Source organism: Sciurus carolinensis, chromosome 6, assembly GCF_902686445.1.
Source record: "Sciurus carolinensis chromosome 6, mSciCar1.2, whole genome shotgun sequence".
NCBI lineage: Eukaryota > Metazoa > Chordata > Mammalia > Rodentia > Sciuridae > Sciurus > Sciurus carolinensis.
The window spans coordinates 15,514,558-15,586,646 of NC_062218.1; the positions used below are offsets into that span (position 1 = coordinate 15,514,558).

The 72,089-nt window shown below is 36.6% G+C and overlaps 2 long non-coding RNA genes across 2 annotated transcripts; one reads left to right on the top strand and one right to left on the bottom strand.

Annotated features, from left to right (window-relative positions):
- Positions 1–8,341: 8,341 nt before the first annotated feature.
- Positions 8,342–25,230, bottom strand: LOC124987384 (uncharacterized). The gene is made up of 3 exons (XR_007109180.1): positions 25,168–25,230; positions 15,213–15,295; positions 8,342–8,745 (listed from the first exon to the last, which is right to left on the bottom strand). It is a non-coding gene; the product is annotated as an uncharacterized LOC124987384 (long non-coding RNA).
- LOC124987382 (uncharacterized) lies at positions 24,671–28,589 on the top strand. The gene is made up of 3 exons (XR_007109179.1): positions 24,671–24,822; positions 25,779–26,075; positions 27,715–28,589. It is a non-coding gene; the product is annotated as an uncharacterized LOC124987382 (long non-coding RNA).
- Positions 28,590–72,089: the final 43,500 nt, after the last annotated feature.

Genomic DNA, 72,089 nt, shown 5'->3' on the forward strand with positions numbered 1-72,089 from the left:
TGTTCCCAATTTTCAAAGCAAATTGTCTAGTTTAGGAAAATTTAAATGCCTACTTAATTTATAAAATCCTATGACTTTTTGATAAACTGATTTATTTATGAAATATATCCATGGACATTGCAAATAACTTTTGTGCACAAGTATTAAACTGAAAAATTGAAACATTTAAAAATATATACCGCAATATATCATCATTTTAATGTATCACATATTATCTTGTGTTATATTCAGAAATGTATTAGATTTTATTGGTTTTCAAATTTGACAATATAGTTCAACAAAGCATAGTATATTTAATATTTGAAATAAACTGATGTAAAATCAATATTTTGAGATGTTTTCAAGGTTATGAAATTCCCATACAATTTTACTTTTTCTTTAAGTATGTATGTATGAAGAAATACATAAATAAAAAGGAATGTTCATATGAATGTAATACAGTGTTGGCTAGGCAGAATGAAATGCTGTTTTTCCACTTTTATATTGTGTAATACATACATTGGAAATATATTTTCATTACCAACACAAACCTTAAAAATTGTATTTATTACAGAGCACTTATATGCTTTGAGATGCATTTTTTATTTTACTTGATTTCAAGACATTATATCCAAACAATACTTAGGACATACTTTTCATCAATGAGTAAAAAAAATTTCTGTTCTTAGGAAGTCAGAGGACAACAGGCTTCATCCAATAAAATTATGATACAAAGTCAAATTTGATGCATTTTTCGAAAACAGTGAAAATAAAGTCAACTAGATTTTAGAGGAATTCTGTCTCCTTTCCACACTTCCCAAGGATTCATGAAGAGACTTCTTCATCGACAGAGTTAGAGTTTAAGATGGTAAAGCACCAATGGAAGTCTATAAGTAAGTCTTCATAGGGTCTGGGGTCTTTATTTTCCTGTAGTATTTATATTTGAACCTGATAGCATTATTTTCCCCATAGAAACAGAAAGTTACTTCAAAATTCAATCTTCACCAGAGGCATAGCGTCTAAAAGGCTGCTAAGTTTGTTTGGCTCTAAGTCTAAGCCCTCTTGCTCCAGGAGAAAGGGTCCTTGGAGATGTTTCATTCAGCCTATTTCAATAGAAAGCTAAGTTTTTGTTCAACTGAAAACACTGCATGAAGATGCTAGTCCATGTGCTTCTGCTTGTTTTGAGAGCAGAGAAAAAAATGTTTTGTTTTGTACCATCTTTCTCTATAAATATGTTTGCATGAGGAACAACTTTAGGAGACAGAGATAGTGCCTTGTTCACAAGCAATGGGCTATCTTTTGTATTGTCAGTATAAGAAAAATAATATTTTCCTCTGAGGGATAGTGCCTTGTTCACAAGCAATGGGCTATCTTTTGTATTGTCAGTATAAGAAAAATAATATTTTCCTCTGAGGCAGTGGCCAATGGTTCTTACAATCCATTGCAAAAGAATTGGGTTCTCTACAGTCCAGTTTCCTCTTCTATATCACAACCTACTCTGCTTCCTAATGGACACTAGGAGTCTTGCTTTTTCAAAATGCCTGTTACCTTTGGAAACTTACCTTTTGCTATGATTTACAAAACTACCTTCATTACTTTCCATTCAAGAGGTCCAACTGAGCATAATTTTCACTGTTCTTTTTTCCTGAGAATTATTAAAATAAGAGTAAAAAAATAAAAAAAAATATTGTAGCAGAGAGCAGGAAGAGGACCATTGACGAAGAGTGGGTACTTTTCTAGAATTTAAAAAAAAATAGGACAATACTTAACAGACCTGAGAGAAAAAGGCAGCCACAGTCCAGAATATTCAGAGGAGAAGGCTACTGAAGATGTAGACTTTTTAGATTTTTTATTTTGGCAGAACCATGAAATGACACCAGCATCAGAGTGGGAGAGACTGGGAATAGATTTGGGATTTAGCAAGTAAACAGAATGCTTAATTAAATAATATTCTAGGGAACATAAGTGACAACTGTTCCCTTGCCACCTCCCCAAGTGATTGTCATGACTTCTCATCCCTTCTTGAGAAGTATTATAGAAGTACATTGAACCATCTTCCTGGAAAGAACAGTTTTCCTAATCCGACTACCACTGCAGTGTAGATTCTTCAATGAATTGAAATTTCTGCGTCGCACAGTCTACTGGGCTGACCTTTGCTGTTCCTTCCACATGAAACTTGTCCATCCACTCACCTCATCCCTAAAACCTAAAGCTTTTAAGTCTACCCTCTCTTTCCTGGGAGAGTACTAAAGGGAAACAAACCAACTCACTGGAATATGAATCAACCTGAATCTTCATTTGTATTCATACACAATCAGCCAGGATAACCAGAGTTCTGAGAGAAGCTAGCAGTTTAAAAGTTTAGGCTCAAGGTAAGTATAGAGATATGATTGTTCAAATAAAATAGCTATTTCATGGAATAGAGAATCCATCTCCTCCTTGTTGACAAATGCAGGAGAGTTTATGATGATAAAGCAAATGGAAAGGTGAGCAGGAGGATTTCAATTGCAGAAACATGAAGGTAGAGGTAAACAGAATGAACAGACTCTCCTGGGAACATTTAGGAAACAGTATTTCTCAGAACATTGACCAAAAAGTAAGTGGTGGAAAACAGGACTCCAGGGTAATACGTAATCTCAAATATCTCAAATGTCAGGAACAAGGAAGAAGGAGGAACTTTAAGTGGAAGGAAAATTTGAGAATTGAAATAAGATGTGAGTATTCAAAGGGGAGGCATCAGAAGCCAGAGATATGGAACCTTCTCCCTTGGGCTTCTGGGTAAAATTCTGGCACACAGACAAAAGAGAATGTCCTAAAGGCTTCCACAGAGACACAACCAATCAAAAAGATCCCCTACAAAGGATCCAGTGTCCGTTCACTTTTGACTTGTTATTAGCGATGCTGAATAGTAGACATTGCCAAACCTGAGGGAAAGAAAGTCGTAGGTCTTCTGTCACTCAATAGAGAGAAATACTCAGTTTTCAGAAATTCAAAATTTCTGCAAGGGCTCACTTCAGAAACTCAGGAAATAAAATGATTTCCAGATCTTAGAGAGAGAAAGAGGGAGAGGGAAGAGGGAACTAATCTTTGAAAGAGCAAACAGAGGACTAAAAAGAAACTACCCTGAATAAAATGTGCATTGACAATCAATGGCAGGACAAGGGTTGGGCTGCACTGTGTCCAAATTAGAAAGGAAAGTTTAGCTCTGTTTGAAAGATGCCACCAAGAGTCAAGGGCAGCAGTGTCTCTGGGAAATTGGAATATCTTAGAGATGAGAAAGGCAAGTGCCCTCTTTTTCAATAACAACAGTAAAAAAAAAAAAGCAAATAATTCATTTATAAAAAGTATTAAATCAAAGCATAGCATGGTTTGAGTGATCAATGGAGAGAAGGAACAGAACCATTTTGACGTTAGCTTATGTGGAACAAATGTTAGACTTAAAAACCTCAAGTAAAACTTCAGTCACTTACCAGAAATATGCATGCAGGAAACTATAGCCCTCGTTCGGCAATTGTATCCTCCACGAATCAGTTCTATAGCTTCTGCTCTATCCAGAGGACAAGGTAAGCTTCTCACTTTCCCTTCCTGAAGGAATCTGTGATATCTGTCAGGGAAGCATACATGCATGTGAATAAACTTCAAACAGCATCCGAAAAGATATTACATTATGCATTTGCAGTAGAAGAGTCATAGGAAATAAGGTAAAATGTATAGTGTGTTGACATTTCATTGCTGTGACAAAATCACCTGACAACAACAACTTAGAGAAGATTTTTAGTTTCACAGTTTCAGAGGCTGAGTCCATGGTTGGTTGACTCCATTGCTCTGGCCCCAAGGGGAGGTTGCGCATCATGATGGAAGGACATAGTGAAGGAAAGCTGCTCATCTACTGGCAGACAGAAAACAGAGAGAAAGCAAGAAAGAGAGAGATGAACACAGAGACAGGAAGAGGAAGACTGAACACTAGCAAGCTGGGAACCAGGGGAAAAAGTAATCCTCAGGAGCATGTCCCCAGTGACCTACTTCCTTCAGCCACATTCCACCTGTTTACACCTTTCACCTAGAAATTCCATTGGAAGTATTAACCTTTCTAGTGGATTAGCCCATCCACTAAGTTACAGCTTTCATAATCTCATCATTTCGCCTCTGAACATTCCTACATTGCCTAACACATAAGTTTTGGGGCACCTCATGTCCAGATCACAGCATATTGTTTAATCAAAATTCAATTATACAAAGAAAGTCAGGTGTTAGTTCAGGGGAACAATGAAGAGTTAGTTTATGTCTTTGAAGATTTGTAATGAGGTCATGATGATGGTTGAAGCAAGTAGAATAGTAAAGATATTATTTGTTGATTTTAATTTTAGAATTCGTGACAAAATTATTTTAATCATCATGGGGCTTCTCTGTACTTCACTGACACTTGGAATGATCTTTAGAAATACAATTTTATTGGCATATGTTACTGTCTTGCTCCCTGGCCCAATTTACCATACATAGCATTGCTACAAGTGATGTTTTCACAATTCAGTGTTAAATGCCCATTAATGGTTTAAATTTCTGGAAACTTGAAAGGGTTGATTCTAGTCAGTAGACATGTCATTTAAATTTTTTTGACTGAATTTATTTCACAGCTTTGTCTTCTCTCCTGAAAATTTGTCCCACAGTTTCATGGTAATGGTGGACATTTTGCTATACTGTTAAAACTTCATAGATAAGTAATTTAACTCAATTTTCCCCCCTATGACTGACTTGTAATCATTTTGTATCTGTTTTTCTTCATGGGAAAAATGATTGTGTGGCATTCATTTTCAAATCGTTCTAGTAATTTTCATATCCTACCTTCACTTTGGCAAAGTTGGTATGAATTATTAATTTCAGTTGACTCATTTTATTTATTTTTATTAATTTGTATTATTAATACACATTAACGGGATCCCTGTGATATTTCCATAAGGATGCACACATTGTGCAGAGATCAAAGCCAACTTCTCTTTTCAACATCTAGTGATTGTTATTCTACTTTTAGGTCAATTTCTCTAGTTTCCACACCTGAGAAAGAATACAGATTACTTGTCTTTCTGTGTCTGGCTTATTTCACTTGACATAATGTCCTCCATTTCCATCCATTTTGCTGGAAGTAATATAATTTTGTTCTTTTTAATACCAAATAATATTCCATTGTATGTATGTAGCAGATTTTCTTTATCTATTCATCTAATGGCACCAGGTAGATTCTTTGCTATTTTGAATTGTGCTACAATAAACATGATATGCAAGTATCTCATTGTTATATCCATTTCATTTCCTTGGGATATATAACCAAAAGTCATATGGTAGTAGAGTATTTTTTCTTCTTTACTTATTTCAGGAACCTCCGTATTGTTTTCCATAATGGCTATACTAACTTACATTCACCAAGGACTGTAAGAGTTCCTTTTTCTCCACATCCTCTTCAGCATTTGTTATTTTTTTTATAATAGTCTTCCTAACGGTGATGAGATGGTGTCTCATCTTAGTTTTGACTCTCATTTCCCTGATGACTAATGGCATTGAACACTTTTTCATGTATTTGTTAGTCATTTGTATTTCTTCATGAGAAGATTATTTGCACAATTTTAAATTAGGCTATCTGGAGACTTTTTGCTTTGAGTTTTTGAAAATTTCTTATATATTTTGGATATTAACCACGTGTCAGATATGTAATGTACAAGTATTTTCTCCCATTCTGTAGGCTGTCTCTTCATTCTGTTGATAGTTTTCTTTGCTGTGCAGAAGATTTTTAGTTCTATATAACTCCATTTATCAATTTTTGCTTTTGTTTCCTGTGCTTTAGGGTCCTATCCAGAAAAATCATTACTATACCAATGTCTTCAAGTATTTTCCTTATATCTTTTCTTCTAGTACTTTCAGAGTTTCAGATCTTGGATTTAGTTATGTCTTTCATCCATATTGAATTTATTTTTGTACAAGATGAGAGATAGGGTCAAATTTCGCTCTTCTGCAAATGGATATCCAAATTTCCCAGCACCATTTATTGAAGAGGTTATCCTTTTTTCAATGTATGTTTGGGGTGCATTTGTCAAAACAGGTGACTGTATATGTGTGGATTTATTTCTGAATTTTCTATCCTGTTTTATTGTTCTTTGTGTTTGTTTTTATACTTATAAAACTGAGTGATTTTTGGGGGGGGTTGTTTGTTTTTACCATGGCTCTGTAGTATGTCTTGAAATTAGGTATTATAATGTCTATGACTTTGTTCATTATGCTCAAGATTGCTTACACTAACAAAAATCGAATGATGCATCTCAAAGGACCTAAAAAAGGAAGAACAAACCAAACCTAAAATTGGTAGAAGAAAAATAAATAACAAAGCTCAGAGTAGAAATAAATGAAATAGAGACCAAATAAATACAAAAGGGCAATGGAACAAAGAGTTGTTTTTTTTTTTTTTTAAAGAAAATCAAAATCAACAAAGTTTTAACTAGATTAACCCAGCATAAAGACAAAATAAATAATGTAGCAATCGAAAAGGAGACATTAAAACTGATACCACAGAAGCACAAGGACTCATTAGAGGCTACTGTGAAGATCTGTAGGCTAACCAATTGGAAACCTAGAAGAAATTTCTCAACCTACATGACCCTCCAAGATCTAACCATGAGGACATAAACACATTAGACCAAAACAAACAATGAGGTTGAATCAGTAAGAAAAACTCCCAAAATAACACCAGCAAAAAGCCCAAGACCTGATGGCTTCAATGATTAACAAAGTTTTAAAGAGGGACTAATGCCAATTCTTGGATTATTTCAAAGAATCCTTCCGACTTGTCCTGTGAGGCCAGCATTATTCTGCCGCCAAAACCAAACAAGGACACCACAAAAAAAGAAACCTACAGACCAACCCCCTGATGAGCATGCAGGCCAACATTGTGAGCAGCTGCTGAAATCTGGGGCGACCTTGGCTCCATTCTCTCTCCTGCCACCCCTCCCTCACCTGCTGTCCTGCTCACACTATGCTCCCTGACCCTGGCGCCCTTCACCTCACCTTTAATCTCTTAGATGGAAATTCAGTGTACACTCTTGCTTCCTGTCCTTAAACTGGACACTAAAACCCTGAAAGCTCAAGATTTTTAGTGACTCCTTTTACAACCCAAATTCTGTAGACTGGCCCACAAAATCTTTTACCTTCTGACACAAAAGTAGTGTCAAAGGGTGGCTTAAAGACGAATCTTAGGCCTCTTACTTCCCTACTTGACACTTAAACATTACAGAAAAAGTGTCATCCGTGTCAGATAAGGAGTTTGCATTCAAAGGTAACCTGGAGATGGGACTTGGACTATCACCTCTCTTTCTCAAAAAAATCTACTCTCACCTTTATCTGACCCCAAACCAAAGTTTCTACTTTGTCTTCCTATAATCCCTACTATCACTCTGCTTTTTAAAGTTAACTAATTTGTCATTATCAATTGAATCACTTTCAATTTGTTTTACTAATTGAAATTCGGTCACACTTTCATTTTCTTTACAACTCAGCTCCAATCCCATTTTTTCCCACAAAGACCCTGACCTCTGCTACCTGACAAGAGTACTTCCTTCAATAAATTATTTCATACTAAGCTGAATTTGCTATTAATCATTTACATCTTTGCCCTATTCTTACTACTTTAAACAGTTAAAAACTCTTTGCAAAAAGTAAATTACATAGATTAAATGTAATTAAGTCCTTGATACATTCACGAGAATGCATGATTTTAGTGTAGGAGCTGAATCTTTGTTCTAATTCTCCATGTTTTCCATAAAGTAGAAATTCCACATTCTGTCAAATGAAGGAATGATATCATAAATAGTAACCCACTTCTGTCACTGATGATTTAATTCAGTGGTTTTCAAATGGAGTGATTTTTACCCTTCAGGAAATGCTTTGGCAATGTCTGGAAATATCACAACTATTGTGGGGGCTTCTATGGTACCTACTGGGTTGAGGCGAGGGACACTATTAACAGTGGTTTCTAAAAATGCTCCTCTGATACTGAGGCTTCAATAACATTTCTTAAGAAATATCGTTTTGTGTCCAAAGATGACCAAAGAGAGTTTCAAAGCCACCACCCTAGCTTTAACCAGAGAATTCCTATAAACAACTGTATTAGACAATGAACTCTTCTGAGATCTTGAATTTAAGTTGGCCACTATTAAGAAAGAATCCAACAAAAATCAAACCACAAGTGGAAACCAATGGTGATTTTATTAGGTAAAGTGAGTTAGAAAATACTGAACTACTATAATGGACAAATAGCATACAGAAACTCTCGTTTGTTGGTTTTCCTACTGCAAGTGTGTAGTAGGAAGTTTCTCTGGTTACATGGAGTGTAGGAGTTCCCTGGCTAAAGAGGAAAGGGGTTTCACTGGGGAGCTCCCGAGTCACCCAGAAGGGGAGAATGGATGAAGCATGATGGTTCCAGACCAATGCCCCAAACACAGCAAAGAACCTTTGGGAAAGTAAATAGCTGCTCCTCTCCACACTGGGTGCTGCAGGTAGGCCTGCTACCTCTTCAACTCTGGGAACTCAAACAGAGTGGACCCGTGTGCCCGCCTGCAATGATCCTTTCGCTCAGGAACATGATCTTTCTGGGAAGGAGAGGGCAGGCAGACAGACTATGGCAATGCCTTGTACATGGGTCCAAGCTCCTGACTCACAGCTGGATAAGCTGAATCTGCTCCAAGGTGCTTAAGTTGCATTTCCATAGCACAAGTGCAGAAAAGCCTGGGAAAGAAAGGAATGGAGGAACTTTAGGTTACATAGAGGAAAATGAGAGGGAGGAGGGGACAGGGTATGAAAGATGGTGGAATGAGACGCATATCATTACCCTACGTACATGTATGATTACATGAATGGGATGAATCTACATCATACACAGCCATAGAAACGAAAAGTTGTACCCCTTTGTGTACAATGAATCAAAATGCAATCTGAAAAAATAAATAAAAATTTAAAAAAGGAAAGGATCTAGCATTTTCAATACTTAAGGAGAGACTGGTTTTCTGTACTTGACCAGATTAATAAAGGCAGGAGTCTTCACACATAGATAGGGTACATACACAGAACAGCCTTCCAAGGTGACTACTAAAGGTGTTTTAAAATACAAAAAAATACTATTCAATTTTAATATGAATATGAGACATAAGCTAATGATAAACTTGTTTAAAATGAGAACTGCAATTTTGTATCAGTGTAGCAATATGGTTATATAGAGCTAGCTTCTAAATCAAGGTGCTAGAAATGCAATGAAAACACACCTGCTTGCTCCATTTAATTTATGAATTAATATAAATGAATTATTACTCAGGGTCTTCTCTTCATATTTACTTTTTCCTTTCTATGGTAAATCAATCATAGATATTCAAGTAGTATATTTTTTTTCTTAACTCTCATTATCAGGTGTGAAATAGGTAATTGAATTTGACCTCTTTTAACAATGACCTATTCTTAAGGCTGTGAGAATAGGAGACCATAAAATCACCTGTCATTTCCAGAATTATTACATCTGGAAATATTCTCATATCTAGGTTTGGGTATGTAAGAGAAGAAAAAAAAAAAAAAACAAAACCTAGCAGATCGTTTTCTTTGTTTTGAGGGTGAGTAGATCTTGAAGTCAGCAAGTTTAATAAAGTTGTTGAGAATATGAGGCTCAAGGATCACCCTGGGGTGGTGCACTTTGGAAGTGGTGGTAATCTTTATGGAGTAAAGTACCCAGAGTCTTAAGTGACTCTCTGAGAATATTTCTCCCCAGAGATTGTTAATTTTCTGAAATGGAGAAAATATCTTTTAGAATCTGCTATTACCTGTGTCAGCTTGAAGAGCAATTCACATTTAAATAGCTGTTTCATTGCTTCTCATCCTTTGCCAGCTGTAGGATCCTGAAACACTAATGTGCATCCAGGAAAGAGATGGTATTGTAACATCACAATGTTAATATACTGTGAGTGTCATGCCTGACTTTTCTTATTGAGATGTCATCAGTTATTACATGATCTAGCTAAAAATTTAATGGAAGGTGGTAGAGAGTAAAAGCTGTTTATATTAAAATCTTGCACGAGTTTATGACTTCTCTGAGACATATTATTTGTTTTTCTCCAGTCTACCTATATTCTAGCCTTTAGGATACAGTAAATGCTTAAATTAAGTTAAATGCATAGCATATTATTTTCTAGATAACTCAACTCTAACCTCAATATGTTATAAGACTTTGCTTTAAAATTATGATTGCTTTATCATTGACTTGGATAATTCACAAGGTTAATTGCATGTAGAGTTTAAAATATGTTCTAAATGAAGTATTTTGGAAAGCAGAGTTGTAGTTTTTAAGTGTAATTTTATTTGTTCGGTTAAATTATGTATGATTGTTTTGATAGGTAAATAAATGTCCAGATATTAACAATTCCATGCCAACTAATCTCTAAACATTGAGCTTACTTTAGAATTAGTTGACTGTAAATATCACTCATTGTCCTGTCCCTTTCCTGAAATTTGGTGAATTTTTAGAACTTGGAGATAATAGAGTGAATACTTGAATTTGTGCCTTCACCAAGTTGATGCTTTTTTACAACTTGCAAATTAAGAATTAAAAATAAAAATTCTTCTTTGTCTTAAAAACATGCAGTTTAATTCTAGTAGTCCAAGACATTGTGGAACAGTTTTGCTTAAAAAGAAAGAAAGAAAGAAAGAAAGAAAGAAAGAAAGAAAGAAAGAAAGAAAGAAAGAAAGAAAGGAAGGTAGGTGTAAATAGCCTTACTTTCTGACTGATAGAATAGTCTTCCCACTGTAACTTCTTCCTCTGATGCTCCCTATGTTGATTTTGCTTCCAGGTTTTCTCTGATCCTGCACTAAGTGCTAGTTGATCCCAAACAAGAGGGCATGCTTTTGTTTTGTTTTGGCATGTACATATTGATTTATACTTTCAGGGCATTCTACTGAATTTTAGTGACTTTTAGGCCTGCTTTGATTCCATAGCCTGGCTCTTGGAGAAAAAGCTTGTCTTACTTTTCTTTGTATGTGAAAATGTGTAGGAAACCCCTTTGCTCACAAGTCATTCAAATATTTGGTGAATTAAATTAACTTCTGAAAAATAAATTCTGTTAAAAAAAAAACCTGAAAAATAATCAACAGAAATGTTGCATTTGTCTTAAAAATAGTTCATGGATAATTTAATTTTTCATTATTTTTATATATATAAATGTGTTAGTAGTATATTCTTTCCCCACAGTTGCATACTTGCATGTGTAGAGATAGATACACAGACACTAGCATACATGTGTGGTGTGTGTGTGTGTGTGTGTGTGTGTGTGTGTGTGTCCCAATGAAAAGGTTTAATTCATTTGTAAAATGTTTGCTGAAATTAAATATTTTTATTATAAACACATAGAATTCTGATCATATTCCCATTTGTCCAAGATAGAAACATGTTTGATTTTATTGCTTTCCAATTTCTCTCAACACAATTTCAGCCTTCACTCCCCATCCCATTCAAAGATTTCTCTTCTATGACTCAGTAAGAAAGCATTTGTTCTTTATTTATCCTCTCTTTTGCTCATGTTGTTTTTGCCTATTTTCTAAAAGGGGACCCTTAGGGACTCTTTCGTAACTTGTAAGTAGAGGGAGCTGAAGTCATTATTCCTGTCTTTTGCTCTTGTGACTTTACTAAACTTCCCTGTGTGTCTGGCCTATTTTAAATGGATATTGCCAAGTGGTGCAGTGATCACCATGGGCAGTCCTTCTATCCTTTAGTAAGTAAGCCCTTCAATGAGTGTTTGCTTCTTGGTGTATTTGCTAGATTGTGGAGAACATTATATATGTTGGGTGAGGTTAGTCAAAATTCCAGGAAAACTGGAGAAATCCCAGTGTGTGGTGTGTTACATAAAGTCTTTCAAATTTCTTGATATTTTAGCAGTTTTAAGTGGAGTTTCATTTAAGTCCATTCCATGGACACTAATCGAGTCTTTGCTATATGTAAGATACTGTGGGTAGTTTGTGCTTTTTAAGATTCTCTGAAACATCCATTCCCATAGCTTTATCTACCACAAAAACAGGGATAAAAATTACATTTTCATCTTCAACCTGAATCTCTCTCTGGAACCTCAGACCCTTCTACAGCTGCCTATGGACAAGTCCACTTGAGAGTCTAGGAAAAGAGAGCTCACAGCAAGTCCTTAATTCCCTTCATCCCTTTTCCAGATGCAGGAAGTGGTAACGATCCTGACTACTTGTCCTTGTAGAAACTTTCATTGTCAACGTTGCTTAGTTAAAAACCTTATAAAATGCAAGACATTACTAACTACTGAGTGGAAATTACTTGGCAATACTTTTCTACCCAGAAATCACACCTAACCAAAGCAAAATATTATGAACTGATTTGCGTCACCTTGAAATTCACATGGTAAAGAACTAACGGGACTGTATTTCAAGATGGGACCTTTAAAGAGGTGATTAACACCATGATCTTGGACTTCCAACCTCCAGTACTGTGCAAAAATACTGCTGGTTAAGTCACTTGGTCTATGGTGTTTTTTTATGGCAAGTCTAGAAGCGAATACACTACACAAAACAAGACTAGAGACCCTGAACTCCACCAGCGTTCCCTGGGCCAGCATGTACCTCATGGATATATTGCCAGCAATTTCACGCTCCTGTTTGATTCCATTAGCAATATGTGCCCACGCAAAAGGGACAGCAGGGAACTACGTCTGGCAGGTATGGGGTTTTCCTTCTGTGCCTGGGCTTGGTTTACATCCATTCCATACCATTAGTATCATTTAATGTTTAATACCCTGTATGAGTTCTAGAATTTTGGAATGACAAGTATTTGTCAGCAGTATTTGGTATTTCCAGCAGTCCTACAAAATACCTGAAATTTTACTGTTCAAAATTGAAGGAACCAGTGCAGGCCATATAGCCCATCTAGTAGAGTGCCTGCCTCTCATGCTGGAGGCCTGGGTTCGAGTCCCCAGCACTCTGGGTTCCTGGAAGTTACCACCAAATGAAACCAACCTCCCATCGTCTCTTTGGGGCTGGGGAGATAGCTCAGTTGGTAGAGTGCTTGCCTTGTAAGCACAAGGCCCTGAGTTCGATCCCCAGCACCCAAAAAACAAAAAAAAAAAAAACAAAATTGAAGGAACCATTTCAGAACTGCAAATATGCATCTCAATATATAGCCCATAAATTAGTTTCTTAGAGCTCCTATAACAAAATACAACAAATCAAAACAAGAAAGTTGTTCCCTTACATTCCTGGAGGCTAGAAGTCCTAAATAAAGCTGTGGACAGGTCCCTGCACTGTCTGAAGTCTCTAAGGAAAAATATGTTGATTCCTCTCCTCTCTCCTCTTAGTTTCTAGTGTTGTTGGCGATCCCTGGTCTTCCTTGGCTTATAGACACACCGGTATAATTTCTGCCTCCATCGTCACATGGTGATCTTCCTGTGTGTCTCTACCTCTCTGCCTACCCTCAACCCTGTTTTTTTTTTTTTTTTTTTTTCATATAGTCAATGGTCGTATTTGATTATGTGTCTACCCTACACCACTAACTTGTTTATTAGCCCAAAGATCCCAAACAGAACTCAGTTCCTCCTTCACTTTATTTCTTAATTTTGTTTCGTACTTGGGATTTAACCCAGGGGTACTTTACCATTGAGCCGCATCCCCAGCTGTTTTTATTTTTATTTTGAGACAAGGTCTTACTTGGTTGCTTGGGGGCTTGCTAAATTGCTGAGACTGGCCTGGAACTTGCAATCCTCCTATCTTAGCCTCCCAACTCACCGGGATTACTGGTGTGTGCCACCACACCTGGCTCACTTTAATTATTTAAAGGTAAAAAAGGGCATAATGCATTGTTCATTCATTTATTTATTCACTCATACAGCAGGTATTTATTTAGCATCTACTGTGCCAGGCATTGTTTTAAACCCTGGTGGTGAAACTCTTAAGGCAATCCAGGCCCTTATTTCTCACAAGCTGTTATTTTAACTGTAGCATTTACAGTGACACATGAATAGGTAGATAGTTAAGGGGGGGATTTGCTAGTGGTAAGAGGTATGAGGAAACTAGAGGAGGTAATGGGATATGGAATGACTCAGTGGGTGGAGTGGGGTGAGAGCACCCTTACTTAGACAAAGTGACAGGGAACATTCCTTTTGCTGAAAGGAATGCTGAAACTGAAATCTCAATGAAGAAAGTTCTGGTGCAGAGCCGTTCTAGGTGGAAGGAAGGGGAAATGAAAACGTCTGAATGTCCATGGAGTAAAAAATAAAGAGAAAGCTCCCATAACTGGTACTTAGTGTTTCTGGGGAGTGGAACCAGAGAGCATCAGACAGGTGCAAGTGCTCGGGTCCCATGCCCATGACAACGAGATGAGAGTTTACTCTAATTGCAAGTAGGTAGTTTTTAGTTAAGACTGTCATTCGTATTTTAGAAAATACTTTCTGTCTACTGTCTGAAAATTAAAACTATGAAGACAAATAGTGGAAGCAGAAATTAGTTTAGAGGTTATCGAATTAGTGTAGGTAAAAGTTGAAATTGGTTTAGACTAAAATTGGAACAGTGGAGATAGTGACAGTCTTTGCCCAGCTGTATCAGTTATCTACAAGGAACAGCAACATTGCAACTGTGATATGTCAAATAATGGTCACCCAAAGATGCTTACAAGCTGTCCTGTGGATGTTTCATGTTTCATGTTACTTGGGATTTTGCATATAATTTAGACATGTTAAAATAAGGAGATTATCATGGGTTATCTCTGAAGGTACCATGTAATTTTGTGAACCCTAAAAACAGTGAACTTTCTCTAGCTATAATAAAAAAAAAGAAAGAAACGTAGAGTTGAAGCACTAGAGGTATTGGCCTTCCAATGCTGTAAGATGGTGCGTGAAGCACATGAGAATGAATGCAGGCAGCTTCTAGGAGCAAGGCCCTACCCCAAGTGACAATCAGCAAGGAAATGAGGTCTTCATTATTCCAACTGCAAGGAAATGATTTCTGCCAACAAACTGATCTAGTTTGGAAGCAGAGTCATCTCTAGAATTTCCAGAAAGGAACTCCAATATTTGACATCGTGAAACTATGCAGAAGACTATTAGTCAGCTTCCATGCCTGACTTTCCATTGCTGAGATAAAGCAACTTCAAAAGAGGAAAAGTTCATTTTGGCTCATGGTTTTGGACTTTGCATTTCATCACCAATTACCTCCATAGCTTTTGGGTCTGTGGTGCAGCAGTACATCACAGCAAGAGTATGGAGAAGAAATTGGTCTCATGGTGGCCAGGAAGCTGAAAAAAAGAGAAAGAGACCATTGTCTCACAGTCCTCTTGGAAGTCACAACCCCAATGACCTAAAACCTCCCACTAGGCACCACCTTTTAAAGATTTCCACCACCTTCCAGAAGGACTGAGAACTAAGTCTTTAAGAGATGGGTCTTTAGAGGATATTCCAGATCCAAACTATAGCAAGGTCCCATTGAAGCTGAGCTACATAGTACTGGGACTTTTGTCCTATGGAATTGTGAGTTAATAAATGGATATTTTTGGAAATACTTAATTTATGGTCATTTTTATAGCAGCAATAGAAAATGAATTCAATATCCATGATCTATGCCACAAGGAATTGATCTAAGATCTGTCCTTTCTATTCCCATTGCCATAAATATTCAGTAATGGGTTACTCTTTTTGGAATTCAATACCCAACTCCAAACTAATTTTGTGTTCTATCATCCACATTCAGTCAGTTCTAAAATACATATCTGACCAGGGCATTCCTTCTTTATTTGTGTGAATACATTCTTTCTGCCACTGAGATCAATTCAGATAGCCTTTCCTCCAAGACGTCTCTGTGACAGCCATTTTCCAGCTTGGGTGTTCCTCTTTGATGCTTCCAAAGTTCTATATCTGGGCTCATGTCCTGCTCCTTTGTAGAACCATTTTCTTTTTTAAAGAACAGCAGTGAGTTTTTAATTTCTCAAATGATACATGAAAACATTGAAATAATCCAGAGTATGTAAAGATAAAAGAAAGCACCGTACACATTTTCAGTTCCTTTGTAACCTCATGTGAAGGCTTGTCAAGAGTCAGGCCTGTCAAGAGTTCATAGATTTCCTATGTATATATAAATTGCAGTATGACGATTCTATTCGTCACATGTAAACTTACATACAAACTAGTATGTCCTTTATAAGAATGTAGAGCACTAATTCTTTGCAATCTAATCTTTTCTGAATTTTTTCACTAATCACATTTAAGCTATTTTTTAGGGTTCATAAAATAATGCTTTCTTTAAATGGGTTTCACTTCATTGCATATTTGTTCTGGAGAACTTTAAAAATACTTTCTAACTCTGTCTTGGTATTGCAATTATTTCTATAACTAACACATATGTATGCATTTGAGCACTTATGAAAATATATTTGCAAAATAAATATGGCAAATAGCAATCAATAAAAGGGAATGCCATTTTAAATTGCCAAATCACCTTCCAGAAATACTGTGCCAGTTCCCATCTCTCATCAATTTTGTGTAAGACTACATAGTTGTTTATAACCTAAGTATGGTGTGAGATTGCGAGGTGGTTTGTTATTCAGCAAAAGACAGATAAAATGCCACACAGACAATTCATCCATAAGGCGTCTTGGTCAACTAGTAGGAGTTCCAAACAATAAAAGAGTGACAGGGGAAGGGGGACATTAAAATAACAACAGCAAGTTTTCCTAAGCCTCACGTTACACAGGTCTTTCAATGCAGGGAAAGATAGAAAAGTCACAATTTGAGGATCAAACTGCTACAGCAAAGAAGAGTATGTAATTCCAGTTTTTAACTGCTAAAGTTAATGTGATTTATTTATACTTCCCTACTGATTTTAAACTTGCACACACAGCCAAAAGTAGAACAGAATGCAAACCTTCTCACCTTGGCAAAGCAAAAGAAAATTTATTGTCAATAGTACCTGGGGGCTACTTAGCAAGGAGAGAGAAGAAGAGTTATGCAAGTGATTTGCTTCTCTACACCATCAAAAGTAGAGTCAAAACTTATAATCAGTTAATATAAGCAAAATTAGAAGTTATGCCCATTCTTTGAAATTACAAAGGTAACTGACAGAGACCCAGGGCCAAAATTGGGAGGTAGAGAATATTGAGAGTGATACAAGTGAAATAGACCTTTGCTTTTAATAAGAGGAGGTTGATGAGTAATTTATGAAATTATAAATAAAGGCAGAGCTGGAGAAATGCAGTATATAGGGTAATGGCGACAACCACCCAAGCACTAAAACTGGCAACTCTGAGGAAAGGACAGTTCTGGGGAGGATAAGGGGTGGTGAGGACAGTGCCTTTTTATTGTACAGCTTTCTGTGTTGATTGATTTTTTTTTTAAAGATATTCTTAATCTTAAGTAAAAAAAAAATCATAAGAAGGAAATGTCTTTTTAAAAATTTTTTATTTTTATTTTCTGTGCTTTTATATAAGAATAATATTATGGCATTTTCAGATAAATGGAGGGAATTGGAGAATATCATGCTAAGTAAAATAAACCAATCCCCAAAAACCAAAGGCTGAATGTTTTCCCTGATAAGTGGATGATGACATATAATGGGGGTGGGAGCTGGGGGCGGTGAGAGAAGAATGGAGGAAATTTAGATTACATAGAGGGAAATGAGAGGGAGGTGGGTAGGAAAAAATGGTGGAATGAGAAATGTCTTTTTAAGGATAATAAATACAACAATTTAGAGTACAATTGATTTGTTTCTTTTGTTTATACACAAATAACAGGAAGCAAATCTTTACATTCAGACTTAATATTTTTCTCCAATGTTCAAAATTCCAACTCATTTTTCTTCCGAAAACCAGAGACTGTTATGAGCAGAGGCGAGAGCTGCCTGCACTTCTTATGCTGGTAAATCAAATGGCCTGTATTTGTCAGACAGTATGATCAAGACTCTTACTGAAGTCAAAATCAAAAGCAAAATGTAGATTCTAAAATATTAGATTCAGAGTAAATGAAAATGGTGACTTCCACATTTTACACATGGCCCTGTATGAGAGCATATGTAATTCATTTCTTTCTCAGTAAAGTATATGCTTCTTGAAGAGGTGAGTTTTTCAATGAAATATGTATCATTCCTCTTGCCAAACACATTAATTTGGTCATATTCAATGCTCAAAAATGTAAGTTGAAGTGAAGTAAATTATAAAGTATATGTAATTGAAGGCTCTATAAATCCGGAAAGATTAGCAGGGTAAAGTTGACCAAATTAGTTCTGATTTTAAAAGTGTGAAGGAGTCATTTAAATTGTCAAATACACTACCCAGAACCTTCTGGCCAGTATCTCCATTCACGGTGCAATAGAATCCCAGACTGGGTGTTGGAGGTTGGTTTCCAATCTTAGCCCTGAACAAGGACATATCTTTCCTGAATTTCGGTGTTCATAAATTAATGAGGAATTCCTTCTAGGGTAAACCTACTATGACAATACCTTGAACTCTTGTCCCTTCGCTATTGAGCACTGGGCTCAGTGAAATGGACTCACATTATCAATCCAATCTACCACCTAAGTCTTGAAATACTTGAGGTTTTGGAATGCTTAGTTACTCAACTGGAGATATCCTTGGTTCTCCACAGAAGCAACAAAGGAATCTGAAAATTCATAGAAAGAAATCTGTTGTGAAAAATAATTATTAAATCTTCCATAAAAATATTTCCAGTATTGAAATAACATCTATACTCCAATGAAATCTATCTAGTAAATGCATCTCAAGTATTTTTCTCATATTTAATAGGTTTTGACTATTCTTATACATTTCTGCTACAAATATTTTTGGAATAGAGTAAAAAATTTTTATAATGGAAAATGTACTGATAACAATGAAAGATAAAACACAGTAGCCATAATTTTTTTCTCCATGCTTGAAAAAAATGTACATGTGTATGTATACATATGTGTGTATGTGCATACATATAACAATGTCATCAAAATCATGCTTAATTTAATGAATTAAAAATGTTGTAGAATTAAACAATCCATCATCATAGGACATTTTCATATTAATGTCTTTAGGAACTACTTTTTTCTTTATTAAATACAAAAGGAAATAAAATTTCAAGAATATGAATTGTTCCATAGCACAATTTTTGTTTAAAATCTTTAAAAATATATAGTAAGACCACTAAAATATTTTTTAAAAACATCTTAGGAAAGCTATGCTATTTTTCCTCAAAACAATCTGAAAATGGTAATATTTAAATCATAAAACATTGATTTATAATCTGTTATGCTGTTACTAAACAAATGTCTGTTTTAACCATATGTAAAAGTGTAATTGACATGGGAAAATATAATAATTTAGATTTTATGGGTTTTGAGTATGTTCATTCACATTTCTTGACATGTAGATGGAACCAATATTGCTGCATCTAATCATGACTTTCCAACGTTTTTATATTCTAAAGAATTTGAGAAATTTTACATACACTCAAAAAGTTTATAAAGTTCAATTAAATTTCTGATTTCTGAATTGAAATGAGAAGTAAAATACAAGGCAGGTTAAAAAGGGAAAATTTTTTTTTCCTATTCACTTAACTACAAAAGACTTTAAATCAAATTGCAAAATTATCCAAAACACTTAAATTTAGGTTGGCTACCCTCTTTAGGGTTTTAGTGCATTATCTGCTATTTTTCTCCCATCCTGTCCCTCCAGTTGTCTCTAACCTGACCTCTCTCTGCATATGCTGGTAGCCTAGGTTGCAGGGAATGGTCTGCCAATACAGAATGCTGCTTTGTGTTGACCTCCTGCGCCTTTGGCTGGAAAGTGACCTTAGGAGAATACAGGCAGATAGGTGAGGAGAAAGGAGACCCCATTCAGCTGGCCAGAGCGGAACAAACCCCATAATCAATAATAGAGTGACATATGCCATTGCCAACTTGTCCCCCGACAGGCTGCTCTCAGCTCTGGAAGGATTTCATTGACTTCGTGGTGGAGAGGGCTTTACATATCCAGTGCCCTGGACTTTTGTTTCTGGCTGGAGGCAAGATGTGATAAATGGCAAGGGTCAGGAGTGTCATGTTTCACAGTGGAGATCCTTATGCTTTATAAATTGACAACCTCAAAGAAAGAGTGGCTTATTTTTTTTTTATTGTAAACAAATGGGATACATGTTTTTTCTCTGTTTGTACATGGAGTAAAGGCATACCATTTGTGTAATCATAAATTTACATAGGGTAATGTTGTTTGATTCATTCTGTTATTTTTTCCCTTCCTCCCACCCCTCCCACCCCTCTTTGAAAGAGTGGCTTATTTTAATGAACTTTGTGGTCCCTCCCCTCTTATCCTCTCAACTAATATATATATATTGACCTTTAAGGGTACAAGGAGAGAAAAACCTTCTAAAAGATAGGGAGGAGGAAAAAAGGAAAGAAAAGGAATTAAAAATCTTGAATATTAATTTTCCTTCTAAATAAATGTTTAAAATACTTTCTTTAATAGAAAGGAAAACAGTGGAGTAGAAGAAGGGGAATGAGGGAGAGGAAGGAGGGACAGGAAAGAGGAGGGACAGAAGGAACCGAATTAACCAAACCATATCATGGTCCTGTAGGAAACATCACAAAGAATTCCACCAACGAAAACATAAATGAACAAATGCATATTCTGCACTTTCCTCAATGGGCTTGGAGAGCTTAGAAATAATAAGGAACAGTTAAGCACATTTTTACAGAAAATCATGAACTCAGAGAAGTAGAAATTAGTACCAGAGCACTGCAGCTACTTTTGTTCTGTTTTCTAAAATCTCACAACTGGGTTTCAGATAGAGGAAGACAGAAAGTGACCCAGGCCCAGGACTACTACGCTCCCGGGCTGCGCACAGTGTGGTTACACAGGAACCACAGTGTGACTTCCTCTGCCTCAATGCCTGGGATCAGTGTCTGCAGGGGAGGGGGACAGGGGAACTCACACAAACACACTACATTCACAAAACGGAAAGTGTGCTATTGGAATAATCTAAGCATTTTCCTTAATATGTACGCAGATTTAACACTGAACAAAATTTCACCTGGGTTTGGGAATGTGTGCTCTTGTGTAATGTGATAATCTTAGTCTACAATATAGAAGAAAATGTGAAGTATGAAATATGGTCACAACTCTTGGAGAAGGCTAGATCGGGGGTACTGTTATAACAGATCAAAACATATTATAGTACAGCTAACTTAGAATTAGTTCCTGGACAAACAGAATAGGACAGAGGGAATACATTCGTTAATTGGCACTTGTTATACAGCAAATGTGCCATCACAGAGTGATGTGGAAAACACAGTTCTCTTCCTTTAGCTGGTGCTGGAAAATTGAGTATCCAATTATAATATAAAATAAAATTTCAGATTAACTAAAGGTCTAAAGTACAATAAAGCAATTGAAATAATCTAGAAGTTTTTAAGTTCCCAAGAATGGGTGTCTTAAACTAGCTCCAGAATTGTTTTAATCATAAATATTGGTAAAATTTACTACTTTAAAGTTAAGAATCTTTTTCTGCTACTCAGGAGGCCAAGGCAGGAGGACTCTCAGAGCATTGCAGCCTCTTTTGTTTTGAGTTTCTCATAAACAAGTACAATTTCAAGGTCAGCCTGAGCAGTTCAGTGAGATCCTGTCTCAAAATGAAATAAAAAGAGTGGGGCTCTAGCTAAGTGCTGGAGCGCTTGCTTAGCATGTACAAGACTCTGGGTTCAGTCCCAATACAAAAAAGAGAACAAAAGCAAAAACCAAGATAAACAAGCAAAAAATTAAGAACTTTTGTTCATTAAAAGGCCTAAGGATAAAAGGACCAGCGATGAGGGCACTAACTGATTAGAATGTGAGCTCTTTAAGTGTCATAGCCCCCTAAGAATATGATTCTGTGAATGAAGCAGAACTTGAGAGTCACCCGCCACTCCCTCACTTGGCTGAGTGCTCTGGTGCTCGGCATGATCCATGCAACCTCTCTGTGGTACCCTTCAAACTGGGGAGAGAACAGCTGCAAGATGTGTAACCAATACAAAAATGGTGTTCGACTATGGAAACAACTTCAAAGGTCATGACAACAGAAATAAGTCGAAAAGTAAAAATTGCAAAGAGGCAAATAAAAGAGCAGACAAGAAAAGTTCAATGGCATTTTGTGTACACTTAATCTCAGTAAGAATTGGGATACATCCGAAAAAGAGCAAGTAAGACAATCTGATTAATTAAAAAAAATCAGGGTAATTAAATGCAAACCACAGGGAGATATTACACTCTCATGAGATGGACAAATTTGTATTACGATGTGTGTCTGAAAGGTTATGGAGCAATGGAAACCCATTTCACTTTTGTACCCAGAATAAAAATTGGTACAAAAGTGTGGATAAATAATTTAATTAATGCATATCCTCTGAATGATCAGTTCCACTATAGATAAAATACAGAGCAACATATTCCTACACATGGAAGTTATCATGGCTCAGAAACAAACTAAATGCTCATTAACAACAGAATAGATGAGACAAAGGTGACTTATCCCATTCCAAATAATAATATAGCAATGCAAATAACATAAAACATGTACAGCGTAGATAAAATGTAAATGTTGATCAATTAAATAAACTTGCATGTTTATTTCAATTACATGAAATTCATAAAGGGGTGAACCAAAAATATATGGTATAGAAACATATATTAAGGTATTAAACTAAAGACTGTCAAAAAGTTACTGAAATTGAACCCAAAATGGTAATTATATCTGAAGAGGGACATGTGTGATTCTCAAGAAGCACTGGTGAAATTTGCAAATGCAGCAAAATTCTATCTTCTTTAATTCTTGGAGATGATTTCTCTAATATTCATTTTTACCTCTTGGCCATAATTTGCTTTTACCTTCTATTTTCAAAGTGCACATTATTAATAAACGTTTCATAACTTTTAAATAAAGAAAATTACTCTTAGTTAATTGGAAATTTACTAATTTATCAGGTGACAGTGTATTAGTTTCCTGGGACTTTTATGAAAAAGTACTGGAAAATGGGTAGTTTAAAACAACAGAAGTTGTTCTCTAGCATTTGTAAAGACCAGAAATTCAAAAAAGCATACATATGAGCCCAGGATCTTTCTAAACACTCAAGGAAGAAACTTTCCGTGTTTATTCCTGGCTTCTACTGACCAGTGATTCTTGGCATTTCTTGGCTTAAAACTGCATCACTTCAGCTTTTCTCCTGCCTTCACCAGGCCTCCTATCTTCATGAAGGACAGCAATCAATATATGTAGGTCTCCTCTGGTACATTAAAATCTCCTCTTAACTTGTTACATCTGAGAAAACCCTGTTTACACATGAGGTCACATCCTGAGGTTCTGGGTGATGAACACTGGGGATCAGTGTTTGACCCAGTACATTGGGGTAGATGGTGTAATACTTACCGTGTGTGATCATGATTTATAAATAGTGATATGATGTTTCAATGGATGATTCACTTCTAAACCATGGAGCTGCAGAACCTGACTCAAATGTTGAGATCTGTCTGATATGAGGAAAAACTCACATTCTTGAAGCTAGAGAAAGCAAACTATCTGTAGATTTTAGGAAGAAGTTCTATGGAGAAACTGTCAGATCCTTTTGGAAACTATAGCAATCATGATAGGGATTTATTTTTGAGAATTATAATTATAATTATAATTATCTTTAATCACTGACTCTTTCTAAAGCAACACCCTACCCCAGTTTACTAAAAATGGATAGGAAAAGGAAAGACAATGGAATTAATCTGACATAACTTTCCTAGGTACATATATGAATATGACACAGTGAATCCCATCATTGTGTACATCCACAAGACTGGTGTCCTAATTAGAATAAGATTTATTCCATGCTTGTATAAACATATCAAAATAGATTCTACTGTCATGTATCGCTAAAAAGGACACATAAAAAATGAATTCCTCAAACTTAAATAAGCAGTTTGTAGACTGAAAAATGTCAAAGTTGTGTCATGAATAGTTAATAAATTTGCAATCTGATATTTTTGTTTGTGTCTACCTTTTATGCTCATTCATATTAGAGGCAGGACTGAATTTCAAAGTAATTGTGCTTTACTGGCACTCATTAAAAATATTTGTGAATTACTGATTTGTATTTAGGGTATTTTCTAACATCTTTGATTCTAAACATAAAATAATTGCTTTGTAGATAGGTTAAGTAATTTTCCTTTGCAATCCTTTTAACTTCTGCCTCCATATTCTTCCAGTTTTCCATTAGTATTTGGAGTGTTGCTTTTCAAATACATTTCTGATATTGAAATAGGAGACATCTATTGGAAAATATGAATAATTGTCTCCAGAACCAAATTGTGCATATGCTGTATCTCTTCAACTCGGCCAGCAAAGAAAAACAAAGTACTTTGGGAGCATGATGGGAAAGAGAGGAAAAAGAAATCTGGATTCATTTCAAAGTTTAAAAAAATGTCTTTGGCAGATTCAAAGGCTTGGATTATATTCAAAATATCACAGAACGCTAAAACTGGAAATTATCTTATAAATCATTACCCAGTCCAATCTCTTCATCAAATACATGAGGAGCCTGAAACCCAAGGAGAACAGATGATATGCTCAAAACTTCCCAACTAGTCAGGCATAACTCTATTATTCTGTCTCTGGGACCCAGAAGAACAAGTTTGAAAGTACACATGTTCTTCCAAATACACCAGGTCCATTAGTGCCCTGGTTTAAAGACTATGAAAATATGCAGTATTAATAAACAGTGGCGACATTTCCTGGCAGCAAAGATGTTGTTCAGCGGAGAGGAAGCTAAATGCTACAAGTGAAGAAACACTTTGGGCAGATGTTCGACTTTCACCCTCTATGGCGCCATGCTGTAGAGATTTAGATTATTCTTTTATCAAATTATTTTTTTAAGTTGTCGATGGACCTTTATCTTATTTATTTACATGTGGTGCTGAGGATGGAACCCAGAGCCTCACACATGCCAAGGCAAGTGCTCTACCACTGAGCCACAACCTCAGCCTCCAGATTCAGATTATTCTAGAGTGTACAGAGGAGGTCGTGAAAGGTTGAGAATACAAAGTATGTGTTTGGGTCCCGTGAAAAATTACAGATCGACGTGGTTAATTGTCTTTAGGATGAAAGTGAAATATTAACAATTTACCTTAATTAGCCTCCTTTCCTCTGGTTCTGGATGTTTGCATCAGGGTTCTTTCATGGGATTTGCTTCTAAGTCTTATTTTCTACCTCAGATCCCTCGGAACACAGAGGACTTCTTTTTTTTTTTTATTTTTAGTTGTAGATGGACATGATATCTTTACTTATTTTTTTTTTTTTAATGTGGTGCTGAGAATCAAACCAAATGCCTCACATGTGCTAGGCAAGTGCTTTACCACTGAGCCCCAGGCCCAGTCCCACAGAGGACTCTTGATCTCAATCCTTCTTCACTGGTTTTATGTATAAACCTAAATCTAATTTCAGAGGGACATTTAACTTGTTTGATCCACAAGGAAATATTTTTCTTCTATATATGTTAAAGGAAAGAGTAGATTATAGGTAATAGAAGACTTTAAACTAAAACACTCCAAAAACCCGTTTGCGATTTAGTATTATATAGAATTAGTGACTGTAAGCAGAAAAATCTCTTCAATACACAGCATTTGTTTTAAGTTTGTGCCCATTACCTAGACACCCTGCACATATTTCCACTCCTGAGTATCACGATTGTTTCTTCCTAGCATGGAGTGTAAATACTGTGTTCTGATTCACTCCTAGATGCAGCCCTTGAGTTGTCACCAGCTGGAAGATGGAAAAATACTTTGAAGATTTCCCCCAACCCCATGATCTCCTCATCTTTAAATGCCAGATCTCTGGCTTCTCAGCCCTTGGAGAGGAGTATAACTCAGTCCAATTTGGCCTTACTCCCATGCACCAATTGCCGGGGGGATGTTATTTGCCGAGTACAAGTAGTTCTCAATGGACCTTGGTTGGAGACATCAGAGGAATTCCATTTCCATATGCTATCATAGTTGCTAGGAAAAATCTTTCCATGTTTACAGTATTACTTTACAGGTATTAAACTTTTCAAGTTGATGTTCCAATGAACGAACAGTTTCTTGTTAGCTTGAAGAATGCTGTCAAGTTCAATTCTTTGTCACTATCTTAGCCAACTGCATTTACAAAGTATAAGATCAAGGTGGCAGGGGTTGTACATCTGTCTGCTGATCGGTTTGTGGTGCTAAGGAATCTGGCTAAAGTGAAGAAAGACCACTTTGTCGCTGCTGACTCTTCCAGTTGCAGCAGTATATCAAGCAAGAAAAATATCCATGTAATTTTGAGTTTAGGAAAATTAATGCCCTAGTTGATTTTGGCACCAAATGTGAAAACTTTATTAATTAGTTTTTTTCAAGTCTCAGGTGGAGCCTGTTTCAAGGGTAACAGAGGACCAGTTCCAGTGTCAAGCACATCATAGAACCAGATCACAGTCTCCCTCCCTCACTTCTAACTCAGTGCCAGGGTTTACCCTTGAGCATCTCAGCATTGAACACTCAGGGTGTGTTCTTCCAGAACCCCTCCGTCCTCCTTGATGGGAACTGGACATTCCATTCCACCAGGTTTTTATTACTTTGAATCACTGAGAAAAAGTGTTGAAAAATCTTGCTACCCATGATTCCTGCTACTTCCCTTACATAAATCAGTGCATGCCCACCTCAACACACGCAGCATAGGGTCTTAGCTGAACTCCCCTAGACTGAGCAAGGTCACTATTTGTATTTTGTCTGCCTAATTAAATGAAGACATGTTCTTTATTGTTATAGAGAGTTGTTAAAAACATTTTGGCTGGAGAAGAAAAAGATAGGTCAATTTCTGTTTGAATTTCCTACTATATTTGTTTTGCAAAGGTAAAAGCAAGAACTTGCTACAACATGGATAGAAAAAATATTAGAATAAGATAATAGCTATAAAATACACAAAATGTTATCACTATTTCTTTGAATAAAGAAAACGGCAATTTCATGGAAAGTTTCTTTTTTAACTTTATTTTAGTTGTAGATGGACACAATACCTTTATTTTAAATATTTTTAAATAACTTATTTACTTATTTATTTTTATGTGGTGCTGAGTCTTGAACCTAATGCCTCACACCTGCTGGTCAAGAGCTCTGAGCCACAACCACGACCCCCTCATGGAAAGTTTCTGTGGCTACTTTTTTAAAATTAATAGATTTAATTTTGTAGAGAAGTTTTAGATTTACAGAAAAATTGGGCAGAATAGTACAGAGTTCCTACATAGTCCCTTCCATCACCTGGTCTCCCCACCACCAACATTTTGCATTAATTCAGTGAATTTGTTATAATGGATGAAAAAAAACTGACTCGTTATTAACTCAAATCCATAGTTCACTACTGTGTTGTACCCTCTATGGGTTTTGATAAGTGTATATAGACATGTGTCCATCAGAAAAGTACTGTACAGTACTTTTTCACTGCCCTAAAATTCCCAGACTCCATCTCTTCAGCACTTCCTCTCAGAAGTTTTTCTGCCAACCACCAATCATTTCTATTCTCCCTAGTTTTGCCTTTTCCAGAATGTCATACACTTGCAATCTTACAAAATGTAGCCTTTATAGACTGAAATCCCTATTATGAATTATGCATTTGAGATTCCTCTTTTTGTCTTTTTTTGTTTAATCAACATTTCTTTTTACAGCTGAAAAATGTAAGAATGTACCGTGGTTTGTTTATCCATTCACCTCTTGAAGGACATCTTGGATTCTTCAGTTTATGGCCACTGCCTTGTACCATAAACATCAGGCAGATTTTGTGTGGAGGTGAGTTTTCAACACATTTGGATAAATACCTAGGGGTGTGATTGCTTGATCACATGGTAAGGGTATGTTTAATTTTGTTAAGAAACTGCCAAACTGTGTTCCAAAGAGGTTGTATTATTTTACATTACCTCCAGCAATGAAAAGAGTATTCTTGTTTCTTTCATGAATTCTTTATACATTGGTAACTAATTCAAAAAACAAATGTTTAACAAATAGACTGGTAACCTAGTTGTAGATGAAAAATATCCAGAGAATGAACGTCTTAAGTTAGGTTCAATTTACCAGTTGTAACTTACCTTCTTTCATTTTGGAACGTAATTTGGGTCTTTCTGTTTCAGTAATTAAGATACTTCCCATTACATGTCTCCTGAAATCCACATTGAAATCCTGGCCTCCCCAAGAGCAATGTGTGCTATATTAAATTTGGTCTTTGTTGATTTCTTTTCCTTTCTATATTTACCTGCAAATTTGGTTAAAATTATTTTGACTACATCTGTGAGGCACTTTCCCAAATGATTTTTACTAGGATATATTCTATTTTTAAAGTGACTTTAAACAAAAACTTTTATTAGCCATTTAATGTTAATCTAATTTCACACCATACTTCACAGTTTCTTAGCAAATACCTGTATGCTCAAATACATTGATGAGTTTTTCAATAATCTATGTACTTTCCTAACTTATTGATTTTGTGTCACAAATATATTTATAATTTACCATTATACACTATGTAAGCTGAGATTATTTTTTAGTCTCATTTATCTAACATGATAACATTTGAAAATGAATGTGGAACTTTCAGTTAATGTTAAACTCATGGCACAGTTTTATTCCAGAAATATTATTTACAAACACAGATCATGTAAATATGATATAAATAGCACAGTGATTAGAAGGACAGTAGATTGTTAATTCTCCTATATTAAAATTTTATCTTTGTTCCACTTGTGAGTTATCTTCTATTTAGATGATCTTAGACATTTTAGGACATGGGGGCTTAGAGACATACTGTATTCATTTTAGAAGCAAAAAACAACTTTATTTTGCAGAGCACTTGAAAGGGAACACTCTACTTACATTCCCATTGTTTTCTTAAGGAAACTATTCTTTTTCAGAGGAACAGTGCTAGCTTCACACCTCACTGTTTTAAGTTTATTCATACACTCCTTCCTGGAAGAGAAACACAATTTGGTTGTCAGAGTGGCAGGAGTGCAGATTCACCGTGCAGTTCCTCCGAGGCAAAGTGGAAGTGCGATGTTCTCTGTGCCTTTTCCACCTGTGGCTTCCCTGCTTTGGGTCTTCACTCCTTTTGGCTTCCCTCCTTGGGTCTCCATTTCCCAAGACACTGGGGCAAGGCCTTGCTTCCCTGAATCAAGGTGACAAATGAATCTGTGAAGGATGGAAGCAATAGGAAGCTTATCTGGCCATAGAGCCAAACTGCAACTTCAAATCATGAATCACTCAATAAAGCTGATATTTTGATCCTGGAATCCCCTTTATTTCTTAATTGGTGGTCAATTAAGAGAAAGAAAGCCTATGATTTAACCTCAGGAGGTTTCACCACAATTTGAGATAACTGTCAGGAACCGCCCACTACTATTATGCTATTTAGATGATATTTTATTTCTATATTTTTATTTATTTCTATATTTCTATATTATGGATCACTTCATATGTACCGATAGTTGCATATCAATTAGTTAATTTGACTTAATCATAATAAATCTTGGTTAAGAGAATCTTTCACAGAGAAGAGTTCTAACTTCAGCACTAGGATTATTAAGGCATTTTTTTCCCCTTATAAATATGTGACTTAGAAAGGGTCCTAAAAAAATCAAATAAACAAAAGTTGTTTTGAGTGTGTGTGTGTGTATGTGTGTGTTTGAAGTGAACACCTCATTTTAAATGACTCCATTCTGTGTTTTATGCATACAACCTGGCATATTGATGCTAGTAATCCTTATATTTGGAGGTGAAAACCAACCTCAGGTCACAAAACTTGGATTTTACACCATACCAGGACCTCTGTGCTCATAGAAGCAGAGTTGTGGGTCAGAAAAACCTGTAGCCGTATGTGCTCAGTGTGAGCAATCTGCTTGACTGAGGGAAATTTGACTTGGCAAAACTAGAAATGAGTTAGAGATGTATCTGTCTTTTTAGTCTATAGATTTGCATGTGGGAGGAGTACCATGGCTGGCTTGTGGTTTCAACTTCATGCGTGCATTCTAGTAGTTCAGATCCCTGCAATACGATCATCTCAAACACACTCAGAATTCAAAACTTTCTCGACGGTTCACCAATCACAGCCACACCTTGTACTCAGTTTTCTTGTGATGTCAAAAGTTACATTTCTTCATTCTTGCAACACATTTTGCTATTGCTCCCATTTTTACTCCTAAGTCCAGAGAATTTTTCATTGATTGCCTCTGAATATATACTTTTTTTTCACCCAGTAGAAATTCAGACATTAAAAATGTGATCTTATATAAAATGAAGTATTCATTGTGGTGGACACTGGAGTGGTCTTCCCAGATACCCGCTTTGGGAACAGCACACATATCCTTCAGGTGCATATAGGAATATGTATTATTGGTGGCTCATAATTTTGTTCCTCACTAGGAATTATGACCAACCCTAGGCCACTGCCTTGTTCAAGTCCTATCTTTCACAGTCAACTTATATCTTAATTTTTCCCTGTGCCTCCTCCTGAGTGTCTTGCTTCCTTAAATGATGCTCCAAAGAGCACTCTGAATAACTCTTGCATGAATTTTCTGTTTCTGGAAAACTTCAACTAAGATCACTGGTAGAGAAAGGTTCAAAGAGGGAGTTGGGGGCACAGAGAGAAGTAGATTTTAGAGATATATACTCAGTGATGCATCATTGATAAAATGTGGGACCTGGACAGTGCCTGACATATTATCACTATAAATTTGTTGAACTATTCTTTAGAGGTAAATTTACATGGTAAGCAAATGAAAAGAAACACATTGGTTGGGGTGATATCTCTGACATCAGAGAAATAAGAGTAAAATTGCACTTTAAGTCTATGGAATTGAGCATCTCTTGCTGAGAACCATTGATTCATTGAAGAGAGAAAATGATAGGGTCTGGGTGATAAATCACCATTTCAAGAAAAACTGAAGGCAGATAGCCTTTTTTGCTAGCTTAATTTCTTGCAGCTGGAGAGCACACAAAATGGAGCATATGTCTCAGGACTTAATCATGAAATAGAAGAGCTTTGGAGAAGGTTGAGATATAAGCCCTGGTGTTTTGCTTTTTCTACATTAAATTCAAGAGTGGGATCCCAAACCTTGAGAAGATATTTGGGGAGATGGAAAATAGATGCTTGATGTAGATTCCACTGAACCCAGTAAGCCTACAGAAGTGGTGCACATCTCCTGGTGAGATGATGTCTCTCTCCTCGCACAGCTTGGACAAGGATGAGGCAAGAGAGGTGTGTCGGGAACAGCATTTAAAGAGATGCTCTGTTTCATGGTGTGTAAGTTCCCCAATCATTTGGCTTCTAAGCTCCTGTAGGCACTTCATGGACCTCATTCTATCCTTACCCAATTCTTTTGCTTGAAGTTAATGAAAACTACTTAAATTAGGAAGGAGCCTTCGAAGGCCATCCTTACCCTACCCAGGATCACCCCTATTTCCCTTGCCAGCAATCAAAGCAATAAAAGTCTCAGTTCTCAGTACAGAATGAATGAGGAGATGCTGACTTTCTTAGAAGAACAGACATATGCATTGAAGAAGTTTCAGAATATGTGGAAAATGTGCCAACAAAACCTGGGAGAAAGTATATACAACAGAATTCCGAGGTGCTGATGAAAGAGTACAGAATATTAAGAAAACCTTGTATAGCAAAATTTACTTAATATTCTTGCAATGCAAAATTTAACACCCTGACTGGGACCTGATGGTATTACTAATGTGCTGCTGGAAGGACCTGCTGAAATTTGGCAAAAGTAACGGCTCATACTAAGGGAAGTAGGAAGGCTGGAAGGTCAAGGGAGTGTTCAAAATTGGGAAAGAGAGAGTGCATGTCCTATGGAAAGAGAGAAGACTTAGCAGATTATTGTTCCATGAGGGACCTGGAAGACACTCCCTTTAATAAACAGTGATATAATCACTAACACAAAGTGGTCTGGCGTGTGGTGGTATCTTCCTATAATACCAGGGACTCAGGAGACTAACACAGGAAGATTTCAAGTTTGGAGCCAGTCTCAGCAACTTAGAGAGACATCATCTCAAAATAAAATAAAAATAAAAGGTCTGTGGATGGAACTTAGTGGTAAAATGCCCCTGGGTTCAATTTCCAGTACCATGAAAAAAAACAAAACAAACAAACCCCCCCCCAAAAAAAAAAAAAAAAACAGTCAAAATCATCATCCGGCAAAGACTCTAAATATTTAAAGTTTTGAGACTCAGAACCCACTTATTAAATGAAAGACTAAATGTCTATGAAGAAGAACCCTGAAATACCACAGGAAATTCACTTAATTTATCTTCCCATATCCCTAGGGACCTGTTGCCATGTAATTATGCATTAGGGAAGGGAGTATGCAGACATTTTAAAGATTTCTGGACTCTGGTTCAGAACTGATATGCATCAGGGGATGTGCTCCTTCTGCCTTCAGATGTAATATAGTTTAGAAGGATCCAACCCTTCTGGACGTGCTGCAGAAGAGTACACCATCCTACTCAGCCACTACCCTCAGAGGAGTTATACCAGGTGAGCATGATGACCAGTACATGGAAAGCTTGGCTAAAACACATCTGAAAAGATGGGAGCTAAACCTGAAAGTTCAGGGCCTGGCACATAAATTAAGAATTAAGGGGTCCAGCGGGCTGAGGTATGCTGGCATGTCCTTTCCTGATAAAGAGCCCTTATTGCATTCCACCACTGTTCCATGAAGAAAGAAGCCTGGTGCTTGGTAAGTGTGCCTTACTTCAGGAGGCAGGATTCTCTGCACTGTTCCCATCCGTTTACTTGGTGACATGGAGGTCTGATGGCTTTAATGGGATCCAGACAGGAAAATAATTCTGCAATAAATCCAAACTGTGGGAAAACAAGAATGGTTGCTTCATCCATAAATTTAGGCACTCAGATATGAGATATATCCATGGTGGATTTTATGGACAGCATGGATTTTGTGGCCAACCACAAGAGGAGTGTCACAACCTGAAAATTTTAGAGTTCTCAGACAAAGTTGTCATCTGAAACATAGGGTCCACCATATAAAAATCGCCTGTTGCCTTACTTATTGGTTCTAACAGAGATGGGGAATCTTACTGTGGTGTATCAAGTGACAAAGAGACCAAAGATGGATTCTGTCGGAACCACTACATTCTAAAGATGAGGAACTCTAACAGACCGTCACCATAAATGGAAAAGGCATATCAAGGAACAGGATTGGAGGGCTAAAATAATCTACGAGATTACCATCTGGTAACCAATATTTTACTCTGAGTTATATCTATACTGTCTTTGGTACAATGAATACACAAATATAGTGACCCTAGTGGCAGGGATGGAAACTGAACTCAGGTCAATTCAACAGAGACCAGTGAACATGGGCTTCCACTCAACAGCAGTGATCTAGCTGTAGTTACTGCTCTTTGATCAATCTGCAGTCCAAAGAAAGTAACATGAGCTCCTGACTCAGCACTATTTCTTGAGGTATAATAAGGTCATAAACAAGACATTTTGTGGGAAATTGAGCAATTCAATCTTTTCTTGGAGAATGGTGACTTGCCTTGACTGGAATCAATTTATTTTCTAAAGATGTTTTTCTTTCCTCCCTGTAGGACCTTCCTTGGCCCTTACTCCTTTGAGGAATTCAAGTTTGGATCTCCAGATGTGCAATTCCATGTACAATTTTCTAGGAATAAGAAAAGAGATGAGATAAAGCTACACGGCCATATAATCCACTGTGAGGTGTTGTCAGCCCCTTAGACATTCTGTATGCCTTAACTTGATGGCTATTATCAGGTACTGAGACCTCACTACATAGAAATCATGTGTTAAATAATCTGAGGGAATGAAGAGGTAGCTCCGCTCACCCTGGCTCCCATTTGGGCTTTTGTTCTTGCAGGCCTAAGAATTTTAGATTCTGCAATCTAGAGTCTCTGGCTCCCATAGAAAGACTACTTCTACAAGGGAGAGACTGTAAGAGTTCCATTGAACCAAGTCAGCTTAGATTGCTTGTATCAAGAGACCAGCAGACAAGGAAAGGGGATTCCAGACTGGGCATTATACGACCCTGGTTTTCTGGAGGAAGGACAGCAGGTGTTCCAGTGCATTGGGCTGCACACTAGAATGCCTCCTTCTGCTCTGTGCCCAGTTTCAGTGGTGGGTGGAGAAGTGCAGCAGCCACTTCCATAAAAGGGCACAGTAAATAAGTGGCTTAGAAATGTTTGTGATGGTCCGGGTGCGGTGGTGAATGCCTGTAATCCCAGAGGCTGAGGCAAGAGGATTGTGAGTTCAAAGCCAGTCTCAGTAAAAGTGAGGCAATAAGCAACTCAGTGAGAACCTGTCTCTAAAAATATAGAAAATAAGGCTAGGGATGTGGCTCAGTGGTAGAGTGCCCCTGAGTTCAATCTCTTGTACCCTCCCCACCCCACCCCCAAAAATGTTAGTGATGGATTTTCAACATCACTGTGGCTCCTGTAGATTACAGCGTTATAGAGTCATCTGTAAAATTCACATTTATTGCATTGACGGAGGTCTGGTAGATTACTTAAGCCCTCTGGTCCTGTTCTTGCCTGATCCCTGAAATACCTCTTTTCATTTATGATGATTGTTAGGGCTCCTCATCTTTAGAACTTAGTGGTTCTGCTAGGATCCACCTTTGGCCTCATCATCACCTGTTACAACATATTCATTGCATTGATGGAGTTGGCTAACTTTTTCCATCAAAAGTCAGATAGTAGGGGCTGGGGAGATAGCTCAGTCGGTAGAGTACTTGCCTTGTAAGCACAGGCCCTGGGTTCGATCCCCAGCACCCAAAAAAAAAAAAAAGTCAGATAGTAAATAATGTCAGGTTTGTGGATCATGACTGATGGCTTCTGAAACCTACTACAACTTCTTACCTAATCACTGTAATGCAAAAGCACCAGTACTCAAAGTGCAAATGAATAGCTATGGCAATATTTGTCTCAAGACTCACGACACTAGGGCAGTATGAATGGATTTACTCCAAAATTTTAATCACACAAATACCACATTATTCTCAAGAATAAATCCATTTTTGTTTGAACTTATATTATCATCCAAATTATTTTTGCCAAAATTAGTTACTTATGCATAAATTACTATTGGTAACAGCCTTACATAATAATCATTTATTGAATACTATATATTTTTTAGATTCTGTGATAATCACTGCAGATGCCAATTGAATTTGGGTCTCAAAGAGGATTCTAGAAAACTTGCTTGGAGTTTACACTTTCAGTGAGTGAGGAAGACATTAATGAATTTACTAATCCTGTGAATAGTGTTCAATTATAGACTATCATACATTCTTTGAAAAAATGATTTCAGGTTTCTGTGGAAGTATGTGATAAAAGGTAGTTAGAAGAAAGAAAGAATGTGCTACACAGAGAGGGAGGAGGGTGGGTAAAGTCTTTATAAGTGAAGAACAGAGGTCTGGAAAGTCTAACAGGTGGTTTCTCTGAATCCAGAGAAGAGAACCGAGGCGAAGGAAGCATCGTGATCTGAGATGAGGCTCAAAAATTATGTACAAATAGGACAAATGGTAGGCAGTCAGAAAGTAAAATCAGAGGAATATTATTTTAATTTGGACACTCCAGACAGAAGTACAGGCTAAGGGCAATTCTAGCTTGTGGAGAGAGCTCAGTGGGAACTCATTACTAAGTGAGATAAAAGCATTTAAATTCACAGGGTTTATGTTTCAATGTCTCAAATATGATGTCTTAAATAACAATATATGCAGTCTCTCAAGAATCACGGGTACAGGGTTCCTTAACAACTCACAGATATCAAATTCTGTGGATTCTTACCTCCCACGTAGAACAAGGTACAGCATTTGCATATGATGTATGCACTTCCTCCCATACACTTCCAACTATCTCTTGATTACTTGTAATTCCTAATACAATGTAAATGCTGTGTTGACATTTGTTACACTGTATTTTTTAGGAAATAAGGAAAAGAAAAGTAGTCTAGGTTCAGTATGGAGACGATTTTTTTAAAAATACTTTTAATCGGAGGGTGGTTGCATTCTCAGATGCAGAATCATGAAAAAGGAAGACCAATTCTGTTAGAATGAAGATTCTGAACATAAGTCTGTTTGGAGGTACAGGTTTGGAAGTGTGTAATGGTGTGTAATGTAGAGAGGACAGTGGAAACCAGGAGTGAATGACTGAGAAATAAAGTGAGCCTGCATTTTAGCCTTGAGGAATTCCAATATTTAAGGTCTTGGAGGAGGGAATAGTATTGGCTTAAATCTAGATTCCAAGGTAGCAACCAAAGAAGGAGGCAGAAAACTTGGAGATTGGGGTCATGAACACAAGGGAAGCAAGAGTTTTGTAAAGAAGGAAGAAATTTAGAGTGTCATCAAGTAAGATGGGACTGAAAATGTCTACTGCATACAGTGAGTTCAATAGTGACCATATCAATTATTTCAGCTGCAAAATTGGCAGATGGAACTGGGTTGATCAACGTGTGGATGTGACTTACAATGGCAACAGTGAGAATAGTCCACTTTTAAGATATTTGACTGTTAGAGGATAAAAATAAAACTGCCTGGAGGGAAGATTATGTCAAATACAAAAAGCCTCATTTGTTTACTTTGTTTCATTTAGAAAATTAATTTGTATTGAGACTGTAAGACTCCAATTCATTAAGACTCCCAGTTTCAGTTTAAGAAGTAGAAAATTGCAAAGTACTACTCGCCACACTTAAAATAACAGGAAGATAGATCCAGAGAATTAGTAGATCCAGAGTTTTAAACATTTTTGAAATGTCAATTGTTTTAAATAATCCATAAATTAAGATATATATGTACTTATATTACACAATGTATTTTGGTGTGTTTGTATATAAGCATCCATTAAATTAAGTCTAAGTAATTGAGTTTATCACTTTTATTGAACTCATCGGAGAGCTGAGGTTGCACAGCACAAACTAACCAAAATCTGAGGAAAGATGATCACCTGCAAAGAGAGAGGGGGTGGAGTGGGGGGCGGGGGCACAGGGAGCATTGGCAACCAGGAGGCAGAGGCTGCAAGACATTGTAGGAAGAATTCAGCTCAAGTGCTTAAGGAATTAGCATTCAGCAGTACCTGGTAAGGAAATATAGGACCACATGAGATCCACAGAAATAAAGAAAATTGATTCCTCTTTGTAAGGCTGTCTCATAGATTTCATCTTGTGTTCACAAATGAGATCGGGGCAAGGGGAGAGTCCTGTAAAGGAATCCTTACCCTGGCAGTAAAGGTTTATGGGAAGGGAATCCCAGTAACTGTAGAGTAGGCATGAAGCCCTGCCTGGACCCTTCTCCCCATCTCTCCTACAAAATAGAACCTTAAAACAAGTTGAGAAGGAAAACAGAACATAGCGCTTTTAGAGAGCAGGTGAAAAACTATCATGTCTTGGAAAATAGAATAAAAACATATAACAAAACAACCTTACCAATGAGGAGGAGAAGGAAGGAGGTGGGGCTGAGAGTTCAGTGTCTGCCTAGAACTGAAGTGTGTGCAGAACAACAGAACCATTTCCTTCTCCCCTCCACCTACCCAACAGGTCAAGAAACATTAAGTAGCTAGTGGCACCAGAATGTCATGGGTATGAGTGACAGACCCATGGATGTTCATGCACATGGGTATGAATGTACATGAAGAGGCCCACTCTAGGGCAGGGTGCAGAGAAGCTCTGCACTGAGGGTGAGTGGGAGGGTCTGACAAACAGCCTTACCACCCAAAACAGAGTAATGTTAGAAAAAATGAAGCCCTGGATGTTTGAAGCTAGTTATACCAAGAAGAAATGAAAACCCTTCAACTCCCAAGTAGATCCACTTAACCTCCCACACTAAAGGTTTAATGGAAGAAAGGGGCATCCATTCTTGTCATTAAAATTATTCACTTCAATTTCTACTTCTCTACTTTCCACAGAAAAGTTTTAAGACATACACAGACGTAATAAAAAATGGCAGATAGTCACAAAACAACCAAAGAACAGGAACAGATATCAGATGTGAAAATAATTTAAATGAATGTCTTAGGGTATCTTATGCAAGATGTGAACAATGAGCAAGACGCACTCTGTGATTTCATTTAACATATAGGAATGATAAGAAAGAATCAGACAACAAAGCAATGTGTGAAAAACCCATTTCTAAAGATGAAGAATGCCATTGATAGGCATTGAAAGAAAAAAAAATAGTAAAATTGCCAATAGCACTGGTATACGAAATAGGCATCTTATAAATTATTGTGCCTGATATGCAATATATGTGTGCTGAAACCAACAAAATACTAATGAAACAAATCGAGGAAGTATAGAGATAGACTACAAATATGTATTGAAAACTCAATATTGAAATGTTAATTCTCCCCAACTGAAAAATCTATAGAATCAGCACATTTTAAATTATACCAAAAAAAAAAAAAAAAAAAAAAAACAGGTTTTGGGTATAAATTGACAGGGTGATTCCAAAATTTACGAGAAAATGAAAAAACAAAGAAAAGCAATTTATAAATGAAACTGAATATAAGGAAGATACTCTTGATATTTCATACCCAAGAGTGTAAAGAATAATTGTATATTACATAATAATTTAATAAGTAACATCAACTAAATTCATCTCTATAAAGATCTTGTAAAATATGTTTTGTCAATGATATCTTAGTCCATCCAGGCTGTTATAGTGGAAGAACTTAGACTGGGCAATTTATAAACAATAGAAATTTATGGCTCAAATTCTGGAAGCTGGTAGAAAAAATGTACAGTTTAAAAATTTTAAAAATGAACAATCCACACCAATATGATGACATGATGGATGAGCAGGAGGGCCACCTCTTTAGCTCCTATTGTCTTTGCTTTGCTATTTGAAGGGAAGTTATTTTCAGTTTTAAGAAAGGAAGATAAATGTTGGTTATTCTAAATCAAAGCCCACAAACCTTGAAAATCTTGGCCAAGATTCACTACATATCACCAGCTACTGAGAGGACCTGAAAACACAAAAATTTTGAAAATGAGAAGGACATTGGCAAGTGGACAAATATACGAGGATTTCTTTATAAGATGATTTCTTCCTTAGAAATAAACCAGAGAGGGCAAGCATCATTTCTCTAAGTACTCTCTTTTGAAAATAAGCAAACCCTGATGCCTGTCCACAATTATTACTTTCAAAAGAGTTAGTGTCCAGGATGATCTGAGCTGATTTTACTAAAAAGGAAACATTTACTTCTGCCACAGCAACCTTTGGGCTGTAGGTCAGTGAGACAGAAATCTCTGCTTCTGGTATTGCCATGTGAAAATACAGTATTTTAATGTCCATATTTCCTGCTTAGATGATGGTTTTGTATAATTTGACTCTGACTCTCCTTGAAAAAGTAAATAAAGCAAGACCTCAGAAAAGACACGAGATGTTGTCTGACATCAATGTATCTGATCATCTCAGTAAACCTCAAAAAACTCAAGAAGAAATTAGATGGAGGTGAATTTCTTTTCATCATTTGCCTTTTCTTTTCACCTCAATAAAGACTTGAATTAAATGTGTAGATGTTAAGAGTACAAATTAAACATGCATAGGTGGACAAATTAGGGAAAAATGAGATTTTCATTGATACTGGAATTGGGTCCACAGACAAGAGAGAGAAGAATGTTCTAGATTTCTTTTGCCTCACAGCTAGTCCACAGTCTTCCTTCACAGGGCTTGCATTTCCTGTACAGCTCTCTAGTTTCTGGAATTGAAGTCTGGCATTACCTTTCTTATTCCCTAGAGTTAGATTCTTCTAGAACAATATATAATTCTAATATTCAAAATGAACAAGGCTGTGTACTTCAACAATATTAAATAAATTAGCATTTCATGCAGGAATAAATTCATTGTAGCAAATAATTGATCCAGTTATTTCAACAAATATTACCTATTTGGGAATATAGCATTCACCTGGACAGAGGAAACTCAGAGATTTAATTCTAAGCATTAGACAAGAAAAGATTTATGAGAGTGAAATAACAAAGTATTTATATTCACATCTCTAGCCCCTTTCAGTGCTGGGAAAAAATTTGTGCTTTCAATAAAGTTTGCTGTATAAATGAAAGAGAGGGTTTCCATTATTTAGGGTCGGTGGAGCTGTCTTGTCCATGGCCTGGTTGTTCCAGGGAAAGTGGGTAAGTTGGAGGAAAGTCAAAGAAAGTGCCTGGAGACATGACTTTTTGGGGAAAGCTTATAACAGACCAGTGACTCTCCAAGGATGGTTCAGAGGCATAGGCAGAGCAGGGAGCACCTCTGGGTGCTTCACCAAGCAGAGCCTCTGTCTCTGAGGGCACTTTGTCTAGAGGCAGTTGGCTGGATGCCTGACATCTGGTCAGTTCTGAACCAGTTCCACTTACAGAGGGGTTTTAGATGTCAAACTGCAGGAGTAGTAACATCATTAGCTTTGTTGCAACTGTCCTGGTGTACAGGCAAGGAAGTACCTTTCTACAGAGAACCCTAACTTGCCTCAGTTCACAGTGTGCATAAGGAAAAGCCAGCATCCTTCAAGATAATAAGTATCTGAGCTTTCTGGTCTAGGCTGTTAGAAAACAAATGAAACCAATATAGGGGAGAGAACTATCAACTGTAAGCACAAATGGTAGTGTGTGCTGAGTTATGTCCATCACATGTAATTGCATTAAAAGAGATAATGGGGTTTAAGTGGGGGAAGTGGGTTAAGTTCTTAAACAATGGAAAGCATGAAACTTAATTCTTGGGCTTAGCCCCAGTTTTGGGAAAAGTTACTTGCCAAAGACTACATCAAAGTCAAGCATGAATTATTAGACACAGATGTGAATTAAGAAGATACATGCAGCTGTTAGTGGGTTTGCCTGGCCCAGTCAAGATTTGGCAGTGTGACCTTTTCCTTCTGTTGGAATTGTGTAAAAGGAACCCTGGAAGGCAAACAATCCTAATGTAGAATTTCTCAGTGGATGATTTCTACAAATGGATTTTCTGACCTTGATTAACAAAGTAGACAATACATGCAGACAGGACTTGGGAAGTTCTTGAGAATAAGGATCATGTTCCAATGTTTTCCTGTGGATTTCAATGCATTCTGATGGATTTTTTTTTTTTTAATATCAGTGCTGTTTACAGAGCTGAACTCAACATTGGGCTATAACACTTTGCAAGATGTGTACCTATGAGTAACCGAAACTCTACAAGCATGTGTCTTATACATAAAATAGAAGTACAAACTAGGACTATTGAAAGATGGACTGAGATGTTGGGTTATTATGAAATTAAATCAGATGACGGAGTCAAATACTTAACTCTGTATCTGGTACAAAGAATGTTCAAAGTATTCCCTCTGTACTAGAGGGATTGCCCTATAATACACAAGGGAAGAGACTCAACCATAATGTCAAGTTATTTGACAGAACTCTTACACTAGGAGTGTTACTTATGAAAGAGTTTTGAAAAATGCAACTAACTGAAGCTAAACAATTTCAAATTCAGTGAGAGGGCACTGTGGGCAAAAAGATTTTCATGCCATACTCCCATATGGATGGAAAATGAGATTGTACTTTAAAGAGGTAGAAAAAGTAGTTGAGAACATCATTTGAGTCCTGAAGGCAGAAACAATAAGAACAAGGAGACTAAGATATTCTCCCTTTGAAGAATGCAATAATACTTATCAGGAACAAATTGGTTTATAGCTTCCTTTAGGGCTTTTGTTTCTACCGCTGCACTAATCTTCTGGTCCACTAGAATCACTGTCGAGGCGAAACAACAACCACAACAAACTCTTTGAAAAGTTTACTAAGTAATATTTGTCTTTTAAATTTTTGAGAGTTATCTAAAACTTGGAGTTGTCCTATCTGAAAACTTCATGTATATTTACTGAGCAATATTCAAACATTATTTTATTCTCCTTAGTATAAATGTGTACTTTCTGTCCAAATTCTTGGTTATTCCATTTATTATACCTTTCTTTATATTATAAAAGTATTGATTTGTGTACAATATATCTGAATCTTCTTGTTATTGGTTCTGACAGTTTTTTTTTTAATTGATTATTTCTCTCTTTCTCACTCACAAACACACACACAAGCAAAAACCACTAAATCTATGGATATCTCCTACATACTAGAAAGCTAAAATCCAGAACACTGACAACACCAAATACTGGAAATTTTGTGGAGGGGTAGGAACTCTCATTGCTGGTGGTAAAGCAAAATGTTAGAGAATATTACAAGACTGAAGGCAGTTTCTTATAACACTAAATATATTTTTAATGTATTATCCAGTGATCACTCACCTCCTTGGTATTCATCCAAATGAACCGAAAGCATACATTGACAGAAAAACTTATAGGAACTCTATTCACAAATGCTTGTTAAACAACTCAAACAACCAAAACTTAGAAGCACCCAAGGTGTCTCTCAACAGATGAAGGAATGAAAAGCCTGTGGTATATCCATACAATGCTATATTTTTCAGCAAGAATAGTATGTAATGAGGATCCTAACTGCTTATTTGCAAGTGAACGAGTCCATCTCTGAAGGCTGTATATTGTATATTTTCTACCTTATGGTATCCAGGGAAGGTCAGAACTATGGAGACAGTAAAAAAGATAATGGTATTTGCCTTCTGGTTTCTGATTCATCTAACTTAGCATAATATCCTTTAGGTTCATCCATGTTGTTGAAAATGACAGGCGTTCCTTTGTATGGTCAATGGTATTCTATTTTTATATATACCATATTTTCTTCATCCTGATTAACGTTTAGGCTGTTTCCATGTCTTGTCTATTGTGAATAATGTTGCATGATATCACATTTATAGAATCTAAAAAAGTTGATCTCATAGAAGTGGAGTGTAGAGTAGTGTTTATCAGAGGCTTATGCATTTGAAGGTATGGACTGGAAAGATGTTGGTGCTTTCACCAAATTCACAAAATTGAATTTAGATAGGACAAAATTCAAGAGCTCTAGTGGGTAACATGGTGACTAAAGTTAATGATAACATATTGCATTCTTGAAAAATGTTAAGAGATGCTAAGAGAGTGGATATTAAATGTTCTTACCACAAAAGTGATAATTATGGGGGGTAATGCATATTTCAATTAGATACATTTGACCATTCTCCAATATGTGTGTGTACATGTTCAAAAAATCATGTTATATGTCACAAACACAATTCTATCTATCAATTCAGAATGAATAATTTAAAATAACATTTCAAGATTAATCCCCTGTAGTTTCCAGGGGATTGAGGAAGAGGAAGGAGAGGATAATTAGGGAAAACATAGCACAGTGTGACTATTTCATATAACACGTGGCACTATGGATTTATCCAAATGCTTACAAAGTGACGTACCAAGAGTGAACCCTAATGTAAACTATAGAGTTTAGCTAATGGTATCATTGAATATTGGCCTGTCATGTACAAGGAGTACAGTTCACTAACATAAAATAGTAACAATAGAGGGGGCTGCAGGAAGGGGTGTGGGAACTTCCTGTACCTTAAACACAAGTTCTCTATAAAATTAATCAGCAAAGTATTTTAAGTGAATATGAAAGACCAGTTCACATCTTCATGGCACCCGCATTGTGGTAAATGGAGGGACATGATGGACAAATAGGTGAACATAGATGGTACTAAATGCTAAGAGGGACTGAGTGAAGTTTCTACCTTGACTGATAATGGTTTAGGCTTCAGCTGGGAACCTCTTGATGACCTGTTACTCTGATGGATAGAAGATGAGCTACAATCAGCTGATTCTTTTTCAATAATTTTTTTTCATTTATAGGTGGGCACACTAACTTTATTTTATTTACTTTTTATGTGGTGCTGAGGATCAAGCCTAGTGCCTCATACTGCCAACTTAAATTTCACAGCTTGATGGCAGTGCAATTGATATGTAAAGTCTGCATATTTAATCTGTACCACTGGATGGATCCAACATTTGTGTTGACCTGAGCAACCCTAACCATGAGAAAGGTAAAAGCACATTCACCACCTCCCACTTTTCCATCCTCCACCTATTCTCTTAAAATCTTTTGACCGCTTCTTTTCTCATTTAGAAAACACTGCAACATTGCAATTGGTTTCCAATGCCCTGTGCAACTCAGACCTTTTTTCCTTTCCACCTTATTCACAGGTGATTCTTTCTTCTGCTCCACTAAAATGTCATTGTTACTAAGTTCCCACATGGATCCTTTTCTCCTTCAAATACATCAAAACTGTCATACAACGACCTTGCACTTACTATTCTTTCTGTCAGAAATTATCTTTAGTGTTCTAAATGACTGAGTTACTCAACTTTAAGGAAAGATTTTAAAGAAACAAGAAGTGATAACGTTCATGATCATCGGTCTCCTCTCATATCTTCATGACTCCCTCCATCCCTTCAAATCTTTAAACAATATTTCCCTCTCTGGCTATCCTCCACATGTATTTCCTTTCTTGCTTTGTTCCCCCTTAGGGCTTATTATGATCAAGCATACTATCATTTATCTCATTATATTGTTAATTTATTGTTTCTAACCAGAGTATAACCTTAAGAAGGGCAGGATTCTGCTTCATGAGTTCACTGCTCTGTTTTCAGCATGTATGTCGTATGCGATCCATAATGACAATAACAGTTTGATCAATGAACAAATAAGAATATTACATAACATTCATAAAATGCAAATGTGTTTTTGTTAAAATAATATGGGGTTTCAGTGAAAATGAGCATCATCTTGTTTTAATTCTCTCTGAATGTATCATATAGCCATAACATATTTATAAATTGTCATTCTTTTCCTACATTTATAATTCTTTTTTCTAAATATAGACTTTTTCATACAGCAAAATCCACTTGGGACTCAGTCTGGAGTTCACAGGATATCAATCACTCCATTCACTATTAAGTGGGGAGCAGGATTTTAAATTTTCATGTAATAAATTCCATAAAGAGTCTAAATTTATATTTTCATTCCAGGGTTAGAGTTCTAGAACTGTGTTCCTTAAAACCTGAATGAACGATTCAATTTCATTTTCTCCATAAGATGGTAACTGAGTTAGAATAAAGTCATTCAAGATCATTTAGTGCATATAGTACATTTTCCAGTTCCACTACTATGAGGAAGCTGGTGTAATTTTTATTAAAATGAAATTATTCTATTGCAATAGTCAGAGGAAGCTGGATTATCCTATGGGGTTCTTTGACTTAACTCATCTGAAACCTACTATAGTAAATTCAAGGAGAAAGATGAATTCATGGAAAGAATGATGAGGATTTGATAGAATTAAAGGAAATCCCATTGATAGACCTTAGAATGACAGTAAGGTGGCAACAGATAATTCTGCAGCAGGAGCTGGGCTCAGACCAACTTCTGTGTTACTCTGATGGAGAAGCCCACTGCATTATGGCCACGGTTCAGCCCTGGGGGTGGTGTGGGACCATCAGGGGATTACTTAAACAGCCCTGCTTGATGTCCTGGGAGGTGGAAGAAGCTAGTGCCCTGAAGGAGAACAGAGGAACAAATAACAAAGAAAGGAGGAAGTACATGGTGAGCCAGCAAAAGCAGCCATCCACTCTGCTGGTTGATGAAAGAGGTTGAGATCCATACCTAACACCAAGATATCATTGGAACAATGGGGAATAAAATACCAACTCGTGTGCTTGGAATTAAAAGGTTTCATTTGGTTTCTTTGGTATTTAGATGCCTGATAATTTCTAGAGATTAGATAGAAATATCTGTGCATAATTAAAGCCTGAGATCACTTCTTAGAACCAATGGAGATAAATAATCTCAAAGTATAGAACTATAATGTTCCCGAGTTTCGTTTGTCAAGCTAAGATTGCAAAGCTTTGCAGGAGAAAAAATTATCTCCTAAGAGGCAAGCATATAAGAAAAGTATAAGGCCCTGTTTTTGTGAATGTTAAGCGAGTACTCTATTAAAATCCAAATGAAAATAGGCTTTCTTGGGGCTCTTTTCTAAGACTTAGAGAACTTTGGCAATTTTAGTAACCTTCTTTCTATTAATTTGCTCATTCTAAGCAGAAGCAGTAATTTCCTAACTTGCATATGTCATGTACGATATATTGTTCTCATGTATCTGTAGATTTTAATGCACACATGGCCATAGGGAGAGTTTTTCTCTCAGCAGTAAAATATCAAGTGAAGCAATTTCTATATTTATGGTGTTTCCTCCCACTGTCTACAGTTTATTTATGTGAATGTCTAAGAAATGGTTTCCGTGGTAACCAAAAGGAGCCGGGATCTGAGTCTATACCATAGGCTCACACTTCTAGGCATCCATTGTGCAAAAAAACCAACTGTTCAAGGGAGTATTCAGTGAAGATACAGAAACAATTTAATACCAATTTTGCTATTGAATTAAAGTCCTTTCAGGGTTTTCCCATTGGGAATTTTGCATTTCCTAAGCACTAAATTCTTATTAATTAGTTAGAATTCAGATGAAATCTGCATTTATTAATACGCTACTTCAGGAAGGTATGCTAGGGATGTGGTTTCCTTTTTAAAATCCATTTACTTGCTAAACCCTGTAGATCTCATCTGAGTAACATCTACCAAATGACACAAAATCACAGAATAAACAAAACAAGACTTGATGTGCCTGTGTCTCATGCTACCACCAGAAATAAATACCAGATGTAATAAAAATAGTTTATTTTAATAGAATTACATATGTTGCATACAGCAGCTTGTTATCATTGTTCATTATGAAAGAGTTGCAAAATGTCTTCATTCTGATTTCCAGCTCATCTGTGTTGTTCTACTTCATATTAAAAATTTTAAATATCTCCTGCTAGGTTAATTTTTATTCAACTCTTCTCTCTTGAACTTACTAAGCTCCTTTTCCTACTGTCCTAACTGGCTTTTGCCACACTGCACTTATTGTGTGAAATATTTGTTATTAGTAAATTTGTATGTTATGCTGCCATTTCAGAAAACAATTCATGTTGCATTTTTGTGATTACAAAATATTAACTACTAGAGAAGCTAACAGCAGGATGAGCAGAGGTCAGCGGAAGGAAACTGGTAGTGGCATAATTATGTTTAAACTCATGGCACCTGAGCTATTGTTTTAATAATTACATTCATTTTTCCATTCAATCTATTAACATTTCTGTGCAGTTTAAGAACCTGTTTTATCATATAGTGAATAATAAAACTCTGTCAAAAAATATTTTTCTTTTTTCTTTTTTTGCCAGAAGTGTGTCTCTAAAACATCCTAATCAAATTGAGTCTGTTTCCCTTGAGGAACACTGAGATGAGATCTTGTCTGATGTGCCTGTTACATCGTCAGTTTCTTCCCCCACCTCCGTTCCTTTTCATGCCATGAGTTGTTGTTGGCATCTCTGTCAAAATTACTGAATCACTGTCCTATTCTCTTCCTTTATCACTAAATCAAATGCGTGAATCATGAGCATTGCTTTCCTTCTATAGCAGTCATTGTTCACGTTATCTGCAGCTGCCTTTAAAGACGGAACATCAGAAATTAAAAGACAGAACAAACCCTCATTCAAACAAATGCCCTGACTCTGGGGCTCCCATGTTCTTTTTTAAGATCTGATATGTTCAACTTATGCTTTCTACTGACAAGGATATTCTCTCACCTTGCACACACTTCAAGACTCGAAATGCACTGTAAATTCATTTTTAATTTACTTCTCCCCAAAGACCTTTTGAGTTAGTTCATGAAAAAGGAGATTCCTTTTCCTTGTTTCAAGTTCCAAATATGTTGAGGCAGATCTAATTTGCCATGACCTGGCAGAGGCTTACTGGCTACATATTTTTCTTCTGCTCCTTTTACTAACACACCAAATAACTAACGATATAAAATATTGATATATTTTGAGTTGTATTCCAAGAGTTCTGCCCATTCTATGCCTCTGGGGAAAAGGCGGTCACCTGGTAATGGTCTAGATTATTATTACATAAAATCACCTGGAATTCACCTTATCTGAATTCTGTCAGCACCCATGTTGACAACAAGGTGTAAAATTATTACCTAAAGATGCCCAGGCAGGACTTTTCACAATTTCTATCAAGAAGCATAGTTGGGGTATTGAATCCCAAGCTACCTAGTTGATGGATGGATATGCTGAAAACAGAAAAGAATCTTAACTGAAGCCGATTGTTTCATAGTATCATTATGTGGATGCCCAATAACATGCCAATTGATTTGCTTTGTCACAAATGTGTGAATGATGAGTGAGAAATTGGAGATTTGCTTATAGACAATGCTTTCCTGAAAAACAGATTTGAAACGTGAAATATGCTGGAGGGCAGAAATGGGATCTTGGGAAGGAAATTTTAGGAGAGGCTATAACAGAGCACATTTGTGTTCCAATATGAATAATCCAGAAAGAAGGAGATTAATAAAGCAGATAAGAACAGAGTTCACAGCAAGGGTAAAATCCCTGAGAAAGTTACACAAGATGGGACTCGTGGGCAGGACTCGTGGCTGAGAGACCACACTTATCAAAAGGGGCACGGACTGCTGCAACTTGGACTGGTGATGAGTCACAGGGCAACCCAAGGCTGTGTACAGGTGCTGGTGGTGGAGGTTCTATTCAGCAAGGGGAGAGGAAAAGGAAACCGTAGACAGCAACAGACCATTTTCATGTGACGTCGAAGACTTGTTACGCTTTTCATTAAAGGTTTAAAGTAAGACTGCTCAGCCAGTTCTATGACTTTCTTTAAAAATACTTATAATGTAAAAGAAAAAGAAAATAGACCCATAACGGATTTTACCCCCACTGGAGAATAAAGAGCAAAAAGGGAGGAAAGGAATTTAGGGATTTTTCACAGTGGCAATTACAATTATCCAGAATAGGATACAACCTGTTTTGCAAGAAGAGACGTGAAGATGGGGTAAGACTATTGATAATAAAAACATGATCAGATCAGTTGATTTGGTGTCTTGGTGAAGTGGAAGCTTTGCTGGTGTTCAGGCTTATGAATAAGTGAGTTGGAAAGATATAAGGTGAGGAAAGGGATATTCTAAATGAAGACACTTTCAGGTTATATAAGTCTCTAAAGTACAAATATGAGCACAGACTCTCATATTCAGACTCTCATGACTGCATGAAAGTAAGTCATTTGACATCCAGAGGTGAAGGACCAAGAACAGGTACACGATGAAGAGGCAGCAAATGGATGTCACTGTCACAAAATAAGACTTGCAGTCATGAGTTAGCATCTTTCCTGAAAGGGAGCTGGCATGAATTTAGATGAAAGGATTAAGGAATGAGAATAATATACTTATATCACATAGCTCAAAGAAATAGGGCTTTTTTATTTTTTAATTTAGAGGAAGAAGAAGAAGGGAAAAGAACTGTTTGAAGGAGAAAAACTAGGAGAATACTCTCCACACCTATATTTGTGGCATAAAAGGAAATGGAAAAAGACCCTTAAAAAACAATACTCATAACTGTATAGAGAAAACCAGTTTTCAGTTAGTATTCCAAAGTGGAAGACTTTTTAAGATAAGGTAAAAAAAATACAAAGAATTTTATAATAAATTTAAGGTTTCCATTTATTTTCTTACTTAATTCTCACAACCACTCTCAAGATGAATTTGATGAGTGAATTTCACAAACAAGGATCTTGTAGCAGCGAAATGTTGGGCAACCTCCCAAAGCCACATACCCAGTAGTCATTGATGCAAGGGTGAAAAATCAGGCAGTCTGACTTCAAATTTTGAGGAGCAAGTCATCTGATCAAAAAAGTAGAGAATTGGCTTTGATCTGGGGTATATACTGCCAAAATAAGATGACATTAGGAGTGATGATGGATGAATGGGGAAATCTAGGGCAGGAATTGAAGTAAACAGGGAGGCAAATCCTGATAATTTGATACTGAGGAGAGAATAGCTGCAATCATTCCTAGAACATTATTTCAAAACCCATTGCATGGTGGCAAGCATGCTTCTGCAATTGATTAATTAGTTGCACACACTAGATGACAATCATAGAAACACAGGTCAGCTCTGCCAAGTACAAGCAGACATTTCTGAGCCTCACCAGTGTCTGGTTCTTCTTTTCACACTGGCCATGTAAGAAAGCACACTTCTAGTCTCCTCACAGGGAGGTAAGGCCACACACGAACTCTTTCCAGAAAAAAGTGAGAAGATACATATATCCTTTCCAAGATAAGGCAGTTAAACTCCCCAAGAAATTTATCATTTTTTTTTTCTCAATGTCATTGCAAAAATGGAGGTCTTCTGACCAGATACGTGAGCAATATCGTCACAATTGTTGATCTGTAAGGTGGTTGTTGCTGTGACATACTGCAGGGAGGATGACTTAGAGGCTCATCTCCTCTGACATCAGCTAACTGCTCTTAGAATACAGAGAGGGACAAAAGAGGGACTGGATGAAGAGATGGGTATGGGCAAAGGTAGGCACAGGAGTGAGAATGAGCAAGTAGACGCCATCGAAGTGTGGGCAGAGAGGTTGGAAGAGACCTTTCCAACTCAATGTTTCCAAGTAGAAGTTTTTAATGAGACCACAAGAAATATGAACACACATGAAAAGTCCATTCACACCACTCTTTATTTGTAGCTGTTCTTTTCTTTTCTTTTTTCTTTTTCTTTTTCTTTTTCTTTTCTTGCTACCAGGGATTGAACCCAGATGTTCTTAACCACTGAGCCACATTCACAACTCATTTTTTAAATTTTTTATTTTGATACAAGTTCTCACTAAATTGTTCAGGACCTTGCTTAGTTGCTGAGGCTGGCTTTGACCTTGTGATTCTCCTGTTTCAGCCTCCTGACCCTCTGGGATTGCCGGAATTTACTACCATTCCCACTGTAGCCCTGGTTTTTCATGGCCTACCTGAATCTCCAGAAATTATAATTGGGGAAATCTCACTAAATCTCACTTTTATGTGTGTTCATTTGATTGATATACTAACCATAACTGCATCTCTGAATTATCCAGTCTTAATTCAACTATGTTAATTTATCCAGATGAGGAACACAGTTGAAAAGGACATTTTAACAGCTCAATTATTTTTTGTATTTCTTCTCAGGATCCTACCTGCTCCTGAGAGCATTTCAGTCCGTTCCTGGGTTCGTACTTCTCTACTGACCAATTTGGTTACTACTTCAGAGATAGAGGATGCCCAAGAAATTGTTTCTAGGGGAGTTAGAAGGAACTAATCACACTCTAGACCTTTGACTACATCTAGCATAAAATCACTCTGCGTTATGGAGGAAATTATTCCTGACCAATGACTGTATCTCTCTTGTTGTTAAACATGTGGTGATTAAATTTATAACTTTCAAATCTCTTGGTAGACTGTACCAATGCTCAATTACAAAATCCTATAAAATACAAATACACAGGCAAATATAATTACATGGGCCAACACATAATATTCTGTTGTCCATAAGTTTATATTCTATTTGGCAAAGGATAAAGCCTCCAGAAAATTACAGTATATTGAATAAGTTGACAAGAAAGGTTGGCAAAGTCTGAGGACATGACCAGCACAGAGGAGGGTGTCTTCCCTCTTTCACGCTAGACTTCCCATGGTCTGACTATTTGGTAAGAGTGGAAGTCTTTCTGATAATCTTGTTATAGATGAGTAAAGAAATCTGGCTGAGATTACTACCAGAAGTAAACTATTTCCATGGTCCAGTGTACATGAACTGGGTTCAACACGTATGTTTTTTGCTACAAATGCCTTCTCACATTTTCTATTCACCATGCCGTGAACATACCAAAGCAAGTCTTTCATTCTGTATTCTACCTCTTCTGGATGGTGAAATGAATTAAGATTTCCAAAATGAAGGTGGTTAAAGCTCTTTTTAAATTTTCTTTCTCTCTTTCTCTCTTCAACCCAGAAAATCCTGAGCAAGTAATAAAAGAGAGGAAGATGTCCTCTTTAGTTTTTGAAATTGAGTGTTATGCTCCTACAAAGTTTCTCTGGGGGCACTGAAATGAGTCACAATGATGTACTTTGTGTTTTTAAAAATTTTTCTTGAGTGTAAATAGATGTCTCAATCCTCTCTCATACCCTGTCTTCCAAAGGTTGTCTTTTCTTTTCCTCACAGATTTGAAAATTCCTGCAAATTGAAAACAACTTTCTTTCTGAGTCTTTAACCTTCAGAATGGTTAAATATCAGTGATTCAGGGTTTAGTAGGTGTTTGGTACTGAACAGAATCACAGAGAGGCATTCATGCTGCAGGGAGATAAGAGTTGAGTTTTGGAATAGGACCAGCATTAGGAGCTGGGAGAGTATTTCAAGATGGCAGCCAGAGTGAAACTGCAAGTGTAAAGAGGCAGAAAAGTACCTGACACAATATTTGGGGTCCCTTAGAGAACAGTGGGAGCAAATATTGAAAATTATAGCCTGGAAGTTGAAGTGTGAGCCTCAAGCAAGGTTGGCCCAGGGAGCTTTGTCGTGGGTAAGTACCAGGTCCCTTTCTTAACCTGAGCTCCTCTCCAGCCCTCACCCAGCTCTCTTCACGTACCTCAGACATCCTCAGAACAGGCTCTGAGTTTCCACTTCCAACCCTCCCCTCTACAACCCACAAAGCCCAGCTTCTTCCTCTTGTCCTGCCAGAACTGTTATCATGAAGGTCATTTGACCCCGGGAATCCCAATGCCAGCAAGACCAGCTTGTCCTCATCTGAGTTCACCTCTCGCCTTCATCTCAATCTTCCTTCTTCTGAAAACACCTTTCCTGAGTTTATTTAGCATCCTATGTTCTCCCTGTTTTGACTCCAGTTTAATGATTTTCTCAAGTTCTTGTGATGGACTATCTTGCACTTCTTGGCTTCTATTTCAAAGCTGAGTTTAGGAAAGCAGCCTCTTTTATGAGTATACCCCTGTCCATATTTTGACATGCCAAAAAATTCTAATTTTTGTCTAAGCCCAGATTTCAACACTCCTGACTTTTATGTTCAACTTCACATGTAATATCTACATTTTATTTAATCAACACCTAAGTCTATTTATTTCACAGTATTCACCATCTTCCCCAGCTACTCAAGTTAAAATTCAAGAATTACTCTGGATTTTCCATTCTTTCTTAAATAAACACCAGTTTAACTACTTAGTAGTTGTACTTCAAAAATATGTCCTAGAATCACAAGTTACTTCTATCTCCACTGCCAGACTATTATTGAAAGTCAAATCGTCTTTCATCAAGACTTCTAAAACAGTCATTTTTTTGGCACTGGGGATGAAACCAAAGGGTACGATATCACCACTGGCTACACCACATTCGTTCTTTAATTTTTTTTTTAAATCATATTTTGAGACAGGGTCTCACTAAGTTGCCAAGGCTGTTCTTGAACTTGGTGATCCTTCCACCTTAGCTTCCTGAATTGCTGGGATTACAGGCATGCACCACTGCACCTGGCCTGCAGTAGTCTTTTATGTGTTTCCCTTAGCTATACCTCATCCTTCTATAATTTATTGTGCATAAATGCTTAGAGTCCCCCCTTTAAATCTCCCCCTTTAAATGCGACTGAGGGCAGGTTCCCCTTGGCTTCCCATTAGAATGAAATACAAAGTCCACTTTCATGTGTTCAGTCTCATTTGATCTCACTCCAACCTCGCCTCAAAGACCTCGTGTTTTTCCAAGTGTCAGACACCAGGTTTCCCACATACCCCCCAGTTCTTTCCTATCATGAATCTTCCCCTGCTCCCTGGGCCTAAAGTTCTATCTGCTCCTGTCCAGTGTTATAGAATCCTGTTCATTTCCTTTATAGTGGGTGCAATTTTCAGAACTAAATTCATGTGAAGCTAATTTATTCATTTCATATTAACCCTGTTAAAAGATAGGTTCGGTTAGTGCTCTAGAAGGTGAATCAATACCCCCTGGATCAATGCGCGTTTGGTGTCTAGGCAGCTATTCACAATGAAGATTGTTGAAGACAGCATTTTCAAAAGGAATCATCAATATGCAATTTATTCAATTTTTTTATTTAAAAATTAAAATCAAATAAATGCCAAATCTGTTACAATTATTCATAGATTTTTATTTTTATTCTCAACCTATTTGACATTTTACTTTTAAAGTACTATTTATTAACATACTGTTTATTAACATGCTATCCCATCACTTATTAATTTACTGAATACTCAGTAATACTGTTGTCAACAGCATTTACAAGTAGATAGAAAGTTTAGCAAGATGTTTCATCTTCTGGGTTGAGAAAGCAATAAAATAGCCTTGTTAACTGTTGTCCTTATATTTGCTTAAATGCCAATGTAATTGTCCCCTCTTTACTTTTTAAGTTCTTAAACATCAATTTGAACACAAAAACACAAAACTCATGTGTTACACAAATAAATTAGACAAATCTTGGAAATTTTAGGGGAAAACAACTTATTAAAGCATAAATTTAAATATACATAAAATATGTAAATATGTGTGTTTAAAAATGCATTTGTGTAAGTCCATATCTACTTTGTACCCATATGGGTATGTACACAAACGTATAGATAAAGAAATAGAATCTGGAATTTCAGGGTGTGGAAAATGGATTACTTTTCAGATCTTTACAAGACTGGAAATACTGCATTTGATAAGATGTATCTACTTCTTGGAGTGACAGGGCATTACTGGGATGGAGTGGACATTTTCCCTTGTTTGATTCAATTGGATCTGTTTTGAAAACAGATTGAAATTCAACGAATTCACCCGACTGTATGGATGCCTGTTGTGTACCAGGCTGAGTGCCAGGTAATGTGGATTCCAAGATACAGGAAGCATATGTCCTGCCTTGGGGCTTTTACAATCTGGTAAATGAGACTGTCGTGGCAAAACAGTTATATGCACTGCACCTAGCACACGAAGATGGCTTAAGGTTCTGATACAAGAGATGAAAAGGATGTCCGTTTGTAAATAGTTCTCCTGTGAGGTAGGGGCATGTTCTCAGAGAAGCTAGCCTAATGCAACAAAACTAAGTAACACTCTAATGCCAATCTCCAGTGTCTTGCACTCTGCAATTTGTTAGTAAAGTGCTGCCTTTTGCATGCAGATCTGTTGACCAGGATTACCTTGCCAAGGATCTGAGGTCTCTCAGATCCGTGCCCGTTGGTCACTTCTTCCACATCTGTTGAACATCCCCTGCAGCTCTGTCTAATTTGTGAATCAAGTATCCTTCCTCACCAGTGAGAGAGGAGTTAACTTTGCTGAGCCAGAATCCAATGCTCTGGGCACCTGAATATAAGCCAAGTTACAAAATTCTGCTTAAATGCCTTTTGTGTTATTTTGGTGGGTGCACCATGATCTCTGCTTTGGTTTGCTCCTTCTGCGGCTCCCACCTTGGGAGTGGACACCTGCTAAGATGAACCCTCTCCACACTTGAGTCCAGAGAGATTTTCCGACTCTTGCCAGTTCCCTCCTTAATGGCAGTCCTCTTCCCGCAGCTCTCAGCATCTGTCTGTGGTGGGATCATTCCAAAGCCTAATGGCACATCCAACTTGCTGAGGATTTCTATTTCTAGAAAGGTCTGTTTAACACTCCTCAGTACTATATTGGTCCCATTTGAATTTCAAGTATGGATTTGCTACATATGATTTCTTGGACCTTGCTATACCATCTTGAACGTGAATAGGATAAATCATCACCCAAACAATTGAACAATCCTAACATCGACTCTTGATTCTTTTCTTTGTTCCTCCCACGGGCAAATTCTGAGTTTCCAACATTCCCAAGTGGTTGTTTACACATGAGCAAAAACAATAATTCCAAAGGAATGCTTACAGACATTGTTGGGTAGGAAATATCAGATAATTTTTAATTACTAATTTAAAATCTATTCTAATACATCAAGCTATGTTATACCATACATAGTTTCAACATTATTTTTTTATTCCCAAAATAATGCTAGAATACAAAAGACACGTTGCCGTCTTTGTTATATTGAAAATAGTGATTTGGTTTTGGAAAATGTTTGACAATTCTTGACATAGAAATCAAATTAGAGTGTGAGCAAGGTTTGCTGTGTGGCTTTTTTGTGTGTCTTATTTTTGTTCTGTTTTTGCTGTTTGTTTGTTTTGGCGACTGTACCCTAACACTCAATGTGTTCTGAGGACTATGATGTTTTGAAATCGACAGCAAGATGTCTTTCTGATAGTGAAAGCGCAACTCACCAAGGAATGGAAGAAACCATAGAAAATAATGGAGACGGCCCAGGCTTCCTGTGATGGGGCCTTTATAGCTTTCCTTCTACTAGAAGATTCTTGGTGGTTTCAGGTCTCACATTCCTTACAGAAGTTAGTAAAAATATCGGCGTTCTCCCTGTGAAACCATACTACCTGTGGCAAGTATTAAGTCCTTGTCCCTCAGCTTAAAGCTGACCTTCTGCATTCTGCTGGGACTGTGGAGCTGAATTTAGAGCACTGAATTTCTTCCCTGATATCCACAATGTTTTCCTCTTTGGCTCTCAGATGGAGGCTGCAGGTGGAAGGAGGATGAAGAGCTGTGTTCCTTCCTGTCTGCTTCCCATCTGCCCTCTGTGGCCTTCCTGTCTAGTTGTAGTCCCCAGGACTATCACTATGCTGTCTCTGCCTGGTTGCAGCCGAATCCTGTTAGGGATTCTTCCAGCACTGGCTCATCTTGCCACCTACACGCAGACATCAGATCAGTCCCCCTAAGAGGTCGTGGTGTCAGCTCCCAGGGCCCCTCCTTTAAGTTCCTAAGTATTTGTTACTGTTTCTGATATTCCTGAGCATCAGTGGTTACACGTGCTTCCTATAGTCCCTACTCTCCTACTACATTTTATTTTCACCCTTTATTTTAGGTAACCATTCCTTGTGTTAATTCCACTTTCTCAGAGAACTGATGTGCATTTTGTCAACTGAAATCCCCCTGATAAATATCATTCCACAAACCAAAATTTTGCTTTAATTATAAGGAGGTCAACTGATCCCATAATAAGCAGTACTTAACTGGCAGGTCTACAAGTCCACGTAAGTTCAAATTTGGTTATCCTTAGACACATATGGAGAAATGATAAAGATGGTAAATAATCAATGGAAATATTAATAAAAAACATGAGGAATAATTGTAAAGATGTGAAGCAATCATCAAGTCCATCCTGTACCTATTTTGGACCAAAAAAAAAAAAAAAAAAAAAGATTACAAACGCAAAAGATTATTTATAGGAAAGTGGAAGAGAAAAAGGAAAATTTTTATGTGAGAGAAGTGGAGGAGTAGTCTTGGCATATGGTCCGTAGGAATCGAGCACAGATTTTGACCAGCTGAAGGCAACAGGAAGCAGAGGAGTGAAAAACACAAACCATTTCAGATATTTTTTATACAAATGCAAGTAATAGAGCTGGAGAATAAGATTTAAAAATCATCCAAAGTTACCAACAGAACCGCTTTTGGTAAGCCATGGTATTTCTTACCACGCAGAGTTGCGTCAATTTGGAACCCAGAATGGATTTCTTACAGGACTAGCAGTAATTCTTCACATCCCTAACTGTCGGGAGGGTAATGGCATTGTCACTATTGGAAAGTCATTATCAGCATCGCCTCTGTGGTAGAGGAATTCCCATATGGAAAGCTCAATCCCCCTATTCATTCCACTACCAACAGGAGAAGAATGGAGGGATATATTAGGGGCCAGAGGGAACAAGAGTATGAAAACAATTAGCCCATTTGTCTGATAGCCCAACCTCCAGTAAGGGAGAGAGGGTCAAATTTAACCACATTGGCTAAGTCCCATCCATAATGCCCTAAAATGGTAGGTGCTAAGTACTTAGTGCTAAGCTAAAGGTGGTCCAGTAAAACTGTGGGTTTCACACTCTTTCTTCTTTTCAATATTCCCTCGTTTCTGGGACCAACCTTATCTTTGAGTCATCCCTTTTCTTGCTTCAGCTCACTGTGTAAAATGCATCTCTTCAGATTGATTTATATTCAGTGGGATAAGAAAGAACTAATTTCAGAAACTGAATTCTACCCTTCAGTCAAGGTCACTGAAACATCCTTTAGGGTTACACAGTACAAAGCAAGTAACTCATATGAAATGTGCTTCTTCTCTCTTCACTTCCAGGCAGGTGAAAATAGAGAACACTGAAAAGGAGCAAGTTTTAGACTACAAAGCTAACCAGTTTACATATGAGTGCAAAAAAAAAAAAAAAAAAAATCAAAAACAAAAGAAAACAAACAAACAAACAAAAAAACACTTAGCTCTTCTTAGGTGATGATGGAAAGAATAATGAGCTGATTTTATTGCATGAGAGATGAGTTGACTTTATTGTGCTATCTGGGGAATGAGGTGATGTCAACCCCTCTCTTATTCTTTGCCTGGTTTAAGTCAACTCTTGGGGTGACAGCCTCCATGAACACATACTGCAAGGTAAGGGCTATGCAGTCCTACATGCTGGCTTCTAGTCATTTGTAACTACGGAAATTTAAGTTGATAGCCTTAATTTTTTGAAATTCAGTTTTCCTATTGCTTTACCTAAATTCCAGGATTCCATAGCCACATGCTGCTCATTGGTGCATATTAGCAGACATACAGTCACTTCCATCCCCTTCAATGATGGGAACTGAAGGGCGTCAACCCAACATCGTTTCTAGGACAGTGCTTTCCTCCAGTTTCCATGCCTAAAAACTAGTTTCATAAAAATTACTGCTCATAAAATATTCCTCTTTTTCATTGGCTATAGCAGTAGGGCTGAGGGGGAACAGAAGACCCACCAATGCCTTCCTGTGTCACAGTCAGAACATTGGACCTCAGGGGTTACCCTGGAATGGAGCACAAGGTGCTCTCCAAAGCCTCCCTCGGGGGACTTGAGAATCCTCTGCAGTGATGGCCTCATGAAGTAGTAGTGCCACCAAGTGTTGGGTGAAGGGGGTTCATATTTTTCAAAAATTTGGTGAAAATTCTGATTTGAAGGAAACAACAGACTTAACCATAGCGGTTATTAAACCTGTATAGATTCACATTATGACTCTTTACATATCGTTCACTACGGATTTTAGAAGACAGTAAAAATGGATGTAGTGCAAAATGTTGAACACTCAATATCCTTCCTGCTCTAGCTGATGCGGCATACCAGTCTGAAAGGCTTTGATGGCTTCTTCTTTCACCTTGACTCTGTAGAGTTACAGGTTCTGAATATTCAAAGCTGAACGGTGAATTAGTATAGCTTGTTCCCAAGAAAGAATACATTCTTTAAATAGTGGCATTGCGTAAGATTTACGTTTTTCTCACTCCTCTCTATTCCTACCTTCCAGTTCCCCTTCCCCCTCCTTATAGATCACAGTCTGTCTCATGGAGATTTTTATTCAAATTACGATGCGCATTTTATAACAGGAAAGAGAAAAATGATGTCTTTCTATTTGCTGTTTGTCTTTAGCACAGATTGAGAGAGGAAAAGTCCACTGATTTCTCCACCTTATTTATAACTGCGGCAAAAACCTATTTTACTTGTCCTCTGTTTCCATGGTGACAAGCTTTCCTATTTCAACAGGTCAGTACAAGCTTTCAGTTTATGTAAGGTTTGGGTAATTCATCTCAGCATTTCACAAACAAACAAGCAAAAAAACGCTCCCATATCTTCTCTTCCTTTCTGAAAAAAAAAAAAAAAATCAAACCCCTGAAAGAACAGTTAGTTCTAATTTTGATAATTTTTTACTCTCATGTTTGTAGTTTTAGGCTGATGGTCAAGTACTCCACAGTAGGAGACAGGCTATGGTAATACAGCAGCAGTAGCAATGCCGGGACCCACAAATGTTCTAATTTGGTTACTCTATTACTATTCTGATTGTTTTATGACCAATACATTCAGAAAAGGTAGGGTTTTATTAGACCACACTTAAAAGAACAATATAGGTCAGATGGTGGAAATTCGACAGTAGTATTAAGACAATCATTGGTCTACAGTTCTCACTGCATACCACCTACAGGTCTGTTTTGGTTTTTATTATCTTTACTAATGGAGAATACTGAAATTCGTATTAATTGCATTGTGATGAAGTCAGTTGGAATTCTACTTCTCTGAAGACAAATGAAGGATTTTGAATTGAGATTATAAGGGAGGAGTGAGAATCCACAAAAAGGAATATTGTATGGGAGAACAAGTGTTTTTATTTATAAACAGATCGATTTTCATATCTATATTCTATTTTGTATAAGATATAGATCAGGTTGGTAACAAAAGTAGGGAATTGGGATTTTTAAAAAACTTTGGTGAAACAGAGACCCTGATTAATATAAAAACATTCTGATTGATGATTTAAACTTCATAGTGTTAGGATCATTGTATTAATCCACTTTCCTTTGTTATAATAAAATTCCTGAGACTGGATAATTTGTAAGGGAAAGAAGTTTATTAGACTCAGAGTTCTGAAGTTCAAGAGCAAGCCACTGGCTCCTGCTTGGATTTGGTGAAGGACTCATGGTGGATGATATCACGATGGAGCAGATATTGAAGAGATCACATAGTGAGCCAGGAAGCAGGAGGTATTCAGGGGTTGGGATAGCTTTTTTATGGCAACCCATTCTTATGAGAACCAACTCGCTCTGAGAGATCAGCTTTGTTGCTTCATGACTATCATCATGAGTAATGGCTGTCCTCTTTACTCTCTCAGTTCACATGACAGAACTGAAATGTCTCAGTTCACGTGACAGATCATATGTTCACCCTATCCAGACAGCAGAAAGTGGGACTCTATCTTGATCTTGGTGCCAATGTTTCACAAGTATTAATGCAAACATTTGATAACTGTTTTTTCTGATAAAATAAATAATTTCAGAACCATTGCTTCAGTGGGAGTACTCTTCAAATTGTCAATTATTCTTACAGTCATCAATAATTATGAAATTTCTAATTTTTCAAGGTTTGTGTAAGTTAGTAAAAGTAGAACCTTCCTGCACATCTATAGTGCTAATACCTCTTGAATGACCCTCTCTTCTCTCATTTTCCTACTTTGTCTTCTTGACCTAATTTGAAATCTTCAACAAAATTACTACACAAAAATCAATAAGTTTTATATACACCAATAATGAATCCACTGAGAAATAAATCAGGAAAACAATTTCATTCACAGTGGCTTAAAAGATATACTTAAGAATAAACTTAACCAAGGAAGTGAAAGACCTGTGTGTTATAGAACTCTGAGGAAAGAAATTGAAGAAGACATTAAAAGATGGAAAGGCCTCCCCAGAAAACACAATGTAAAGAAATACCAGGCTGGTGGGGAAAATATGGGCTTTAAAACCAGACTTAGATTTAAATTCTGATAAACCTTTAAAAGTTATATATCCAGAGATGGAGCTTAAACTTGGTTATTCTGCTAGCAGATTTGAAATGTAGGGATGGTGTACGAGTTTAATAATATTGCTGATACATTTCTCCAGGTTTACATTCTTGCCCTGTACATGTCCCATGTATACTTGTGATTCTGGAATTCAAATCATTTGTGGATCTTCTTTTTAAATAAAAATGTCAGTTTCTGCTCAAAGCTTACTGACTAAAGATCCTCAGTGTGATTGTACAGCTCTTTAGTGGACCACAGTTGAGAACAAATTATGGCATTTGCAGGTAAATGGATGGAGTTGGAGAATATCAAACTAAATGAAATAAGCCAATCCCAAGATACCAAAGGCCAAATGTTTTCTCTGATAAGTGGATGCTGATACATAATGAGTTTGGAGAGGGGATAAGGGAAGAATGGAGGAATTTTGGATTTTATAGAGGGAAATGAGGGGAGGGAAGGGGACAGGGGGAAGGAAACATGGTAGAATGAGACAAATATCATCACACTACGTACATGTATGATTACAGGAATGGTGTGAGTCTACATTGTGAACAACCATAGAAATGAGACATTGTACCCCATTTGTGTACAATGAATCAAAATCCATTCTGCTGTCATGCACAACTATATAAACAATTTTTAAAAAATCATAAAAAAGAATAGCTCTCCACTTTTTCGTATCCCTTTGGCTCCTCCACTGTCCAGGCTGCACTCTGGCTCTTTGCCTAAGCCTTACTTGCCGTATTTACTTGTGGATGATAGATTGGATTAGAACGCAGTCTCTTATAACCAGAATGCCTGGGTTCAAGTCCTGGTTCTACCACTCATGAGCTAGATAACATTGGACACATTACTTCTTTGTGTTTTGGTTTCTTCATCTGAAAAATGGGTTTGTGTGAAGCAGGAAATGAGCACTTTGCTTTAGAGCTGAGCCCATAATGCATCATTAAATATCTTAACTCTCGTTACCAAAACTACTGGGATGTTCTATTTATTATCTCAAATCAAACCTACAAACTTTTTTATCTTTTTTTTAAAGAGAAAAAAAAATCCAAACATTGCTTTTCTTCTAAATTCACGTAATTTTTAATGTGACTATCCATCCATAGGTAATTTAAATTCCACACTTCTGGGAGGTTTTATTTCTTCCTTCCTGGCCTCTATTTGTCATATGAAACCTGTCCTACTTCATAGCATCTCAGTTCTCCACTGGGTGTGCTCTGGGCTTCACTATTTTTAATTCCTTTCTTCAAATCTCTCCAAAATAATATTTCCAGGTAATAGGTTTTATGATGATATTATTTCTAAAATCAAGAAAATATTTTTAAAAATTCCCTGGGCCTCCCAAAGAAAGCACAAATCCCTTAGTGTGGACCTTTAAGTGTAATTCTGATAAATGTTTTCAATAAGTAGAGAATGTACGAGAGTAAATAGCCAGCACCGCCTTGTTGTGCAATCTGATATATTGTAAACAAGACAGTTGTACTTCTTGGTACCTCAGGATAGTACTACCAGTCTTCTGATATCAGCAAATAGATAGGGAGTTTGACTCTGTTGCAAAAACAGAACTTTTTTCCTCTCTTATCTATTATTTGAACTTTACTTATTTACAAAGTGAAACTCATTAGCTTTTAAAATTATACAGTCGCTAGAAGTGGTGGGTATTGTTTCCAGTTACATGAATTAACTATCTAATAATTTTGGATTATACTGAAATGTTATAAAGTTTCACTTTTTGGTGAACTTATTGCCTTCCATGATAAATATCCAGGAAATTATTAAAGGAAATAATTGTGTTGGAGATTCTGTTGCACTGGGTACATCTTATTTTAGAATTTATGGCAGTGCAGTGAACTTAAATGACTATGTAGCTGATCACTGTTGATGTCTGACTCACAATAATCTTTGAATTTTTTTTTTTTTTTTGGTGAGGCGAATGGATGAATGAATGTAAAAGTCATCTTTCCTGTTTATTGAAATGAGTAGGTGTAATTTAACTCTTTTCTGTGCATGCTTCAGGTGAGGGCACTCCTATGATATTCCAAATAGCTAGTCTGGGAAGTTTTCAAGAATTTAGTATTAATAATGATGAGCAGCATTTCTGCCTTCATTTTACTTAATTTTTTTTTTTTTTTTGCACACAGTGGCTCAAGGTGTAGATATGGACAAAGGTCCCTACTTTTCTTGATTTCAATCCTAAATATAAACTTCTCATGCATACATCAAATAATTTCCATTTGAACACATATGTGTGTATATGTGTGTGTATACATAACTGTATCAAGTTGTATGTGTTTTTGTACACTTATATAGATATTAGTATAAAATTAGACTGAATCAAGGAGAAATTAATGCTTATGATCTATGTATAAATGCACAGTCTTACAAAGGATTCTGTGGTTACATTTGGTTTACAAATACATAGAATGTATTTGTAAATTAAGTATAATTTGGAATTATACTTAAGTAAAGATTAGTTTAAAATGTATTTTAATGTCACCACTTTCCAAAACAAACTCTTATAACTCTTCCTCCTATTATGAAACTTATTTTCTCACCTTTCACTGTCTTATGTTACAGAATTATATTTTTAAATAGCTTTATTGAGTTATAACTAACATACAATAATATATGAAACAGCATGTACATATTCTGCATTACTGCGTTTACATATATGAAGTACAAATTCTAATGCTCGGAATGTTCTATTTCAGGTTATGTCTTCTCCATGGATATAAATCCATTATGATTTTTTAGTCTTCAGAATATTTTAAATTTTGATGTTTTCATATTTAGCCCATATTTAAAAAAATCATCAATAATGTATATCAATATAAATACATATTTATATATATAAAACATTTCATCAAAGAATTTGCTGTAACCAAAATACTTGTCCAGAACAACCTGGAGGAGGGAAACTTTATTTTGGCTCATGGTTCCAGAGTCAAATGGTCACCACCTCCATTGCTCTAGGCATGAGGTGAGGCAGAACATCATGGTGGAAGGGTGTGGCAGAGGAGCAACTGCTCACCTCATGGTGGCCTGGGAGCAGAGGGAGAGAGGGAAGAGTTAGGAGGACAAGGTATAATCCCCAAAGGCATGACCCAGTGACACACCTCCTGCAGTCATGCCCATCTGTTTAGGCTGTTCAAATTAGTAATCCATCAGATGGATTAATCCACTGATGAGGGTCCAGCTCTCATAATCTAATCATATGAGCTCTGAACTTTCCTGCTTTAACACAGGAGATTTGGGGGACTCCTCATATCCAAACCATAATAAGCTTAAGGCATTAAATGGTGATGAGTTGTTTATGCATTTATAAGCACACATGTATATTCTTTTTTTAAAAAAATATTTTTATTGTGAACAAATGGGATACATGTTGTTTCTCTATTTGTACATGGAGTAAAGGCATACCATTTGTGTAATCATACATTTACATAGGGTATATTCTTAATCACTCTCATATTCCAAATGCAGATGAGACAGCAAAAGAGTATATGTTTGTGGGTTAGAAAAGCAAAAAAAAAAAAATAATAATAATAATGTATAAAAGATGTCATTATTGGGATCAGATTAAAGGCAAGAGAGGGATTTTTGTCTACAGGTGTATAAATTAGCTAGGTAACACCACTCCCACCATTTCTGTCAAGGACTTTTCCAGAAGATTAGATTTAAAAAAAATTACTTGTTCTAATTAGTTATACATGACAGTAGAATGCATTTATGCATTTTGATAAATCATACATAGTTGGAGTATAAGCTTTCATTTTTCTGATGATACCTGTTGCAGGATCACATGGGTCATGCAGTCATATATGCACATGAGGTAATATTGTCTGTTTCACTCTACAGTCCTTTGGGTAGGAAGGATAGTAGAAGACTGTTGGATTTTTAACAAACACTTGCTGTTTCTTTCCCTTGTGCCTAGGAGAGGCTTCTTGCTCATCCTGGAATCTGAGGACAGAAAGTTAAAGAAATCAAGTAGCAAGAAACCTGAGCTATTTGAATCAAGGTTTTGTTGGTTTGGTCTTGTCATTAGACCTGTGTCATAGTGTGCCCCTGACCTGTAATTCAATGTGGACTAAGAGAAGGGTCAAGGATTACAGACTGGACCACTCATTCCAGAGAAAGAGATCATTAATTTGAACTGGAGGCTTAGGAAATACTTCATAAGTGATGGAGACATAGGCTCTGTAGGTGAAAGGAAACAGGTCATTTTCAATTTGTGCCTTAGCAGTGCGCATAGCTAATTCTTACGTGAGGATGTGCTCTTAACTGAGAGACCCCCTCAGCACTAGCTCTTCCATTCTTTTAGACATACTTGACTGGGTTACATGATTCTCACGAAAGGATCTCAGTACTTCGTCCCGTTAATTCTAAAACCATGATCTGTTTTAACTCAGTAATGAAGCATATGAGATTTATGCCTTATATTTATACTTCGGAATCAACGAAATTCAATGCTATTGAAAACTTAATTCTGAAACATATTGTGAATGAAAATGATATGAGTAATAAATTGAATAGTTATTTAGCTCATTTAACTTTATTTTCTAATTCTTTTTCTTAGAATCCTTTCATTAGGTTTTTAAATTTTCTCTTATTAGCTATACATGATAGTAGAATCTATTTTGACATATTATACATACATGGAGTATAACTTCTCATTCATCTGGTTGTACATGATGTAGAACTACATTGGTAATTTATTCATACATACATGTAGGATAGTAATGTCCAATTCATTCTACTGTCTTTCCTATTCCAATTCTCTCTCCCTTCCCTTCATTCCCCTTTGTCTAATTTAAAGTACTTCTATTCTTCCCTACCCTCCCTATTGTGAATTTACATCCACATTTTAGAGAAAACATTTGGCATTTGGCTTTCTAAGTCTGGTTTATTTCACTTAGCATGATATTCTCCAGTTCCATCCCTTGATTGGCAAATGCCATAATTTTGTTCATTTTTATGACTGAGCAATATTCCACTGTGTATATATTTACCACATTTTCTTTATCCATTCATCTGTTAAAAGGCACCTAGGCTGGTTCCACAATTTAATTATTGTGAATTGAGCTGCTATAAACATTGATGTGGCTGCATTACTGTAGTATGCTGATTTTTAAGCCATTAGGTATAAGCCAAAGAGTGGGATAGCTGGGTCAAATGGTGGTTCCATTCCAAGTTTGCTAAAGAAGGACTAAGGCTTAGAAAGGTAAACAGCATACTCAAGAACATATATTCAGTCCGGCACTGTGGTGCATGCTTATAATCCCAGCTATTCAGGAGTCTGAGGCAGGAGGATCACAAGTTCAAGTCCAACTTCAACAACTTAGTAAGACCCTGACTCAAAATAAAAATTTAAATAGGTGGGGTGCAGCACATTGGTAGAGCACCTCTGGGTACCATCGCTAGTGCCGTGAAAAATAATAATAAAAAGAAGAAGGAAAAAAGGAAGGAAGAAAGAAAGGAAGGAAGGAAGGAAAAAGATATATATATATATATCTCCAACTACCTATCTAAGTAGAGATGGAGACTGAATTTAAAAACACATGTTGGGCAGAACGTGATGGGGTTGATATTTTATGCCAGGGTATGATTTCCACGGATGGGTGTGGGAAGAAGAAAGCAAACTCAGGAAGTTAGAAAGTGATGTCCTAATGGGAATGAGGAGGATAAAAAATGACTATTAGGCACAATAAAATTGTTTTTACTATTAAACAAAGAGAAACGTTTTAGTTGATTGACACAGTAAATGAAAAGTAAGACACGGGAATGTATGATGTAGGAGGCTAATGTGTGCATTCCTGAGCTTAATGAATATCACGGCGACAAGTGAGGGAAAACACAGAAGGACATCTGGAAAGGCTTAAACCAGATTTATGCCTGTTACTTATCAGACTCATCTCTTGTATAAATGCTTACAGAAAATTTCCTAGTAAAAGTGAAATTGAAATGATACTGCATATAACTTGAATTAATACTCTATATTTAAAAACAGCAAGACTCGTTTGCTATCCAATAGTTTTGCTCCACTTGAACTGTGCAGGCAAAATAATTTTCATAGTAATCTATCATTTTCAACTTGATTTTCTTTTGAAATATTTTATAATTTCTAAAATACTTGTTTTCCCTTCCTTTCTCTTTTCTTTTATATATCTTTTTTTCAATTGTATAATCCAAATGGCTTATAAGGATCCGATTTTTAACCTTAAGTTATCTTCAGTAGTTCACTTGATATTAAAGGCTGACTTTTAAGGGAAAAAATTAGAAAATATCTGATGATTATGTTTCTCATTTAAATTAATGAAAAGCATTATCTAAAGTAATGATGTCAAATAACCAGACTGAAGTTGGGTGTTTAAAAGAATTATCAGTTTCATGGGGATTAACATTTCCATATGTGATAGGAGTTGGAAATTCAAAACCAACTTCTCACCTGTGGTCAGACAACAACATGTCTTTGAGCAAACAAGTCCAAACACAGTGGAAATATAAATTACAACCAATTTTATCCAGGCTCTTAATATGCTAGCAGCCCTTCTCTCTCCTAGGAGTATATGGATGTGGGGGTGAATCACACACAGGGATAAAGGGATGTAAAATTAAATCTTTGTTTGCTCACATAGTAAACAGCAAAAATTCCCCAAGGGGAGAGAATCTGTCCAGAGGAATTAAGGATGGTGGTTGTGTGGGAAGGGAGGCTGGTCAGGGCTTTATTCTGGTCAGGGGTTGAGACTTGGAAGGATCAGGTGTGAATATTGGATTCACCAGTGCCAAATAATGGAGAGTATTTGGGGGCTTTCTTATTAAGTTGTCCAGATGTTTGAAGAAGGGGAAAGGTGAGACTCTGAAAGTTGCCAATTTTTAAATATTGAAAGTGGAGATTTTCTCCTATTATACATACCCAAAGTAAAACTGTTAAGATGTGCTTTCTATTTGCTAAGGAATAAAAAGGAAAGAAAGAAGAAAGAAAAAAGAAGAGAAAAATGCATGTCTTGTTTTCTCCCTAAATGAAAAATAAGCAAACATAAGAGTAAAATATAGCTGTTGTGGTGTGGATATGAGGTGTCTCCCCAGAGATCCTGTGCAAGTACAAGAATGTCTTGAAATGAAATGATTGAATTGTGAGAACTTAAGAAAAGGGACTAGCTCAGTAGTCACTATAAGCAGGTGGGGTGTGTCCAGAGGAGGAGAGTTACTGGGGACTTTTCCTGGAAGGGTTCATCTTCTATGCAGACCCTTCTGACCACCAAAGAGGTGAGCACTGCTCCTTTGACATACCTTTCTGCCATGATGTTCTGCCTCATCTTGGGCACAAAGCAATGGACTTAGTCCACCATGGACTAAATCTCTGGAACTGTAGTCAAAGTAACCTTTTTCTCCACTAAATTGTTTTTGTCCAGTTTTTTGGTCATAATGACAAAAAGCTGACTAACACAATAATCATATATGAAAATTTAGGAGTTGACAGACAATATCAATATTCAGAAAGAAATCTCAGAGTGTATTACTAAAAAGTCGACCATTGGAAGCTACCATGAATCCTTCTTGTGAGCATGTAAGACTGCTTGATTTGACAGACTCATCAGAGTCCTTTGCTCAAATACAAACTACATCATAGCTATGATGGGGCAAATAATATTTTTTTTTATATTAGGCATTTTCTTTTTTTTAATTCATTTTTATTGTGAACAAATGGGATACATTTGTTTCTCTGTTTGTACATGAAGTAGAGGCATATCGTTTTTGTAATCATACATTTACCTAGGGTAATAGTTTTTTATTCATTCTCTTATTTTTTCTCTCCCCCCCACCCCTCCCACTCCTCTTATCCCTCTATACAGTTTCTTCTTCCTCCATTCTTGCCCCCCTCCCACCACCCATTATGTGTCATCATCTGCTTATCAGCAAGATCATTCATCCTTTAGTTTTTTGAGATTGGCTTATCTCACTTAGCATGATATTCTCCAATTTCATACATTTGCCCGCAAATGCCATAATTTTATTTTTTATGGCTGAGTAATATTCCATTGTATATAAGTTTCTTTATCCATTCATCCCTTGAAGGGCATCTAGGTTGGTTCCACAATCTGGCTATTGTGAATTGAGCAGCTATGAACATTGATGTGGCTGTATCTCTGTAGTATGCTGATTTTAAGTCCTTTGGGTATAGGCCAAGGAGTGGGATAGCTGGGTCAAATGGTGGTTCCATTCCAAGTTTTCTAAGGAATCTCCACACTGCTTTCCAGAGCGGCTGCACTAATTTGCAGCTCCACCAGCAATATATGAGTGTACCTTTTCCCCCACATCCTTGCCAACACCTATTGTTGCTAGTATTCTTGATAATCGCCATTCTAATTGGGGTGAGATGGAATCTTAGGGTAGTTTTGATTTGCATTTCTCTTATTACTAAAGATGTTGAACATTTTTTCATATATTTGTTGATTGCTTGTAGATTTTCTTCTGTGACGTGTCTGTTCATTTCCTTACATGATTTTAACACACCTCTCTCACCACTGGACAGATCCTCCAAAAAAAATTGAACAACGAAACCATAGATTTCAATAACACAATCAATAATTTAGACAATGGACATATATAGAATATACCATCCAACAAAGAGCGAATACACCTTCTTCTCAGCAGCACACGGATCCTTCTCTAAAATAGACCATATTTTATGCCACAAAACTAATGCTAGCAAGTACAAGAAGATAGAGACACTACCTTGTATTCTATCAGATCGTAATGGATTGAAACTAGAAATAAATGACAGAATAAAAAACAGAAACTACTCCAACATCTGGAGATTAAATAATATGCTATTGTATGATGAATGGATAACAGAAGACATCAGGAAGGAAATTAAAAAAATTCTTAGAGGTAAATGAGAACAAAGAAACATCATATAAAAATCTCTGGGACACTATGAAAGCAGTACTTAGAGGAAAATTTATTTCTTGAGTGCATTCAATAAAAGAAGAAAAAATCAACAAATAAACGACCTAACACTGCAAATAATATTTTGATCTGGAATTTACACAAGTATTTGGTTGTTCTGCATACTTTCTTGCTCATGGTCCCTCTTGACTTTCTCCTAGTCATACCTGATTTTATGCTCTTACTTCAACCATATCGATATACATTTTCCTCCAAATCTTTGCACTTATGTTTCCTCAGCCTAGCAAATTCCTTCTCTGGATATCGTCATAGAATCTCAGTACCTCACTATTTAGATCCTCAAAACAGATGAACTCTACTCTTCCCCGTCCCTCAAAAAGGTGGCCTCCTATTTGCAATCCACATTCTTTCCTTTGCCCAACCTCCTGACATGTCCGGAAAGCATTGTTATGACTGATGCATTTCTGTTTTATTTTCACACAAACAACCTACTAGAATGTGAGTTTCAAAGGGCAGAGACATTGCTGAATGCTAATCCATAATACATACACAGTGATATGATTGACCAAATGAATCCTTATTAGTTTTCTTACGTTTATATCCTCCTTTCCTCACCACCTGAGGACTGCTTATGTCCCAAGACAGAAACAAATTACTACTTTAAATTTTTCCCTACTGACACACACAGGCCCCGGAGCACTGCAGAGTTGGATTTTGTGGTTTGGAGGATGGAGTGCTAAATTACAACTTTCACATTCTTAGAGTATGTTGGATTTCATCTATTATACGACATATTTTTTATAAAATATTTTCCCAAGTATTATTAGTTTTTAAGTTGAAATTGCTGGTGTTTCAAAACTGGGGCAGCAAGTTGTAGAATGATGGGATGCAAGATCTGAAGTCAGAGTGGCCTGGTTTAAACTTGGCCCCTATTGGTTTTGGCTGTGAGACCTTGAATTGTCTTAGCTTTTCTAAACTTTAATTGCAAAAAGCGCCACAACCAATAGCACATAAGACATAAGCGTTTTTGGAGTGCAAATACAAGGAAAATCCTTAGCACAAGGTCTGAAAGGTAGTAAGTGTTCAATAAATGTCTACTGTCATATTTTTATGAAACTATTATTTATATAGCAAAATGTATTGCAGTAAACTTATACTTAAGGAATCATTACACACCCAGAAATCAGGTAAGAGTTTTTTCTTACATTAATTTTGGTGTAAACAAAGGCATAATCAAAATAGATTTTGCTCTAAACTTTTGATCAATTGTCCCCATAAACTTTATTGATTAATCAATCCATGACCACTGACATTATGCATTTTCCCTTACATTTATTAAATAGAAACATGATCTTTGTCTGAGCTATCAGTTCTGGTCTATTGATCTTCTTGTCCCACCTGTATACATTGATTAATGTGCTACGTTTTATTATTTTTAAACATATTTTAATATCACCAGAGCAGGTTGATGCATATGATCTTTGTTTTCAAAGTATCTTTTTCTTCTTTAGTTGCACCCAGGGAATTTGTGTAAAGTTTAAGATTAATGGATTTTGCTTACAATTTTACCAAACATATATTAACTTGGGAATATATTACATTGTTCAAACTACTAATTTAAAATCATGAATATCTATATTCTTTTAATTAAGATATTTATGTAATAATTTTATGAATTGAATATTATATTGTAACTTCTCATATATGTGTATTTGCATGTAAACAAAGCATGCACATGTATGTTAGATTTGGTAGATAATATTTTTATATTTGAATTCAATTTTTAATCTATTTAGGATTTAATAGATTAAAATGAAAAGAATCAAAAAATATAAATGTATTAACTAACAATACACAGAGAAGATTGTCTGCACTGAAAAATCTTTGGAAAATTGTTTATA